The sequence below is a fragment of the Tachypleus tridentatus genome, unplaced genomic scaffold (assembly GCF_004210375.1).
Source record: "Tachypleus tridentatus isolate NWPU-2018 unplaced genomic scaffold, ASM421037v1 Hic_cluster_2, whole genome shotgun sequence".
NCBI classification, from domain to species: domain Eukaryota; kingdom Metazoa; phylum Arthropoda; class Merostomata; order Xiphosura; family Limulidae; genus Tachypleus; species Tachypleus tridentatus.
The window spans coordinates 48,192,202-48,263,970 of record NW_027467782.1 but is presented as its reverse complement, the minus strand read 5'-3'; the positions used below and the strand labels follow the sequence as shown (position 1 = coordinate 48,263,970).

The window sequence follows — 71,769 nt, the reverse complement described above, 5'->3', positions numbered from 1 at the left end:
TTTCTATTTAACAAAACACAAACATACATCTAATCTACACTGATTAACACAGTCTTCTATTTAACAAACACAAACATATAATAATCTACACTGATAAAAACACAGTCTTCTATTTAACAAACACAAACATACAATCTACACTGATAACAATACAGTTTTCTATTTAACAAACACAAACATATAATCTACACTCGATAACACAGTCTTCTATTTAACAAACACAAACATATAATCTACACTGATAACACAGTCTTCTATTTAACAAACACAAACATATAATCTACACTGATAACACTCTTTCTATTTAACAAACACAAACATATAATCTACACTGATAATACACACTTTCTATTTAACAAACACAAACATATAATCTACACTGATAACACTGTTTTCTATTTAACAAACACAAACATATAATCTACACTGATAACTTCTATTTAACAAACACAAACATATAATCTACACTGATAACACAGTCTTCTATTTAACAAACACAAACATATAATCTACACTGATAACACCACTTTCTATTTAACAAACACACAAACATATAATCTACACTAATAACACAGTCTTCTATTTAACAAACACAAACATATAATCTACACTGATAACACAGTCTTCTATTTAACAAACACAAACATATAATCTACACTGATAACACAGTTTCTATTTAACAAACACAAACATATAATCTACACTGATAACACAGTCTTCTATTTAACAAACACAAACATATAATCTACACTGATAACACAGTCTTCTATTTAACAAACACAAACATATAATCTACACTGATAACACAGTTTTCTATTTAACAAACACAAACATATAATCTACACTGATAACACAGTTTTCTATTTAACAAACACAAACATACAATCTACACTGATAACACCAGTTTCTATTTAACAAACACAAACATACAATCTACACTGATAACACAGTTTTCTATTTAACAAACACAAACATATAATCTACACTGATAACACAGTTTCTATTTAACAAACACAAACATATAATCTACACTAATAACACAGTCTTCTATTTAACAAACACAAACATATAATCTACACTGATAACACCACTTTCTATTTAACAAACACAAACATATAATCTACACTAATAACACAGTCTTCTATTTAACAAACACAAACATATAATCTACACTGATAACACAGTCTTCTATTTAACAAACACAAACATACAATCTACACTGATAACACACTTTCTATTTAACAAACACAAACATATATCTACACTGATAACACACTCTTTCTATTTAACAAACACAAACATATAATCTACACTTCATAACACACACACTTTCTATTTAACAAACACAAACATACAATCTACACTAATAACACAGTCTTCTATTTAACAAACACAAACATACAATCTACACTGATAACACCACTTTCTATTTAAGAAACACAAACATACAATCTACACTAATAACACAGTTTTCTATTTAACAAACACAAATATATATCTACACTAATAACACAGTCTTCTATTTAACAAACACAAACATATAATCTACACTGATAACACCACTTTCTATTTAACAAACACAAACATATAATCTACACTGATAACACAGTTTTCTATTTAACAAACACAAACATATATCTACACTAATAACACAGTCTTCTATTTAACAAACACAAACATATATCTACACTAATAACACAGTCTTCTATTTAACAAACACAAACATATAATCTACACTGATAACACACTTTCTATTTAACAAACACAAACATATATCTACACTGATAATACAGTTTTCTATTTAACAAACACAAACATATATCTACACTGATAACACAGTCTTCTATTTAACAAACACAAACATATAATCTACACTGATAACACCACTTTCTATTTAACAAACACAAACATATAATCTACACTAATAACACAGTTTTCTATTTAACAAACACAAACATATATCTACACTAATAACACAGTCTTCTATTTAACAAACACAAACATATAATCTACACTGATAACACCACTTTCTATTTAACAAACACAAACATATAATCTACACTAATAACACAGTTTTCTATTTAACAAACACAAACATATATCTACACTAATAACACAGTCTTCTATTTAACAAACACAAACATATAATCTACACTGATAACACCACTTTCTATTTAACAAACACAAACATACAATCTACACTAATAACACAGTTTTCTATTTAACAAACACAAACATATATCTACACTAATAACACAGTCTTCTATTTAACAAACACAAACATATAATCTACACTGATAACACCACTTTCTATTTAACAAACACAAACATACAATCTACACTAATAACACAGTTTTCTATTTAACAAACACAAACATATATCTACACTAATAACACAGTCTTCTATTTAACAAACACAAACATATAATCTACACTGATAACACCACTTTCTATTTAACAAACACAAACATACAATCTACACTAATAATACAGTTTTCTATTTAACAAACACAAACATATATCTACACTAATAACACAGTCTTCTATTTAACAAACACAAACATATAATCTACACTGATAACACCACTTTTCTATTTAACAAACACAAACATACAATCTACACTAATAACACAGTTTTCTATTTAACAAACACAAACATATATATCTACACTAATAACACAGTCTTCTATTTAACAAACACAAACATATAATCTACACTGATAACACCACTTTCTATTTAACAAACACAAACATATAATCTACACTAATAATACAGTTTTCTATTTAACAAACACAAACATATATCTACACTAATAACACAGTCTTCTATTTAACAAACACAAACATATAATCTACACTGATAACACCACTTTCTATTTAACAAACACAAACATATAATCTACACTAATAATACAGTTTTCTATTTAACAAACACAAACATATATCTACACTAATAACACAGTCTTCTATTTAACAAACACAAACATATAATCTACACTGATAACACCACTTTCTATTTAACAAACACAAACATACAATCTACACTGATAATACAGTTTTCTATTTAACAAACACAAACATATATCTACACTAATAACACAGTCTTTTATTTAACAAACACAAACATATAATCTACACTAATAACACAGTCTTCTATTTAACAAACACAAACATATAATCTACACTGATAACACAGTCTTCTATTTAACAAACACAAACATATAATCTACACTGATAACACAGTCTTCTATTTAACAAACACAAACATATAATCTACACTGATAACACCACTTTCTATTTAACAAACACAAACATATAATCTACACTAATAACACAGTCTTCTATTTAACAAACACAAACATATAATCTACACTAATAACACAGTCTTTCTATTTAACAAACACAAACATATAATCTACACTGATAACACAGTTTTCTATTTAACAAACACAAACATATAATCTACACTGATAACACAGTTTTCTGTTTAACACTTCTATTTAACAAACACAAACATATAATCTACACTAATAACACAGTCTTCTATTTAACAAACACAAACATATAATCTACACTGATAACACAGTCTTCTATTTAACAAACACAAACATATAATCTACACTGATAACACAGTCTTCTATTTAACAAACACAAACATATAATCTACACTGATAACACAGTCTTCTATTTAACAAACACAAACATATAATCTACACTGATAACACCACTTTCTATTTAACAAACACAAACATACAATCTACACTGATAACAGTTTTCTATTTGACAAACACAAACGTATAATTTACACTAATAACACAGTCTTCTATTTAACAAACACAAACATATATCTACACTGATAACACAGTCTTCTATTTAAGAAACACAAACATACAATCTACACTAATAACACAGTTTTCTATTTAACAAACACAAACATATATCTACACTAATAACACAGTCTTCTATTTAACAAACACAAACATATAATCTACACTGATAACACCACTTTCTATTTAACAAACACAAACATACAATCTACACTGATAACACAGTTTTCTATTTAACAAACACAAACATATAATCTACACTGATAACACCACTTTCTATTTAACAAACACAAACATATAATCTACACTGATAACACAGTTTTCTATTTAACAAACACAAACATATAATCTACACTGATAACACAGTCTTCTATTTAACAAACACAAACATATAATCTACACTGATAACACCACTTTCTATTTAACAAACACAAACATATAATCTACACTGATAACACAGTTTTCTATTTAACAAACACAAACATATAATCTACACTAATAACACAGTCTTCTATTTAACAAACACAAACATATAATCTACACTAATAACACGGTCTTCTATTTAACAAACACAAACATATAATCTACACTGATAACACAGTTTTCTATTTAACAAACACAAACATATAATCTACACTGATAACACAGTCTTCTATTTAACAAACACAAACATATAATCTACACTGATAACACCACTTTCTATTTAACAAACACAAACATACAATCTACACTGATAACACAGTTTTCTATTTGACAAACACAAACATATAATCTACACTAATAACACAGTCTTCTATTTAACAAACACAAACATATAATCTACACTGATAACACAGTCTTCTATTTAACAAACACAAACAATAATCTACACTAACAGTCTTCTACAAACTATATCTACACTAATAACACAGTCTTCTATTTAACAAACACAAACATATAATCTACACTGATAACACAGTTTTCTATTTAACAAACACAAACATATAATCTACACTGATAACACAGTCTTCTATTTAACAAACACAAACATATAATCTACACTGATAACACAGTCTTCTATTTAACAAACACAAACATATAATCTACACTGATAACACAGTCTTCTATTTAACAAACACAAACATATAATCTACACTGATAACACAGTCTTCTATTTAACAAACACAAACATATAATCTACACTGATAACACCACTTTCTATTTAACAAACACAAACATATAATCTACACTGATAACACAGTTTTCTATTTAACAAACACAAACATATAATCTACACTGATAACACCACTTTCTATTTAACAAACACAAACATATAATCTACACTAATAACACAGTCTTCTATTTAACAAACACAAACATATAATCTACACTGATAACACCACTTTCTATTTAACAAACACAAACATATAATCTACACTGATAACACATTCTTCTATTTAACAAACACAAACATATAATCTACACTGATAACACAGTCTTCTATTTAACAAACACAAACATATAATCTACACTGATAACACCACTTTCTATTTAACAAACACAAACATACAATCTACACTGATAACACAGTCTTCTATTTAACAAACACAAACATATAATCTACACTAATAACACAGTCTTCTATTTAACAAACACAAACATATAATCTACACTGATAACACCACTTTTCTATTTAACAAACACAAACATATAATCTACACTGATAACACCACTTTCTATTTAACAAACACAAACATATAATCTACACTAATAACACAGTCTTCTATTTAACAAACACAAACATATAATCTACACTGATAACACCACTTTCTATTTAACAAACACAAACATATAATCTACACTAATAACACAGTCTTCTATTTAACAAACACAAACATATAATCTACACTGATAACACCACTTTCTATTTAACAAACACAAACATACAATCTACACTAATAACACAGTCTTCTATTTAACAAACACAAACATATAATCTACACTGATAACACCACTTTCTATTTAACAAACACAAACATACAATCTACACTGATAACACAGTTTTCTATTTAACAAACACAAACATATAATCTACACTAATAACACAGTCTTCTATTTAACAAACACAAACATATATCTACACTAATAATACAGTCTTCTATTTAACAAACACAAACATATAATCTTCAATGATAACACAACTTTCTATTTAACAAACACAAACATATAATCTGCACTGATAACACAGTCTTCTATTTAACAAACACAAACATATAATCTACACTGATAACACAGTCTTTCTATTTAACAAACACAAACATATAATCTACACTGATAACACAGTTTTCTATTTAACAAACACAAACATATAATCTACACTGATAACACCACTTTTCTATTTAACAAACACAAACATATAATCTACACTAATAACACAGTCTTCTATTTAACAAACACAAACATATAATCTACACTGATAACACCACTTTCTATTTAACAAACACAAACATATAATCTACACTGATAACACAGTCTTCTATTTAACAAACACAAACATATATCTACACTAATAACACAGTCTTCTATTTAACAAACACAAACATATAATCTACACTGATAACACCACTTTCTATTTAACAAACACAAACATACAATCTACACTAATAACACAGTTTTCTATTTAACAAACACAAACATATATCTACACTAATAACACAGTCTTCTATTTAACAAACACAAACATATAATCTACACTGATAACACCACTTTCTATTTAACAAACACAAACATACAATCTACACTAATAACACAGTTTTCTATTTAACAAACACAAACATATATCTACACTAATAACACAGTCTTCTATTTAACAAACACAAACATATAATCTACACTAATAACACAGTCTTCTATTTAACAAACACAAACATATAATCTACACTGATAACACCACTTTCTATTTAACAAACACAAACATACAATCTACACTAATAATACAGTTTTCTATTTAACAAACACAAACATATATCTACACTAATAACACAGTCTTCTATTTAACAAACACAAACATATAATCTACACTGATAACACCACTTTCTATTTAACAAACACAAACATACAATCTACACTAATAATACAGTTTTCTATTTAACAAACACAAACATATATCTACACTAATAACACAGTCTTCTATTTAACAAACACAAACATATAATCTACACTGATAACACCACTTTCTATTTAACAAACACAAACATACAATCTACACTAATAATACAGTTTTCTATTTAACAAACACAAACATATATCTACACTAATAACACAGTCTTCTATTTAACAAACACAAACATATAATCTACACTGATAACACCACTTTCTATTTAACAAACACAAACATATAATCTACACTGATAACACAGTCTTCTATTTAACAAACACAAACATATAATCTACACTGATAACACAGTTTTCTATTTAACAAACACAAACATATAATCTACATTGATAACACCACTTTCTATTTAACTAACACAAACATATAATCTACACTAATAGCACAGTCTTCTATTTAACAAACACAAACGTATAATCTACACTAATAACACAGTCTTCCATTTAACAAACACAAACATATAATCTACACTGATAACACAGTTTTCTATTTAACAAACACAAACATATAATCTACACTGATAACACCACTTTCTATTTAACAAACACAAACATATAATCTACACTAATAACACAGTCTTCTATTTAACAAACACAAACATATAATCTACACTGATAACACAGTCTTCTATTTAACAAACACAAACATATAATCTACACTGATAACACAGTCTTCTATTTAACAAACACAAACATATAATCTACACTGATAACACAGTCTTCTATTTAACAAACACAAACATATAATCTACACTGATAACACCACTTTCTATTTAACAAACACAAACATATAATCTACACTGATAACACAGTTTTCTATTTAACAAACACAAACATATAATCTACACTAATAACACAGTCTTCTATTTAACAAACACAAACATATAATCTACACTAATAACACAGTCTTCTATTTAACAAACACAAACATATAATCTACACTAATAACACAGTCTTCTATTTTAAAAACACAAACATATATCTACACTGATAACACAGTCTTCTATTTAACAAACACAAACATATATCTACACTAATAACACAGTCTTCTATTTAACAAACACAAACATATAATCTACACTGATAACACCACTTTCTATTTAACAAACACAAACATATAATCTACACTAATAACACAGTTTTCTATTTAACAAACACAAACATATATCTACACTAATAACACAGTCTTCTATTTAACAAACACAAACATATAATCTACACTGATAACACCACTTTCTATTTAACAAACACAAACATATAATCTACACTAATAACACAGTTTTCTATTTAACAAACACAAACATATATCTACACTAATAACACAGCCTTCTATTTAACAAACACAAACATATATCTACACTAATAACACAGTCTTCTATTTAACAAACACAAACATATAATCTACACTGATAACACCACTTTCTATTTAACAAACACAAACATACAATCTACACTAATAATACAGTTTTCTATTTAACAAACACAAACATATATCTACACTAATAACACAGTCTTCTATTTAACAAACACAAACATATAATCTACACTGATAACACCACTTTCTATTTAACAAACACAAACATACAATCTACACTAATAATACAGTTTTCTATTTAACAAACACAAACATATATCTACACTAATAACACAGTCTTCTATTTAACAAACACAAACATATAATCTACACTGATAACACCACTTTCTATTTAACAAACACAAACATACAATCTACACTGATAACACAGTTTTCTATTTAACAAACACAAACATATATCTACACTGATAACACCACTTCTATTTAACAAACACAAACATATAATCTACACTGATAACACCACTTTCTATTTAACAAACACAAACATATAATCTACACTGATAACACAGTCTTCTATTTAACAAACACAAACATATAATCTACACTGATAACACAGTCTTCTATTTAACAAACACAAACATATAATCTACACTGATAACACCACTTTCTATTTAACAAACACAAACATACAATCTACACTGATAACACAGTTTTCTATTTGACAAACACAAACGTATAATTTACACTAATAACACAGTCTTCTATTTAACAAACACAAACATATAATCTACACTAATAACACAGTCTTCTATTTAACAAACACAAACATATAATCTTCAATGATAACACAACTTTCTATTTAACAAACACAAACATATAATCTACACTGATAACACAGTCTTCTATTTAACAAACACAAACATATAATCTACACTGATAACACCACTTTCTATTTAACAAACACAAACATACAATCTACACTGATAACACAGTTTTCTATTTGACAAACACAAACATATAATCTACACTGATAACACACTTTCTATTTAACAAACACAAACATATAATCTACACTAATAACACAGTCTTCTATTTAACAAACACAAACATACAATCTACACTGATAACACAGTCTTCTATTTAACAAACACAAACATATAATCTACACTGATAACACAGTTTTCTATTTAAGAAACACAAACATATAATCTACACTGATAACACAGTCTTCTATTTAACAAACACAAACATATAATCTACACTGATAACACAGTCTTCTATTTAACAAACACAAACATATAATCTACACTGATAACACAGTCTTCTATTTAACAAACACAAACATATAATCTACACTGATAACACAGTTTTCTATTTAACAAACACAAACATATAATCTACACTGATAACACCACTTTCTATTTAACAAACACAAACATACAATCTACACTGATAACACAGTTTTCTATTTAACAAACACAAACATATAATCTACACTGATAACACCACTTTCTATTTAACAAACACAAACATATAATCTACACTAATAACACAGTCTTCTATTTAACAAACACAAACATATAATCTACAGTGATAACACCACTTTCTATTTAACAAACACAAACATATAATCTACACTAATAACACATTCTTCTATTTAACAAACACAAACATACAATCTACACTGATAACACAGTCTTCTATTTAACAAACACAAACATATAATCTACACTGATAACACCACTTTCTATTTAACAAACACAAACATACAATCTACACTGATAACACAGTCTTCTATTTAACAAACACAAACATACAATCTACACTAATAACACAGTCTTCTATTTAACAAACACAAACATATAATCTACACTGATAACACCACTTTCTATTTAACAAACACAAACATATAATCTACACTGATAACACCACTTTCTATTTAACAAACACAAACATATAATCTACACTAATAACACAGTCTTCTATTTAACAAACACAAACATATAATCTACACTGATAACACCACTTTCTATTTAACAAACACAAACATACAATCTACACTAATAACACAGTCTTCTATTTAACAAACACAAACATATAATCTACACTGATAACACCACTTTCTATTTAACAAACACAAACATACAATCTACACTAATAACACAGTCTTCTATTTAACAAACACAAACATATAATCTACACTGATAACACCAATTTCTATTTGACAAACACAAACGTATAATCTACACTGATAACACAGTCTTCTATTTAACAAACACAAACATATAATCTACACTAATAACACAGTCTTCTATTTAACAAACACAAACATATAATCTACACTGATAACACAGTCTTCTATTTAACAAACACAAACATATAATCTACACTGATAACACCACTTTCTATTTAACAAACACAAACATACAATCTACACTGATAACACAGTTTTCTATTTGACAAACACAAACATATAATCTACACTGATAACACCACTTTCTATTTAACAAACACAAACATATAATCTACACTAATAACACAGTTTTCTATTTAACAAACACAAACATATAATCTACACTGATAACACCACTTTCTATTTAACAAACACAAACATATAATCTACACTGATAACACCACTTTCTATTTAACAAACACAAACATATAATCTACACTAATAACACAGTCTTCTATTTAACAAACACAAACATATAATCTACACTGATAACACAGTCTTCTATTTAACAAACACAAACATATAATCTACACTGATAACACAGTCTTTCTATTTAACAAACACAAACATATAATCTACACTGATAACACAGTCTTCTATTTAACAAACACAAACATACAATCTACACTGATAACACAGTCTTTCTATTTAACAAACACAAACATATAATCTACACTAATAACACAGTCTTCTATTTAACAAACACAAACATATAATCTACACTGATAACACAGTTTTCTATTTAACAAACACAAACATACAATCTACACTGATAACACCACTTTCTATTTAACAAACACAAACATATAATCTACACTAATAACACAGTCTTCTATTTAACAAACACAAACATATAATCTACACTGATAACACAGTCTTCTATTTAACAAACACAAACATATAATCTACACTGATAACACAGTCTTCTATTTAAAAAACACAAACATATATCTACACTGATAACACCACTTTCTATTTAACAAACACAAACATATAATCTACACTGATAACACAGTCTTCTATTTAACAAACACAAACATATAATCTACACTGATAACACAGTCTTCTATTTAACAAACACAAACATATAATCTACACTGATAACACCACTTTCTATTTAACAAACACAAACATATAATCTACACTGATAACACAGTTTTCTATTTAACAAACACAAACATATAATCTACACTAATAACACAGTCTTCTATTTTAAAAACACAAACATATATCTACACTGATAACACCACTTTCTATTTAACAAACACAAACATATAATCTACACTGATAACACAGTCTTCTATTTAACAAACACAAACATATAATCTACACTGATAACACAGTCTTCTATTTAACAAACACAAACATATAATCTACACTGATAACACCACTTTCTATTTAACAAACACAAACATATAATCTACACTGATAACACCACTTTCTATTTAACAAACACAAACATATAATCTACACTGATAACACCACTTTCTATTTAACAAACACAAACATATAATCTACACTAATAACACAGTCTTCTATTTAACAAACACAAACATACAATCTACACTGATAACACAGTCTTCTATTTAACAAACACAAACATATAATCTACACTAATAACACAGTTTTCTATTTAACAAACACAAAATATAATCTACACTGATAACACAGTTTTCTATTTAACAAACACAAACATATAATCTACACTGATAACACAGTCTTCTATTTAATAAACACAAACATATAATCTACACTGATAACACAGTCTTCTATTTAACAAACACAAACATATAATCTACACTGATAACACAGTCTTCTATTTAACAAACACAAACATATAATCTACACTGATAACACAGTTTTCTATTTAAGAAACACAAACATACAATCTACTCTGATAACACCACTTTCTATTTAACAAACACAAACATACAATCTACACTGATAACACAGTTTTCTATTTAACAAACACAAACATATAATCTACACTGATAACACCACTTTCTATTTAACAAACACAAACATATAATCTACACTGATAACACAGTCTTCTATTTAACAAACACAAACATATAATCTACACTGATAACACCACTTCTATTTAACAAACACAAACATATAATCTACACTAATAACACATTCTTCTATTTAACAAACACAAACATATAATCTACACTGATAACACCACTCTTCTATTTAACAAACACAAACATAAAATCTACACTGATAACAGAGTCTTCTATTTAACAAACACAAACATATAATCTACACTAATAACACAGTCTTCTATTTTAAAAACACAAACATATATCTACACTGATAACACAGTCTTCTATTTAACAAACACAAACATATAATCTACACTGATAACACAGTCTTCTATTTAACAAACACAAACATATAATCTACACTGATAACACAGTCTTCTATTTAACAAACACAAACATATAATCTACACTGATAACACCACTTTCTATTTAACAAACACAAACATACAATCTACACTGATAACACAGTCTTCTATTTAACAAACACAAACATATAATCTACACTGATAACACCACTTTCTATTTAACAAACACAAACATATAATCTACACTGATAACACAGTCTTCTATTTAACAAACACAAACATATAATCTACACTGATAACACAGTCTTCTATTTAACAAACACAAACATATAATCTACACTGATAACACCACTTTCTATTTAACAAACACAAACATACAATCTACACTGATAACACAGTTTTCTATTTGACAAACACAAACGTATAATCTACACTAATAACACAGTCTTCTATTTTAAAAAGACAAACATATATCTACACTGATAACACCACTTTCTATTTAACAAACACAAACATATAATCTACACTGATAACACAGTCTTCTATTTAACAAACACAAACATATAATCTACACTGATAACACAGTCTTCTATTTAACAAACACAAACATATAATCTACACTGATAACACCACTTTCTATTTAACAAACACAAACATACAATCTACACTGATAACACAGTTTTCTGTTTGACAAACACAAACGTATAATCTACACTGATAACACCACTTTCTATTTAACAAACACAAACATATAATCTACACTAATAACACAGTCTTCTATTTAACAAACACAAACATACAATCTACACTGATAACACAGTCTTCTATTTAACAAACACAAACATATAATCTACACTAATAACACAGTTTTCTATTTAACAAACACAAAAATATAATCTACACTGATAACACAGTTTTCTATTTGACAAACACAAACATACAATCTACACTGATAACAACTCTATAATCTACACTGATAACACAGTCTTCTATTTAACAAACACAAACATATAATCTACACTGATAACACAGTCTTCTATTTAACAAACACAAACATATAATCTACACTGATAACACAGTCTTCTATTTAACAAACACAAACATATAATCTACACTGATAACACAGTCTTCTATTTAACAAACACAAACATATAATCTACACTGATAACACCACTTTCTATTTAACAAACACAAACATACAATCTACACTGATAACACAGTTTTCTATTTGACAAACACAAACGTATAATCTACACTGATAACACCACTTTCTATTTAACAAACACAAACATATAATCTACACTGATAACACAGTTTTCTATTTAACAAACACAAACATATAATCTACACTGATAACACCACTTTCTATTTAACAAACACAAACATATAATCTACACTAATAACACAGTCTTCTATTTAACAAACACAAACATATAATCTACACTGATAACACCACTTTCTATTTAACAAACACAAACATACAATCTACACTGATAACACAGTTTTCTATTTGACAAACACAAACGTATAATCTACACTAATAACACAGTCTTCTATTTTAAAAACACAAACATATATCTACACTGATAACACAGTCTTCTATTTAACAAACACAAACATATAATCTACACTGATAACACAGTCTTCTATTTAACAAACACAAACATATAATCTACACTGATAACACAGTCTTCTATTTAACAAACACAAACATATAATCTACACTGATAACACCACTTTCTATTTAACAAACACAAACATACAATCTACACTGATAACACAGTTTTCTGTTTGACAAACACAAACGTATAATCTACACTGATAACACCACTTTCTATTTAACAAACACAAACATATAATCTACACTAATAACACAGTCTTCTATTTAACAAACACAAACATACAATCTACACTGATAACACAGTCTTCTATTTAACAAACACAAACATATAATCTACACTGATAACACAGTTTTCTATTTAACAAACACAAAAATATAATCTACACTGATAACACAGTTTTCTATTTGACAAACACAAACATACAATCTACACTGATAACACAGTCTTCTATTTAATAAACACAAACATATAATCTACACTGATAACACAGTCTTCTATTTAACAAACACAAACATATAATCTACACTGATAACACAGTCTTCTATTTAACAAACACAAACATATAATCTACACTGATAACACAGTTTTCTATTTAAGAAACACAAACATACAATCTACACTGATAACACCACTTTCTATTTAACAAACACAAACATACAATCTACACTGATAACACAGTTTTCTATTTGACAAACACAAACGTATAATCTACACTGATAACACCACTTTCTATTTAACAAACACAAACATATAATCTACACTAATAACACAGTCTTCTATTTAACAAACACAAACATATAATCTACAGTGATAACACCACTTTCTATTTAACAAACACAAACATATAATCTACACTAATAACACATTCTTCTATTTAACAAACACAAACATACAATCTACACTGATAACACAGTCTTCTATTTAACAAACACAAACATATAATCTACACTGATAACACCACTTTCTATTTAAGAAACACAAACATACAATCTACACTGATAACACAGTCTTCTATTTAACAAACACAAACATACAATCTACACTAATAACACAGTCTTCTATTTAACAAACACAAACATATAGTCTACACTGATAACACCACTTTCTATTTAACAAACACAAACATATAATCTACACTGATAACACCACTTTCTATTTAACAAACACAAACATATAATCTACACTAATAACACAGTCTTCTATTTAACAAACACAAACATACAATCTACACTGATAACACCACTTTCTATTTAACAAACACAAACATATAATCTACACTGATAACACCACTTTCTATTTAACAAACACAAACATACAATCTACACTAATAACACAGTCTTCTATTTAACAAACACAAACATATAATCTACACTGATAACACCACTTTCTATTTAACAAACACAAACATACAATCTACACTAATAACACAGTCTTCTATTTAAAAAACACAAACATATAATCTACACTGATAACACCACTTTCTATTTGACAAACACAAACGTATAATCTACACTGATAACACAGTCTTCTATTTAACAAACACAAACATATAATCTACACTAATAACACAGTCTTCTATTTAGCAAACACAAACATACAATCTACACTGATAACACAGTGTTGTATTTAACAAACACAAACATATAATCTACACTGATAACACCACTTTCTATTTAACAAACACAAACATACAATCTACACTGATAACACAGTTTTCTATTTGACAAACACAAACATATAATCTACACTGATAACACCATTTTCTATTTAACAAACACAAACATATAATCTACACTGATAACACCACTTTTTATTTAACAAACACAAACATATAATCTACACTGATAACACCACTTTCTATTTAACAAACACAAACATATAATCTACACTAATAACACAGTCTTCTATTTAACAAACACAAACATACAATCTACACTGATAACACAGTCTTCTATTTAACAAACACAAACATATAATCTACACTGATAACACCACTTTCTATTTAACAAACACAAACATACAATCTACACTGATAACACAGTCTTCTACTTAACAAACACAAACATACAATCTACACTGATAACACCACTTTCTATTTAACAAACACAAACATATAATCTACACTAATAACACAGTCTTCTATTTAACAAACACAAACATATAATCTACACTGATAACACCACTTTCTATTTAACAAACACAAACATACAATCTACACTGATAACACAGTTTTCTATTTGACAAACACAAACCTATAATCTACACTGATAACACCACTTTCTATTTAACAAACACAAACATATAATCTACACTGATAACACCACTTTCTATTTAACAAACACAAACATATAATCTACACTAATAACACAGTCTTCTATTTAACAAACACAAACATATAATCTACACTAATAACACAGTCTTCTATTTAACAAACACAAACATATAATCTACACTAATAACACAGTCTTCTATTTAACAAACACAAACATATAATCTACACTAATAACACAGTCTTCTTTTCTACAGTGCTGAAAATACATTATTAAACCAGAAGAGGAAAAATATTTTTATATTAAATTATAGAAATTGATAATTTATATCGAAATGTAATTTTAAGTTGTTTGAAGTGGTATAAGTGACAATCGTGTGGATAATGTTCCTGTAAACATGACCTTTAGTTATTAAGAATATTATATAGAAAATACAATTTGCAGACAGCAACAACTTTCCTCAATTTCAAAGATAATTCAGTGAAGTTTTTATATTTAATGATTTTGTGCATCAGGGATATATGAAGGGTAACTGGTACTGTGGGCCTTCACTTTCAGGTCCTTCTTTCTCGAATAATGTAAAGTTTAAGGACAACAAGGAACCTATTGATTCATCTTGGCTGTCCCAAGCTACATAAAACAAAAAATACATTTGAAACCAACCATTATCATTCATATACTAATCAAGGTTTATTTTAAACTCACTTGAATTTACTACCTGTACAATATCCAAAAGCAGCCCATTTTCTAAGGCAAATACCCTAATCGAAAAATCAAAAACTGTCTGAGCTGTAGATAGCTTAAACCATGCCTAAATCTATACTTGTGTTCTATAATTCTTGCTGTTAAGTTTGAGAAATATTAACACGTCAACGTTATCAGTTCTACAGTCTTAAATACTTCGGTCGGATTCCCTTTAACTCTTCTTTTTTGAGAGAAAACAGTTTTAAGGATGTTAACCTCTCCTCGATAAGGATGTTAACTTCTCCTCAAAGGACATCTTCTCCATCCCAGGTACCATTCTAGTATCTATGAACAATTTCTGACAAATCATTGGCTTTCCTGAGGTAAGGAGCCCAAGACTGAACACAATGTTCCAATTGTGGCCTTACCAGTGACCTATACAAAAGAAATTATAACCTTTTTTTAGACTTTTACTCATAAAATATGTTATCCACCAAGACGAGAACAACAGTAAATCAAAATTCAATGAAAGAGAATTTGTTTTATTATTATGAAAACTTCAAAATGACGTTCATCTTGAACATCAACAAAAAGTTCCCTGAGATACACCCTTCAAATTGTCACTTTAAGACTAAGCCTAAAAAGTCTAGTATGCCTCTGGTAGGCCTTAGACCACGAGAAAAATGCTGTACTCTTGTAATATAAATTTGTATATAAAGTTTTACTGCACATTAATTTATCTAACTTGTAGGTTATTTAGTAATTCTTTTCTTCATGAAGCATTTTTTTTAACCATCATTTTATGTTTATTTGGACTGTGAAATATTCTTGTAGTTCATAACAGAATAATGTGCTTATGGAGATATTTTTGAATCAAATATTTATAGAAATTCCACCAATCAAAGCACCTGTTGGTCAAGCTCCTAGTCCTAACATGAAGAATGTTACTTCAAAAATAGGATCCCTTGAAAATGTGAAACACAAACCAGGTGGAGGAAGAGATAAGAAGGTAAGTTACCATGTTCACTACAGTCCTGGTTTTACATGTAATATTTACTGATGACTGTAGTTGGAAGAGATAAGAAGGTAAGTTACCGTGCTCACTGCAGTCCTGGTTTTATATGTAATATTTACTGATAACTGTAGTTGGAAGAGATGAGAAGGTAAGTTACCATGTTCACTACAGTCCTGGTTTTATATGTAATATTTACTGATGACTGTAGTTGGAAGAGATAAGAAGGTAAGTTACCATGTTCACTACAGTCCTGGTTTTACATGTAATATTTACTGATGACTGTAGTTGGAAGAAATAAGAAGGTAAGTTACCATGTTCACTACAGTCCTGGTTTTACATGTAAAATTTATTGATAACTGTAGTTGGAAGAGATAAGAAGGTAAGTTACCATGTTCAATACAGTCCTGGTTTTACGTGTAATATTTATTGATAACTGTAGTTGGAAGAGATAAGAAGGTAAGTTACCATGTTCACTACAGTCCTGGTTTTACATGTAATATTTATTGATAACTGTAGTTCGAAGAGATAAGAAGGTAAGTTACCATGTTCACTGCAGTCGTGGTTTTACATGTAATATTTATTGATAACTGTAGTTGGAAGAGATAAGAAGGTAAGTTACCATGTTCACTACAGTCCTGGTTTTACATGTAATATTTACTGATAACTGTAGTTGGAAGAGATAAGAAGGTAAGTTACCATGTTCACTGCAGTCGTGGTTTTACATGTAATATTTACTGATGACTGTAGTTGGAAGAGATAAGAAGGTAAGTTACCATGTTCACTGCAGTCCTGGTTTTACATGTAATATTTACTGATGACTGTATTTGGAAGAGATAAGAAGGTAAGTTACCATGTTCACTACAGTCCTGGTTTTACATGTAATATTTACTGATAACTGTAGTAGGAAGAGATAAGAAGGTAAGTTACCATGTTCACTACAGTCCTGGTTTTACATGTAATATTTACTGATGACTGTAGTTGGAAGAGATAAGAAGGTAAGTTACCATGTTCACTACAGTCCTGGTTTTACATGTAATATTTACTGATGACTGTAGTTGGAAGAGATAAGAAGGTTAGTTACCATGTTCACTACAGTCCTGGTTTTACATGTAATATTTACTGATGACTGTAGTTGGAAGAGATAAGAAGGTAAGTTACCATGTTCACTACAATCCTGGTTTTACATGTAATATTTACTGATGACTGTAGTTGGAAGAGATAAGAAGGTAAGTTACCATGTTCACTACAGTCCTGGTTTTACATGTAATATTTACTGATGACTGTAGTTGGAAGAGATAAGAAGGTAAGTTACCATGTTTACTACAGTCCTGGTTTTACATGTAATATTTACTGATGACTGTAGTTGGAAGAGATAAGAAGGTAAGTTAACATGTTCACTATAGTCCTGGTTTTACATGTAATATTTACTGATAACTGTAGTTGGAAGAGATAAGAAGGTAAGTTATCATGTTCACTACAGTCCTGGTTTCACATGTAATATTTACTGATGACTGTAGTTGGAAGAGATAAGAAGGTAAGTTACCATGTTCACTACAGTCCTGGTTTTACATGTAATATTTACTGATGACTGTAGTTGGAAGAGATAAGAAGGTAAGTTACCATGTTCACTACAGTCCTGGTTTTACATGTAATATTTATTGATAACTGTAGTTGGAAGAGATAAGAAGGTAAGTTACCATGTTCAATACAGTCCTGGTTTTACATGTAATATTTATTGATAACTGTAGTTGGAAGAGATAAGAAGATAAGTTACCATGTTCACTACAGTCCTGGTTTTACATGTAATATTTATTGATAACTGTAGTTGGAAGAGATAAGAAGGTAAGTTACCATGTTCAATACAGTCCTGGTTTTACATGTAATATTTACTGATGACTGTAGTTGGAAGAGATAAGAAGGTAAGTTACCATGTTCACTGCAGTCGTGGTTTTACAAGTAATATTTACTGATAACTGTAGTTGGAAGAGATAAGAAGGTAAGTTACCATGTTCACTACAGTCCTGGTTTTACATGTAATATTTATTGATAACTGTAGTTGGAAGAGATAAGAAGGTAAGTTACCATGTTCACTACAGTCCTGGTTTTACATGTAATATTTACTGATAACTGTAGTTGGAAGAGATAAGAAGGTAAGTTACCATGTTCACTGCAGTCGTGGTTTTACATGTAATATTTACTGATGACTGTAGTTGGAAGAGATAAGAAGATAAGTTACCATGTTCACTACAGACCTGGTTTTACATGTCATATTTACTGATGACTGTAGTTGGAAGAGATAAGAAGGTAAGTTACCATGTTCACTACAGTCCTGGTTTTACATGTAATATTTACTGATGACTGTAGTTGGAAGAGATAAGAAGGTAAGTTACCATGTTCACTATAGTCCTGGTTTTACATGTAATATTTACTGATAACTGTAGTTGGATGAGATAAGAAGGTAAGTTATCATGTTCACTACAGTCCTGGTTTTACATGTAATATTTACTGATGACTGTAGTTGGAAGAGATAAGAAGGTAAGTTACCATGTTCACTACAGTCCTGGTTTTACATGTAATATTTACTGATGACTGCAGTTGGAAGAGATAAGAAGGTAAGTTACCATGTTCACTACAGTCCTGGTTTTACATGTAATATTTATTGATAACTGTAGTTGGAAGAGATAAGAAGGTAAGTTACCATGTTCACTACAGTCCTGGTTTTACATGTAATATTTATTGATAACTGTAGTTGGAAGAGATAAGAAGGTAAGTTACCATATTCAATACAGTCCTGGTTTTACATGTAATATTTATTGATAACTGTAGTTGGAAGAGATAAGAAGGTAAGTTACCATGTTCAATACAGTCCTGGTTTTACATGTAATATTTACTGATGACTGTAGTTGGAAGAGATAAGAAGGTAAGTTACCATGTTCACTGCAGTCGTGGTTTTACATGTAATATTTATTGATAACTGTAGTTGGAAGAGATAAGAAGGTAAGTTACCATGTTCACTACAGTCCTGGTTTTACATGTAATATTTACTGATAACTGTAGTTGGAAGAGATAAGAAGGTAAGTTACCATGTTCACTACAGTCCTGGTTTTACATGTAATATTTATTGATAACTGTAGTTGGAAGAGATAAGAAGGTAAGTTACCATGTTCACTACAGTCCTGGTTTTACATGTAATATTTATTGATAACTGTAGTTGGAAGAGATAAGAAGGTAAGTTACCATATTCAATACAGTCCTGGTTTTACATGTAATATTTATTGATAACTGTAGTTGGAAGAGATAAGAAGGTAAGTTACCATGTTCAATACAGTCCTGGTTTTACATGTAATATTTACTGATGACTGTAGTTGGAAGAGATAAGAAGGTAAGTTACCATGTTCACTGCAGTCGTGGTTTTACATGTAATATTTATTGATAACTGTAGTTGGAAGAGATAAGAAGGTAAGTTACCATGTTCACTACAGTCCTGGTTTTACATGTAATATTTACTGATAACTGTAGTTGGAAGAGATAAGAAGGTAAGTTACCATGTTCACTGCAGTCCTGGTTTTACATGTAATATTTACTGATGACTGTATTTGGAAGAGATAAGAAGGTAAGTTACCATGTTCACTACAGTCCTGGTTTTACATGTAATATTTACTGATAACTGTAGTAGGAAGAGATAAGAAGGTAAGTTACCATGTTCACTACAGTCCTGGTTTTACATGTAATATTTACTGATGACTGTAGTTGGAAGAGATAAGAAGGTAAGTTACCATGTTCACTACAGTCCTGGTTTTACATGTAATATTTACTGATGACTGTAGTTGGAAGAGATAAGAAGGTTAGTTACCATGTTCACTACAGTCCTGGTTTTACATGTAATATTTACTGATGACTGTAGTTGGAAGAGATAAGAAGGTAAGTTACCATGTTCACTACAATCCTGGTTTTACATGTAATATTTACTGATGACTGTAGTTGGAAGAGATAAGAAGGTAAGTTACCATGTTCACTACAGTCCTGGTTTTACATGTAATATTTACTGATGACTGTAGTTGGAAGAGATAAGAAGGTAAGTTACCATGTTTACTACAGTCCTGGTTTTACATGTAATATTTACTGATGACTGTAGTTGGAAGAGATAAGAAGGTAAGTTAACATGTTCACTATAGTCCTGGTTTTACATGTAATATTTACTGATAACTGTAGTTGGAAGAGATAAGAAGGTAAGTTATCATGTTCACTACAGTCCTGGTTTCACATGTAATATTTACTGATGACTGTAGTTGGAAGAGATAAGAAGGTAAGTTACCATGTTCACTACAGTCCTGGTTTTACATGTAATATTTACTGATGACTGTAGTTGGAAGAGATAAGAAGGTAAGTTACCATGTTCACTACAGTCCTGGTTTTACATGTAATATTTATTGATAACTGTAGTTGGAAGAGATAAGAAGGTAAGTTACCATGTTCAATACAGTCCTGGTTTTACATGTAATATTTATTGATAACTGTAGTTGGAAGAGATAAGAAGATAAGTTACCATGTTCACTACAGTCCTGGTTTTACATGTAATATTTATTGATAACTGTAGTTGGAAGAGATAAGAAGGTAAGTTACCATGTTCAATACAGTCCTGGTTTTACATGTAATATTTACTGATGACTGTAGTTGGAAGAGATAAGAAGGTAAGTTACCATGTTCACTGCAGTCGTGGTTTTACAAGTAATATTTACTGATAACTGTAGTTGGAAGAGATAAGAAGGTAAGTTACCATGTTCACTACAGTCCTGGTTTTACATGTAATATTTATTGATAACTGTAGTTGGAAGAGATAAGAAGGTAAGTTACCATGTTCACTACAGTCCTGGTTTTACATGTAATATTTACTGATAACTGTAGTTGGAAGAGATAAGAAGGTAAGTTACCATGTTCACTGCAGTCGTGGTTTTACATGTAATATTTACTGATGACTGTAGTTGGAAGAGATAAGAAGATAAGTTACCATGTTCACTACAGACCTGGTTTTACATGTCATATTTACTGATGACTGTAGTTGGAAGAGATAAGAAGGTAAGTTACCATGTTCACTACAGTCCTGGTTTTACATGTAATATTTACTGATGACTGTAGTTGGAAGAGATAAGAAGGTAAGTTACCATGTTCACTATAGTCCTGGTTTTACATGTAATATTTACTGATAACTGTAGTTGGATGAGATAAGAAGGTAAGTTACCATATTCAATACAGTCCTGGTTTTACATGTAATATTTATTGATAACTGTAGTTGGAAGAGATAAGAAGGTAAGTTACCATGTTCAATACAGTCCTGGTTTTACATGTAATATTTACTGATGACTGTAGTTGGAAGAGATAAGAAGGTAAGTTACCATGTTCACTGCAGTCGTGGTTTTACAAGTAATATTTACTGATAACTGTAGTTGGAAGAGATAAGAAGGTAAGTTACCATGTTCACTACAGTCCTGGTTTTACATGTAATATTTACTGATGACTGTAGTTGGAAGAGATAAGAAGGTAAGTTACCATGTTCACTGCAGTCCTGGTTTTACATGTAATATTTACTGATGACTGTAGTTGGAAGAGATAAGAAGATAAGTTACCATGTTCACTACAGTCCTGGTTTTACATGTAATATTTACTGATGACTGTAGTTGGAAGAGATAAGAAGGTAAGTTATCATGTTCACTGCAGTCGTGGTTTTACATGTAATATTTACTGATAACTGAAGTAGGAAGAGATAAGAAGGTAAGTTACCATGTTCACTACAGTCCTGGTTTTACATGTAATATTTACTGATGACTGTAGTTGGAAGAGATAAGAAGGTAAGTTACCATGTTCACTGCAGTCCTGGTTTTACATGTAATATTTACTGATGACTGTAGTTGGAAGAGATAAGAAGATAAGTTACCATGTTCACTATAGTACTGGTTTTACATGTAATATTTACTGATGACTGTAGTTGGAAGAGATAAGAAGGTAAGTTACCATGTTCACTACAGTCCTGGGTTTACATGTAATATTTATTGATGACTGTAGTTGGAAGAGATAAGAAGGTAAGTTACCATGTTCACTGCAGTCCTGGTTTTACATGTAATATTTACTGATGACTGTAGTTGGAAGAGATAAGAAGGTAAGTTACCATGTTCACTACAGTTCTGGTTTTACATGTAATATTTACTGATGACTGTATTTGGAAGAGATAAGAAGGTAAGTTACCATGTTCACTACAGTCCTGGTTTTACATGTAATATTTACTGATAACTGAAGTAGGAAGAGATAAGAAGGTAAGTTACCATGTTCACTACAGTCCTGGTTTTACATGTAATATTTACTGATGACTGTAGTTGGAAGAGATAAGAAGGTAAGTTACCATGTTCACTACAGTCCTGGTTTTACATGTAATATTTACTGATGACTGTAGCTGGAAGAGATAAGAAGGTAAGTTACCATGTTCACTACAGTCCTGGTTTTACATGTAATATTTATTGATAACTGTAGTTGGAAGAGATAAGAAGGTAAGTTACCATGTTCACTACAGTCCTGGTTTTACATGTAATATTTACTGATAACTGTAGTTGGAAGAGATAAGAAGGTAAGTTACCATGTTCACTGCAGTCGTGGTTTTACATGTAATATTTACTGATGACTGTAGTTGGAAGAGATAAGAAGATAAGTTACCATGTTCACTACAGTCCTGGTTTTACATGTAATATTTACTGATGACTGTAGTTGGAAGAGATAAGAAGGTAAGTTACCATGTTCACTACAGTCCTGGTTTTACATGTAATATTTACTGATGACTGTAGTTGGAAGAGATAAGAAGGTAAGTTACCATGTTCAATACAGTCCTGGTTTTACATGTAATATTTACTGATGACTGTAGTTGGAAGGGATAAGAAGGTAAGTTACCATGTTCACTACAGTCGTGGTTTTACATGTAATATTTACTGATGACTGTAGTTCAAAGAGATAAGAAGGTAAGTTACCATGTTCACTGCAGTCCTGGTTTTACATGTAATATTTACTGATGACTGTAGTTGGAAGAGATAAGAAGGTAAGTTACCATGTTCACTACAGTCCTGGTTTTACATGTAATATTTACTGATGACTGTAGTTGGAAGAGATAAGAAGGTAAGTTACCATGTTCACTACAGTCCTGGTTTTACATGTAATATTTACTGATGACTGTAGTTGGAAGAGATAAGAAGGTAAGTTACCATGTTCACTGCAGTCCTGGTTTTACATGTAATATTTACTGATGACTGTAGTTGGAAGAGATAAGAAGGTAAGTTACCATGTTCACTGCAGTCCTGGTTTTACATGTAATATTTATTGATAACTGTAGTTGGAAGAGATAAGAAGGTAAGTTACCATGTTCACTGCAGTCCTGGTTTTACATGTAATATTTACTGATGACTGTAGTTGGAAGAGATAAGAAGGTAAGTTACCATGTTCACTGCAGTCCTGGTTTTACATGTAATATTTACTGATGACTGTAGTTGGAAGAGATAAGAAGATAAGTTACCATGTTCACTACAGTCCTGGTTTTACATGTAATATTTACTGATGACTGTAGTTGGAAGAGATAAGAAGGTAAGTTACCATGTTCACTACAGTCCTGGTTTTACATGTAATATTTATTGATAACTGTAGTTGGAAGAGATAAGAAGGTAAGTTACCATGTTCACTGCAGTCCTGGTTTTACATGTAATATTTACTGATGACTGTAGTTGGAAGAGATAAGAAGGTAAGTTACCATGTTCACTGCAGTCCTGGTTTTATATGTAATATTTACTGATGACTGTAGTTGGAAGAGATAAGAAGGTAAGTTACCATGTTCACTGCAGTCCTGGTTTTACATGTAATATTTACTGATAACTGTAGTTGGAAGAGATAAGAAGGTAAGTTACCATGTTCACTACAGTCCTGGTTTTACATGTAATATTTACTGATGACTGTAGTTGGATCATTTCAGATTTGATCGGGACACTTTCATCTTTAGAAGAGAAACACTGATTCTCACTCTACATATTAAACATACTTTTTATAACTACATTTAAAGGATGTAACTTAGATTTGTAAATTTAAAGCAAACTTCTAACAGTCTTCGTTAATTAATCTTCATTAATTAAAAGTAAATTTAATTAATCTTACATTATATCATTAGTATTTCATTTGATATAATTTTTGCCAATTGCTTGTTAAGAACAAAACTGAAACCTGCAAACACTTTATCCTCAGCAAGTAGTTTTTAAACACTTGTGTTTGAAGTGCATTATTGTAAATTTTGTTTTAAATATTTTGTGGAAGGATAAAAAATGTTGCTCAGGTTACGTGTACAGGAGTTCTGTAACGTGCAAGTGTATCAGAACTTTAGTATTGGCATTTTACCCCAAGTGAGGAAACTTTACGATTCTCACAATTCAAAAGGAAACGGACCATAATATTACTAAATTATAATGAATCATTAAATGTTTTTAACTTTTGAGTGTACTTAGAAAATCTTATCTATTGTACTTTTTAATATGAAAATTGGAGATGCAATTACTGAAAATTGAGCTGATTTGTTAATGAAATTTCATCTAATGAAAGTTCTTAATATAATTTTGAGCAAAGCAGCTACTAGTTCTTGGCTGTTTTTCAGTAACATTACAAGTATGTTAACAATTTCACAGTATTCCTCTTGTGATTAATCAGAGTAAGAAACATGTTTAAAGGCTGTACTGGAATAATTTTTACGTGAAAGTCTGTGTCATGATGGTGTAAACAGTAACACTACAAGGTAACATGAATACCTGTCAGATATATATAATAATATGTGCGATTCCATTATGAGCCTTTTAGTTTAGAAGCTTTGAAATTTACTAAAAATGTTCGTGGTGTTGTTAGGTTGTGACGCAGAAGCTCGAGTGGAGTGCAACTTCTAAAGTAGGTTCTCTAGAAAAGGCTTCTCATCGGCCAGGTGGCGGTGCAAAAAAGATCCAATCTCAAAAGTTAGAATGGAAAGCAGAATCCAAGGTGGGAAGTAAGACTAACCTGAAACACTCGCCAGGGGGAGGTAAAATTAAGGTACGCCATCTGGTGGTAATTTCAATTAGAAGCTTGCAATCTGATTAAATACTGAATGTAAGGGTATGTAACTAAGTATTAGCTAGTTTCAACAGCTTGAAGAAAGGGTTATTATTAGTTTAAAGTAAGTTCTTCCTGTAAAACAGTCCAAGTTACTTCTTCCAAACTACATGTTACTTTTATGTAAACTCAGCAGATGTTATATTTATTTCCAGATATTTTCAAAATTAGTTTGGTTTTGTTTTTCTCTTTAACTGAAGTACACTTTTATTTCCAACAACTTTTGATACAATAGTTTTATACCGTTGCCTTACACATACATAAAAGAAATCCTAAGTAAAAGTTTTAATATTTTTATATAGAAACTTGTTAGGAAATAAGTCATATTATAAAGAATTCTAACTGTCATTTGTTGTGAAAAGAATGCAGAAAGCTTTTGGACAAATGAGTTTTGTCACGTTCATGTAGATAGTAGTTAATTTGGAAGTTTCTGTTTTAGATGACTTTTTGTAATTAAACATCTTCATTGTCAAACAAACCTTCCAGCAGATTGTCCTCCATTTTGTCTATCTGCTAATAAAAAACCTTCAAATGAAATTATAATTAATATTCTAATCTTCATTATAGAATAGAAATTGTCATTCCTGTTTAGTAATACATTTCTGAAACTGTAGAATGCTTAGGTTATCCAATCACTAAATTTGAATGTTAACTATTTTAAATATTTAAAACAATAGGCTTAGTGTAATAAATACTTACAATCGTTAAGCCATGAAAATATTTTTTATTTTTGTAGCAGGAAAGTAATTTCTGTTTGTAAAATATTCCCCCATGGGCTTATAGTGCCAAAAACTGGTTTCTGATACCTATATTGGGCATAGCACAGATAGCCCACTGTGTAGCTTTATACTCGATAAACAAAACTTGTAAAAAGTAATTTTAAGCTGTAATTAAAGTATGAAAAACAAGCTGCTTGCAACAATTACTGTTGTTTTATAGTAAAAAATGTATTTTGTATATGTATTTGATTTTAGCAGTTTTGTTTGACAAATGATAAAAAATATTTACATACATTTGATTTTTCAGTTCAGTTACCCAGTATTGATTTGCTATTTTTATTTCTCTGTATTTTTCTGAAATAAATTGCATGAGTTTTGTAGTTATGAAATTGTTTTCCTCTTCTGGTGATAAATTTTGATTAGGCTTAGCATGAATAGATTTTTGCAACAGTTTTATATTAAATGAATGTTATCATGCATGTTAACAAGCCTGCTTATAAAATGTTTACTGTTTCTGTCTTCAAGACACAGAAAGGAGTTTCACCCACCTCAAGAACTGTATGTATTTGGTTTTATTTTACCTGATATATTTATATACATATATAGAGAGAACAATAAATGTGAATTAGGCTTAGCATGAACTGATTTTTGCAGTAATATTGTGTGTAGAATGTTAGCATGTTACTAAATGGTTAGTGATTCTGCCATTGAAACATAGAAAGAAGCTTTATGTACCTCAAGAGCTGTATGCAGTTGGTTTTAGTTTTATATATTTAACCTGATTTATATAGCGATAAGTTTGAATTAGGCTTAGCATGAATTGATTATTCCAGTAATTTGTATACAGAATGCTAGTATGTTACCAAATGGTTACTGTTTCTGCCTTCAAAACACAGGAAGGAGCTTTATCAACTGCAACAGCTGTATGTATTTAGTTTTACTTTCATTTATTTCAGTGCTCTTTATATGATTGAAAAAATTGACCATCGACAGTGTAAAGTTTTATAAAAACACTTTCTGTACTTTTTGAGATTTTTTAAATAGTTATGAATATTTTTGATAGAAAATACTTGTTTTTTATCAATTTTTTCAAATCTTTATTGTCTTGTAGTTAGACATTCACATTACGTGGTATTCTGTTGTAAAAAAAACATACAAAGATATGCAAACTAATTAGGGTTAGAATTTGTTTAGCAGACAGAAACGTTTTTATTATGATTTGTTTCTCTTAAATATATTTCATTAAAAATACTTGTGTAAGTTTGGAAAACGAGACATCTTTTTTTTTATAATAATTAAACTAAGGAATATTTAATGAGGAACTTACTGAACCAAATAATTAATTTAAACATATGGTAATGGCAATTCATACAGTGTAGAAAAGCTCATTTTTGATAATTTCAGTGTTTCTATCCATAGTATAGAGTTATTATTATCAGGTACATATTTTAAATGTAATGTTTATCTGATGATAACTTGATACCATGGATCAAAACATTCTATTTATTAAAATCAGAGCTTTATTACCATGAAAAATGTTTCAGTATCTTTGAATTAATTAAACAAAGGAATATCTATGAAAGTTTGAAGATGTTTGGTCAGATGTTTGTCTCAATGATTATGTTGTATTTAGATTGAAAACCGGAAAATGGAGTGGAAGGCCACATCAAAAGTTGGTTCAATGGATAATATAGAACATAAACCTGGTGGTGGAGACGTTAAAATAAAATCTGAGAAACTCAACTTCAGGGAAAAAGCATCACCACGAATTGGATCCGTTTCTGAGAGGGGAAGCAGTGTTGGTTCTGAAACACAGGTAACTTCATGGGGCAGTGTTGGTTCTGAAACACAGGTAACTTCATGGGGCAGTGTTGGTTCTGAAACACAGGTAACTTCATGGAGTACTGTTGGTTCTGAAACACAGGTAACTTTATGGAGCAGTGTTGGTTCTGAAACACAGGTAACTTCATGGGGTAGTGTTGGTTCTGAAACACAGGTAACTTCATGGGGCAGTGTTGGTTCTGAAACACAGGTAACTTCATGGGGCAGTGTTGGTTCTGAAACACAGGTAACTTCATGGAGCAGTGTTGGTTCTGAAACACAGGTAACTTCATGGGGCAGTGTTGGTTCTGAAACACAGGTAACTTCATGGAGCAGTGTTGGTTCTGAAACACAGGTAACTTCATGGGGCAGTGTTGGTTCTGAAACACAGGTAACTTCATGGAGCAGTGTTGGTTCTGAAACACAGGTAACTTCATGGGGCAGTGTTGGTTCTGAAACACAGGTAACTTCATGGGGTAGTGTTGGTTCTGAAACACAGGTAACTTCATGGGGTAGTGTTGGTTCTGAAACACAGGTAACTTCATGGGGCAGTGTTGGTTCTGAAACACAGGTAACTTCATGGGGCAGTGTTGGTTCTGAAACACAGGTAACTTCATGGGGCAGTGTTGGTTCTGAAACACAGGTAACTTCATGGGGCAGTGTTGGTTCTGAAACACAGGTAACTTCATGGGGTGTTGGTTCAGTGTTGGTTCTGAAACACAGGTAACTTCATGGGTTGGTTCTGAAACAGTGTTGGTTCTGAAACACAGGTAACTTCATGGGGCAGTGTTGGTTCTGAAACACAGGTAACTTCATGGGGCAGTGTTGGTTCTGAAACACAGGTAACTTCATGGGGCAGTGTTGGTTCTGAAACACAGGTAACTTCATGGGGTAGTGTTGGTTCTGAAACACAGGTAACTTCATGGAGCAGTGTTGGTGGTAACTTCATGTTGGTTAACATCATGTAGTGTTGGTTCTGAAACACAGGTAACTTCATGGAGTAGTGTTGGTTCTGAAACACAGGTAACTTCATCATGGGGTAGTGTTGGTTCTGAAACACAGGTAACTTCATGGGGTAGTGTTGGTTCTGAAACACAGGTAACTTCATGGGGTAGTGTTGGTTCTGAAACACAGGTAACTTCATGGGGTGTTGGTTCTGAAACACAGGTAGTTGGTTCTGAAACACAGGTAACTTCATGGGGTAGTGTTGGTTCTGAAACACAGGTAACTTCATGGGGTAGTGTTGGTTCTGAAACACAGGTAACTTCATGGGGTAGTGTTGGTTCTGAAACACAGGTAACTTCATGGGGTAGTGTTGGTTCTGAAACACAGGTAACTTCATGGGGTAGTGTTGGTTCTGAAACACAGGTAACTTCATGGGGTAGTGTTGGTTCTGAAACACAGGTAACTTCATGGGGTAGTGTTGGTTCTGAAACACAGGTAACTTCATGGGGTAGTGTTGGTTCTGAAACACAGGTAACTTCATGGAGTAGTGTTGGTTCTGAAACACAGGTAACTTCATGGGGTAGTGTTGGTTCTGAAACACAGGTAACTTCATGGGGCAGTGTTGGTTCTGAAACACAGGTAACTTCATGGGGTAGTGTTGGTTCTGAAACACAGGTAACTTCATGGGGCAGTGTTGGTTCTGAAACACAGGTAACTTCATGGGGCAGTGTTGGTTCTGAAACACAGGTAACTTCATGGGGTAGTGTTGGTTCTGAAACACAGGTAACTTCATGGGGTAGTGTTGGTTCTGAAACACAGGTAACTTCATGGGGCAGTGTTGGTTCTGAAACACAGGTAACTTCATGGGGCAGTGTTGGTTCTGAAACACAGGTAACTTCATGGAGAAACACAGGTAACTTCATGGGGCAGTGTTGGTTCTGAAACACAGGTAACTTCATGGGGTAGTGTTGGTTCTGAAACACAGGTAACTTCATGGAGCAGTGTTGGTTCTGAAACACAGGTAACTTCATGGGGTAGTGTTGGTTCTGAAACACAGGTAACTTCATGGGGTGGTGTTGGTTCTGAAACACAGGTAACTTCATGGGGCAGTGTTGGTTCTGAAACACAGGTAACTTCATGGGGTAGTGTTGGTTCTGAAACACAGGTAACTTCATGGGGTAGTGTTGGTTCTGAAACACAGGTAACTTCATGGGGTAGTGTTGGTTCTGAAACACAGGTAACTTCATGGGGTGTTGGTTCTGAAACACAGGTAACTTCATGGGGTGAAACACAGGTAACTTCATGGGTAGTGTTGGTTCTGAAACACAGGTAACTTCATGGGGTAGTGTTGGTTCTGAAACACAGGTAACTTCATGGGGTAGTGTTGGTTCTGAAACACAGGTAACTTCATGGGGTAGTGTTGGTTCTGAAACACAGGTAACTTCATGGGGTAGTGTTGGTTCTGAAACACAGGTAACTTCATGGGGTAGTGTTGGTTCTGAAACACAGGTAACTTCATGGGGTAGTGTTGGTTCTGAAACACAGGTAACTTCATGGGGTAGTGTTGGTTCTGAAACACAGGTAACTTCATGGGGTAGTGTTGGTTCTGAAACACAGGTAACTTCATGGGGTAGTGTTGGTTCTGAAACACAGGTAACTTCATGGGGTAGTGTTGGTTCTGAAACACAGGTAACTTCATGGGGTAGTGTTGGTTCTGAAACACAGGTAACTTCATGGGGCAGTGTTGGTTCTGAAACACAGGTAACTTCATGGGGCAGTGTTGGTTCTGAAACACAGGTAACTTCATGGGGCAGTGTTGGTTCTGAAACACAGGTAACTTCATGGGGCAGTGTTGGTTCTGAAACACAGGTAACTTCATGGGGTGTTGGTTCTGTGTTGGTTCTGAAACACAGGTAACTTCATGGGGCAGTGTTGGTTCTGAAACACAGGTAACTTCATGGGCAGTGTTGGTTCTGAAACACAGGTAACTTCATGGGGTAGTGTTGGTTCTGAAACACAGGTAACTTCATGGGGCAGTGTTGGTTCTGAAACACAGGTAACTTCATGGGGCAGTGTTGGTTCTGAAACACAGGTAACTTCATGGGGTAGTGTTGGTTCTGAAACACAGGTAACTTCATGGGGCAGTGTTGGTTCTGAAACACAGGTAACTTCATGGGGTAGTGTTGGTTCTGAAACACAGGTAACTTCATGGGGCAGTGTTGGTTCTGAAACACAGGTAACTTCATGGGGCAGTGTTGGTTCTGAAACACAGGTAACTTCATGGGGTAGTGTTGGTTCTGAAACACAGGTAACTTCATGGGGTAGTGTTGGTTCTGAAACACAGGTAACTTCATGGGGTAGTGTTGGTTCTGAAACACAGGTAACTTCATGGGGCAGTGTTGGTTCTGAAACACAGGTAACTTCATGGGGCAGTGTTGGTTCTGAAACACAGGTAACTTCATGGGGCAGTGTTGGTTCTGAAACACAGGTAACTTCATGGAGTAGTGTTGGTTCTGAAACACAGGTAACTTCATGGAGTGGTGTTGGTTCTGAAACACAGGTAACTTCATGGAGCAGTGTTGGTTCTGAAACACAGGTAACTTCATGGGGTAGTGTTGGTTCTGAAACACAGGTAACTTCATGGGGCAGTGTTGGTTCTGAAACACAGGTAACTTCATGGGGTAGTGTTGGTTCTGAAACACAGGTAACTTCATGGGGTAGTGTTGGTTCTGAAACACAGGTAACTTCATGGGGTAGTGTTGGTTCTGAAACACAGGTAACTTCATGGGGTTGGTTCTGAAACACAGGTAACTTCATGGTGTTGGTTCTGAGTGTTGGTTCTGAAACACAGGTAACTTCATGGGGCAGTGTTGGTTCTGAAACACAGGTAACTTCATGGGGTAGTGTTGGTTCTGAAACACAGGTAACTTCATGGGGTAGTGTTGGTTCTGAAACACAGGTAACTTCATGGGGTAGTGTTGGTTCTGAAACACAGGTAACTTCATGGGGTAGTGTTGGTTCTGAAACACAGGTAACTTCATGGGGTAGTGTTGGTTCTGAAACACAGGTAACTTCATGGGGTAGTGTTGGTTCTGAAACACAGGTAACTTCATGGGGTAGTGTTGGTTCTGAAACACAGGTAACTTCATGGGGTAGTGTTGGTTCTGAAACACAGGTAACTTCATGGGGCAGTGTTGGTTCTGAAACACAGGTAACTTCATGGAGTAGTGTTGGTTCTGAAACACAGGTAACTTCATGGGGTAGTGTTGGTTCTGAAACACAGGTAACTTCATGGAGTAGTGTTGGTTCTGAAACACAGGTAACTTCATGGGGTAGTGTTGGTTCTGAAACACAGGTAACTTCATGGGGTAACTTCATGGAGTAGTGTTGGTTCTGGTTCTGAAACACAGGTAACTTCATGGGGTAGTGTTGGTTCTGAAACACAGGTAACTTCATGGGGTAGTGTTGGTTCTGAAACACAGGTAACTTCATGGGGTAGTGTTGGTTCTGAAACACAGGTAACTTCATGGGGTAGTGTTGGTTCTGAAACACAGGTAACTTCATGGGGTAGTGTTGGTTCTGAAACACAGGTAACTTCATGGGGTAGTGTTGGTTCTGAAACACAGGTAACTTCATGGGGTAGTGTTGGTTCTGAAACACAGGTAACTTCATGGGGTAGTGTTGGTTCTGAAACACAGGTAACTTCATGGGGTAGTGTTGGTTCTGAAACACAGGTAACTTCATGGGGTAGTGTTGGTTCTGAAACACAGGTAACTTCATGGGGTAGTGTTGGTTCTGAAACACAGGTAACTTCATGGGGTAGTGTTGGTTCTGAAACACAGGTAACTTCATGGAGTAGTGTTGGTTCTGAAACACAGGTAACTTCATGGGGTAGTGTTGGTTCTGAAACACAGGTAACTTCATGGGGTAGTGTTGGTTCTGAAACACAGGTAACTTCATGGGGTAGTGTTGGTTCTGAAACACAGGTAACTTCATGGGGCAGTGTTGGTTCTGAAACACAGGTAACTTCATGGAGTAGTGTTGGTTCTGAAACACAGGTAACTTCATGGGCAGTGTTGGTTCTGAAACACAGGTAACTTCATGGGGTAGTGTTGGTTCTGAAACACAGGTAACTTCATGGGGTAGTGTTGGTTCTGAAACACAGGTAACTTCATGGGGTAGTGTTGGTTCTGAAACACAGGTAACTTCATGGGGTAGTGTTGGTTCTGAAACACAGGTAACTTCATGGGGTAGTGTTGGTTCTGAAACACAGGTAACTTCATGGGGTAGTGTTGGTTCTGAAACACAGGTAACTTCATGGGGCAGTGTTGGTTCTGAAACACAGGTAACTTCATGGAGTAGTGTTGGTTCTGAAACACAGTAGTGTTGGTTCTGAAACACAGGTAACTTCATGGGGTAGTGTTGGTTCTGAAACACAGGTAACTTCATGGAGCAGTGTTGGTTCTGAAACACAGGTAACTTCATGGGGTAGTGTTGGTTCTGAAACACAGGTAACTTCATGGTAGTGTTGGTTCTGACACAGGTAACTTCATGGGGTAGTGTTGGTTCTGAAACACAGGTAACTTCATGGGGTAGTGTTGGTTCTGAAACACAGGTAACTTCATGGGGCAGTGTTGGTTCTGAAACACAGGTAACTTCATGGGGTAGTGTTGGTTCTGAAACACAGGTAACTTCATGGGGCAGTGTTGGTTCTGAAACACAGGTAACTTCATGGGGTAGTGTTGGTTCTGAAACACAGGTAACTTCATGGGGTAGTGTTGGTTCTGAAACACAGGTAACTTCATGGGGCAGTGTTGGTTCTGAAACACAGGTAACTTCATGGGGTAGTGTTGGTTCTGAAACACAGGTAACTTCATGGGGTAGTGTTGGTTCTGAGTGTTGGTTCTGAAACACAGGTAACTTCATGGAGTGTTGGTTCTGAGTGTTGGTTCTGAAACACAGGTAACTTCATGGGGTAGTGTTGGTTCTGAAACACAGGTAACTTCATGGGGTAGTGTTGGTTCTGAAACACAGGTAACTTCATGGGGTAGTGTTGGTTCTGAAACACAGGTAACTTCATGGGGCAGTGTTGGTTCTGAAACACAGGTAACTTCATGGGGTAGTGTTGGTTCTGAAACACAGGTAACTTCATGGGGTAGTGTTGGTTCTGAAACACAGGTAACTTCATGGAGTAGTGTTGGTTCTGAAACACAGGTAACTTCATGGGGTGTTGGTTCTGAAACACAGGTGTTGGTTCTGAAACACAGGTAACTTCATGGAGCAGTGTTGGTTCTGAAACACAGGTAACTTCATGGAGCAGTGTTGGTTCTGAAACACAGGTAACTTCATGGGGTAGTGTTGGTTCTGAAACACAGGTAACTTCATGGGGTAGTGTTGGTTCTGAAACACAGGTAACTTCATGGGGTAGTGTTGGTTCTGAAACACAGGTAACTTCATGGGGTAGTGTTGGTTCTGAAACACAGGTAACTTCATGGGGTAGTGTTGGTTCTGAAACACAGGTAACTTCATGGGACAGTGTTGGTTCTGAAACACAGGTAACTTCATGGGGTAGTGTTGGTTCTGAAACACAGGTAACTTCATGGGGTAGTGTTGGTTCTGAAACACAGGTAACTTCATGGAGTAGTGTTGGTTCTGAAACACAGGTAACTTCATGGGGCAGTGTTGGTTCTGAAACACAGGTAACTTCATGGGATAGTGTTGGTTCTGAAACACAGGTAACTTCATGGGGTAGTGTTGGTTCTGAAACACAGGTAACTTCATGGGATAGTGCTGGTTCTGAAACACAGGTAACTTCATGGGACAGTGTTGGTTCTGAAACACAGGTAACTTCATGGGGTATTGTTGGTTGTGAAACACAGGTAACTTCATTGGGTAGTGTTGGTTCTGAAACACAGGTAACTTCATGGGGCAGTGTTGGTTCTGAAACACAGGTAACTTCATGGGGCAGTGTTGGTTCTGAAACACAGGTAACTTCATGGAGTAGTGTTGGTTCTGAAACACAGGTAACTTCATGGGGTAGTGTTGGTTCTGAAACACAGGTAACTTCATGGGGTAGTGTTGGTTCTGAAACACAGGTAACTTCATGGGGTAGTGTTGGTTCTGAAACACAGGTAACTTCATGGGGGGATAGTGTAGTGGGACAGTGTGGTTCTGAAACACAGGTAACTTCATGGGGTAGTGTTGGTTCTGAAACACAGGTGAAACACAGGTAACTTCATGGGGTAGTGTTGGTTCTGAAACACAGGTGTTGGTTCTGAAACACAGGTAACTTCATGGGGCAGTGTTGGTTCTGAAACACAGTGTTGGTTCTGAAACACAGGTAACTTCATGGAGTAGTGTTGGTTCTGAAACACAGGTAACTTCATGGGGCAGTGTTGGTTTTGAAACACAGGTAACTTCATGGGGCAGTGTTGGTTCTGAAACACAGGTAACTTCATGGGGCAGTGTTGGTTCTGAAACACAGGTAACTTCATGGGGTAGTGTTGGTTCTGAAACACAGGTAACTTCATGGTGCAGTGTTGGTTCTGAAACACAGGTAACTTCATGGATCAGTGTTGGTTCTGAAACACAGGTAACTTCATGGGGTAGTGTTGGTTCTGAAACACACGTAACTTTATGGAGCAGTGTTGGTTCTGAAACACAGGTAACTTCATGGAGCAGTGTTGGTTCTGAAACACAGGTAACTTCATGGGGCAGTGTTGGTTCTGAAACACAGGTAACTTCATGGGGTAGTGTTGGTTCTGAAACACAGGTAACTTCATGGGGTAGTGTTGGTTCTGAAACACAGGTAACTTCATGGGGTAGTGTTGGTTCTGAAACACAGGTAACTTCATGGGGTAGTGTTGGTTCTGAAACACAGGTAACTTCATGGGGCAGTGTTGGTTCTGAAACACAGGTAACTTCAAGGGGCAGTGTTGGTTCTGAAACACAGGTAACTTCATGGGGTAGTGTTGGTTCTGAAACACAGGTAACTTCATGGAGCAGTGTTGGTTCTTAAACACAGGTAACTCTATGGGGCAGTGTTGGTTCTGAAACACAAGTAACTTCATGGGGCAGTGTTGGTTCTGAAAGCATGTGTGCTGAGAGAGATTTATCATGAACTTGTGAGCATGAAGTTTTAAGAAATTATTTTATTTATAAAGTGGACGATATTTTACTGTTGTTGTTAGAACAGCTGGTATTGAAACTTTTATTGATAAGGAGAGAACAACGTTTCGACCTTCTTAGGTCATCTTCAGGTTAACAAAGATAGTTCACTGTTGTTGTTTTTGAGTAATATTGTGGTGATTTATATGGTGATTGACTTTCTGAAATTTTTACTACAAACCTAAAAATATGTGAAAATATCTCCAAGCTAATTGTTTAATTCACTGAGACATGTTCAGTACAGTTTGAACTAACGATGTTAAATTGTTTACTTTGAAATGTAACAAAACCAGCAGGTCTCACATCGAATTTTTTTTTTTTAAATTCATGGTTCTGTTTAGTCCATACTTTTGTGTAAAGTTTTAATTAGGGTTTTGTAAGAACTTCGAGTGTATTTAAAATAATGTGTCTAAATTTAAGGTGTGTAGTGTTTAACAAGAAACAGTTAATATCTTTATCACAGAGTCCAGTTCCTTCGGTGTCACCGCCACCAAGCGAACCCCCTACTGAAATACATATTACCGAAGCGCCACCTGTGGAGAAAGAAGCATCACCACCTCAAGAAAATCAAGACAACACGGAATCTGTTTTTCAGCCTACAAGTCCAACACCTGAAAAGGATTCGAACGAAACAGTTCCATCACCTGATTTTAAACCGACACCCGAGGAAGAAACACCGACTAGGACAGCAACCGTCATTGAGAGTCCTATCACTGATACCGCGCCATCTATGGACGAAAATAATAAACATGAAGATGCTCCTCAAAGCTACTGATTTATACGAGAGAAAAAGAAGTCGGATGTTGGAAGAATAAACACTTCACTCACGCCGTAAGAGGAGAGGTGGTGGTGAGTGAGTTAGAAACTCTTAAAAATATTAAAAATCGTGGGATATTTCTCAAATCTCTTATCATTGTTATGTGTGTTTCATTGTTTATCTGTTTGCTGCTTAAGTTCTGTTTTACCTACGTCAGTGTTTATTATATGATAGTGATTTATACTAGTGTTAATGACCCGTGCTTGTAGTTTCTAACAAACATGCACGTTTGATATCATTTCTACTACAAACGAAGTAATATTAACTTAGTACCCTAACTTCACTTGTAATAAAACAAATAGTTTTCAAGAATATTTTTTAAAATTATTTTTCACCTAGAGCTCTCTGTTGCCTGTTTTTTATAAATTATATATTTTAATTATTAAACTCTGTTTGTTGACGAAATCTCTCTTTTAGTTAGTTATATCACGAGAAGAGAAAAAAAAATTCGTCTGTTCTGGTCAGCCATCTTTAGTTTTCACTGGAAACATGACACTGTATGATACCCTAAGTATAAATTTACTGCCAGGCAAAATGAAAAATTAATTAGAAAATTGTCACCAGTTTTTACGTATTAAATTTTAAAATGTTTTATAACCGTTTTAAAATTTCATAAGCTTAATAACATCATGTTCCTTCATTTTGATCGTAATTTCATAGTTCCATTATAGATGTCGCTGAGGTAAAGCTCTGTCGCTCCCAGTGGAGAGATATATAACAAATAACATTAGTTGTATAACTCGATGTGAAACTTTCTAGTTACGGACATAATGTAGTTAATAACAGAATAACGTTCACCATTAAGTCTCTGACTTTTAACGCTAAAAATCGGGTTTCGATATCCGCGGTCGGCAGAACCCAGATAGCCCATTCTGTGGCTTAGCACCAAACATTAACAGAACAAATTGTCAAGTAATTAATCATTGAGTTTAACCATTTTGGTGTCTGTTATTTTTAACCACACAAGTAAGATTTTAATATGTTATCGAGTGTAAGTTTTGCGTAACAGGGGGTTTTGGCCTCCACGAAGTGTTAAAACGTCTTAAACCAAACTCTTATCTTATTACTTATAAAAAATATGCTGAGAACATAAATAGAGTTCAACTTTCTTTTTGTTTGAATTTTCATAGAAATTGAATTAAATAAGATGTTACAAGTTTGTTTTTTTCTGTTTAGGGTTTGACTTTGAAATTCAGAAAGTTGAACCTTAAAATTCCGGAATAATGGTGCTGTTCTCGCTTCTTGTTTTCTAAAAACCAACTCCATTTTAAGTAGTAAGCGTGCTTATAGCTTTGGGTTTTAATTACTAATATTTCTAAACTATTTGTAATGTTTTATCAAGGAAGACCTTGAATCGTAGAGAATACAAGTGTGTCGTATCATAATTGCCATGATCTTTGTCGTAGTTAGAAACACTTTGAACTTGAGTGCTGTAATAGTTCGAGTAGTTGTCGTCAGTTTGCACTGTGACGTCATTGTCACGTTCCAATTGGGTCATTTGTTCTTATGTTCTGTGATGTATCTGGGTGTATATTTCAGTTCATGTTAATAAAGCTTTGGCAAACAAATTCTGATGGATTATCGTTTGTTTGTTTTTTGAGATTGGAATACATTTTCTTAAAAATGTAAAAGAAACTTTCATATCCTTCCATCGAGAAGTCGCACACATTTAAATAATAACTACAACTACCAATATAACTGAATAACTAGGAGTTTAAAGGAAACCAATCATTGTAAGGAGTCGGCCATTTTATTGCAACAGACAAAATAACAGAATTAGGCTTACATTTAAGAGCTTTCAAATACGATTTAGGGCTAATAGAGTAATAATTCGGAGGTTGATATTGCAGTGGACGTAGCACAAATGGCACATCGTGTATCTATGCGCTAAAACAAAGAAAATAATTTTAAAAACTGAAAGTAAAAACAAAAGCCATGATATTTCGTAATTTCAATATTTTCTTCGTAAACTTTCTTGCATTTTCTATTAGTAACACAATTTTCCTACAAAAAAAAACAAACGGGCTGTGAATTTATTAAGATATATCCGAATAAAAACGGACTATAATTACGACCATAAATATTTATAATATTTGAAACATACAGTTCAGTTTATTTTTTACAGCTAACATGTGAACGTTTATATCAGGAAATTAATAAACTCGTTGGGTCTGGTGGTTAATGAATATTAATTTTTGTTTGTACACTCTGTTGTTGTTAACTATTTATTAGCATCTGTTAATATCCTAACTGGTTTCTTTGCCGCAATTTATTTTCTATTCTGATTATCAGACTCTCGAACCTTTGTTACTTGTTACGAAAAAGTGCTTGTATGTTAGTGTCACGAGAACACAGTGAAAACAAAATAGAAACCAGACAAACATGAAAGTCCTGACACGATTTTAAAGATTAAAAAAAAAAATGTTTAGGACCCATTTAGTAAGAATGATGTGCCATCTATCAAACATCTCCGGTAATGTCGAGAAAACCCACTTGTAGAGAAAATGTATATGTAAAAACGGCTCGTTTGGGTTGGGAAATATTTCTACGTATAAAAACAACATTTCGACCTTCTCCGGTCAAAAACTGACATATATGGAACTTCTACCGTTTTAACAGAGAAGCGCCATCTATAGAATTATTTCTGTTTTACAGACTTAACCGTCTTTTAGTTTTGACAAAGAACACACCTTCTACCAACGTTCTACACTTGGATAAAGATACACAGACTATCCGAGTCCTTCAGTAGTTATCTTAATATCTGTATTTGTTCATATCATCTCGATAAGAAATGAAAGAATAAAGAACCTCGTGTTCTTAAATCGACATTTTTTTTAACACATGACAAGTTTTTATTGTCGGTGGTGAAAAATGTCGCTACATTCAGGTTTCTAAATTCGATGCCAGTTTGGGAACCAAGGCTGATAACAATTTTTTTCTACACTTCTCTGTGTTACATCGTAGCTCAAACTTCCAATTCTCTCGTTAGTGTTCGTGAAAAACATTTGTTATTTAACGAATCGAAATTAGAGACAACGTATACGTCTCGAATGCAACCTTTCCGTTTCGTATTTTGTTATGATATGAAGCAATTCTTATAACGTGTATTTGTGGTTTTGTGTATCGTAAACTTAATTTTGAGCTACTGGAGTGAAGGAAGCTAATCAGCATTCTCCACTACCCCCCCCCCCGACTATGACATGGACCCACAGCTCAAAGTAGGGGGTATATTTTGTGACATCGTAAGGATTCGAGCCTGGGTCGTATGCACTACCCCAGGGTAAACTCACGCCCAGTATAGCACGTAAAGAAGAAAAATGTGTTTTCGGTATTTAAACTTAAAGAACACCTTATGTGTAGATGTCAGAGACACCTAGTGTCGAACTATAGCTGTTTCTGAATTTGAACTACAATTTATAGGTAGGGCAACACCTGGCATCTCAAGGACTTTGTGTGTAATGTGTTTAATCAAACATGGGACTGACTGTCATTCTTATGTTACACCAGCAATTAAACGTGTGTTAAAAATATTGAGTATCAAACCTTGGACTTTGTGACATACACAACTGAACGGGTAAACACCGCCTTCTGTTGAGTAGTTTCAATGTTTATTTTTACATCTGGGACAAACATTCTGCTACAAAATCGTTGTAGCCTTTATACAGACAGAACTGGTTTGAATGAAAGAATGGCCGAAATCATGAAATATAAAATATTTTACACAGGTTTAAAGTGATAGAGGTTTTCTCGTTCAGTAAACAACAAATGCTTTTAAAGCATAATACGGTTGATATTTAAAATAAACAGAAAGTTTATTTCTCCAGGTTTTTATTTCTGCTTTCTTAAAGTGGTCTTTATAAACTTAGAAATATTTCTAACGGTTCTGTGATAAAAATATATCGAAGTGAGGTATCAAATATTTCATTGTTTTTCTTATAGATGACGCCACTTGCAACAAAAATGGATTGTTATAACAAATTAAGTCGAGCGTAAAGTTGATATCTATCTATCTGAGAAAATAATAATAATAAAATAAATAAATAAATACTTCTGACTTTCAAAAAATATGAAAAATAACACAACCTTTTTTAAATCAACACCATACGTGATTTATATATATTCCATGATCATAAGATTTGTACAGACCTACTGAATTATTTCTTTGTTAAACGGAACAGTAAACACAACCTTTTGTAAACCAACATCATACGTGTGTGAAACCTAATTCTGTGAATCAAGCAAAACTCTTTATGTGTTCAACCCGACTTTAGGTAAACCAGTGAAATAAACCAAGCAAAACAATATAGTGTGAAACCGTTTCTCTATAAATGTGGGAAAAATATGCACGTGAAACCTGTGTAAATCAGAAAAATACGAGCGAAATCAGTCTCAAATCACTGTTATATCCTGTTAAACTAGATTTTTAACTCATTGTGAGCTCCGAAATTATAGGTGATTTTTAGTATGCACATAATTAGCACTGATCAAAACTATAGCTCGTTAAATTAGCGTGTGTTATTAATTTAAGAAGTATTGTGTTGATTGTGTTATTAATTTCAGAAGTATTGTGTTGGTGTTTCAATGTGTTAGAGGTATTATCTGGTTGATTCATCGAACTCCTGATCGTCGAGTGCTAACTAATGATTATAATAGTTTGACTACAGGGTTTCAAGCTTGTGTGTGGACGTTATAAATATATGTGTTTTCATCTGATTATGATCATAGTTGGCACAGAAGTTGATTGGTTACTAAAGAACAACTGCGTAACTTTTAGTGAAGGTAGCTCAACACTTAAAATCAACTACTTTCAGTTCAGTTGTAACAAACTGAGAGTTGGAGAAATGACTGAAAAGAAATAATAATAGAAAGAAGATATCAGCATTTGATCGACACGTTCGACAAAAAGAAACTGTTTGATATATTTTAAGGTTTCTCACCACAAACATCGAACATATTACTCTGTTTGTGTCAAGGGGCTGCAGTACATTAGTTCCTTTCTACACAGAGATTCGATATGTTACAACCCAGGGGCTTCGTGGAGGTGAAACTTTCTACACAGAGATTCGATATGTTACAACCCAGGGGCTTCGTGGAGGTGAAACTTTCTACAAGAGATTCGATATGTTATAACCCAAACATCGTCCAAAGTAACACGAGGGTTATCTATGCTATCACTCTTCATCTGAGGTTGTAAGACTAGAGGGAAGGCAGCTAGCCATATCATCCACTGCCAACTCTTGGGCTACTCTTTTACTAACAAATAGTAGGATTTAGTATCACATTATAACGCCCCCACGCACGGCTGAAAAAGCGAATGTGTTTGGTGTGACGAAGATTCGAACTTGCAAACCTAAGATTACGAATCGAGCGCCCTAACCACCTGGCCATGCTGGGTTATAATGTATCGTCTCTTTATGTGAAATTGATTTCTTGAACTTACGAGCCTTTCTACGTGTTAATTTTTAAACCAAGTAAAAACAATTTTAATCTTAAAGGGTGAAAACTCAACAAAAACTACAGAGTTTTTATCGATGATAAAACAACAAAAAAAGGGTGAGCTATAATAAATGATAGAAAACTTTCATCGTATAAGTGCTGTTGTAAATATAACGTTTGTTAGAGCACTCTATTATCCACACGGCCCGAGCACTCTATTATCTACACGGCCCGAGCACTCTATTATCTACACGGCCCGAGCACTGTATTATCCACACGGCACGAGCACTCTATTATCTACACGGCCCGAGCACTGTATTATCTACACGACCTGAGCACTCTATTAACTACACGGCCCGAGCACTGTATTATCCACACGGCACGAACACTCTATTATCCACACGGCACGAGCACTCTATTATCTACACGGCCCGAGCACTGTATTATCTACACGACCTGAGCACTCTATTAACTACACGGCCCGAGCACTGTATTATCCACACGGCACGAGCACTCTATTATCCACACGGCACGAGCACTCTATTATCCACACGGCCAGAGCACTCTATTATTCACACGGCCCGAGCACTGTATTATCCACACGGCCCGAGCACTCTATTATCTACACGGCCCGAGCACTGTATTATCTACACGGCACTCTATTATCTACACGAGCACTCTATTATCTACACGGCCCGAGCACTGTATTATCCACACGGCACGAGCACTCTATTATCTACACGGCCTGAGCACTGTATTATCTACACGACCTGAGCACTCTATTAACTACACGGCCCGAGCACTGTATTATCCACACGGCACGAGCACTCTACGGCACGAGCACTCTATTATCCACACGGCCAGAGCACTCTATTATTCACACGGCCCGAGCACTGTATTATCCACACGGCCCGAGCACTCTATTATCTACACGGCCCGAGCACTGTATTATCTACACGGCAGAGCACTCTATTATCTACACGGCCCGAGCACTGTATTATCCACACGGCACGAGCACTCTATTATCTACACGGCCTGAGCACTGTATTATCTACACGACCTGAGCACTCTATTAACTACACGGCCCGAGCACTGTATTATCCACACGGCACGAGCACTCTATTATCTACACGGCCCGAGCACTGTATTATCTACACGACCTGAGCACTCTATTAACTACACGGCCCGAGCACTGTATTATCCACACGGCACGAGCACTCTATTATCCACACGGCCAGAGCACTCTATTATTCACGGCCCGAGCACTGTATTATCCACACGGCCTGAGCACTCTATTATCTACACGGCCTGAGCACTGTATTATCTACACGGCAGAGCACTCTATTATCTACACGGCCCGAGCACTGTATTATCCACACGGCACGAGCACTCTATTATCTACACGGCCCGAGCACTGTATTATCTACACGACCTGAGCACTCTATTAACTACACGGACCGAGCACTGTATTATCCACACGGCACGAGCACTCTATTATCCACACGGCCAGAGCACTCTATTATTCACACGGCCCGAGCACTCTATTATCCACACGGCCCGAGCACTCTATTATCTACACGGCCCGAGCACTGTATTATCTACACGGCCCGAGCACTGTATTATCCACACGGCACGAGCACTCTATTATCCACACGGCCCGAGCACTCTATTATCTACACGGCCCGAGCACTCTATTATCTACACGGCCCGAGCACTGTATTATCCACACGGCCCGAGCACTCTATTATCAAACGGCCCGAGCACTCTATTATTTACACGGCCCGAGCACTCTATTATCCACACTGATTAGGCTGGAGTTTAATTTTCAACCTTTAATTCAACATCTTGTTGTTGCTGTATTGTAATTAATGCGGTGTTTCAGCTAAAATTATTTCCTCTTTATTTCTGTTCAACAAGGTTCAGTTCCTGTTGATTTCTGTTCAACATGGTTCAGTTCCTGTTGATTTCTGTTCAACATGGTTCAGTTCCCGTTTATTTCTGTTCAACATGGTTCAGTTCCCATTTATTTCCGTTCAAGAGTGTTCAGTTTATGCTTATTTCTGTTCAACAAGGTTCAGTTCCTGTTTATTTCTGTTCAACAAGGTTCAGTTCCTGTTGATTTCTGTTCAACAAGGTACAGTTCCTGTTTATTTCTGTTCAACATGGTTCAGTTCCTGTTTATTTATGTTCAACAATGTTCAGTTCCTGTTGATTTCTGTTCAAAAATGTTCAGCTCTTGTTTATTTCTGTTGAACATGGTTCAGTACCCGTTTATTTCCGTTCAAGAATGTTCAGTTCCTGTTGATTTCTGTTCAACATGATTCAGTTTCTGTTTATTTCTGTTCAAGATGGTTCAGTTCCTGTTTATTTATGTTCAACAATGTTCAGTTCCTGTTGATTTCTGTTCAAAAATGTTCAGCTCTTGTTTATTTCTGTTGAACATGGTTCAGTACCCGTTTATTTCCGTTCAAGAGTGTTCAGTTCCTGTTGATTTCTGTTCAACATGATTCAGTTTCTGTTTATTTCTGTTCAACATGGTTCAGTTCCTGTTGATTTCTGTTAAAAAATGTTTAGTTCCCGTTGATTTCTGTTCAACAAGGTTCAGTTTCTGTTGATTTCTGTTCAAAAATGTTCAGCTCTTGTTTATTTCTGTTCAACATGGTTCAGTACCCGTTTATTTCCGTTCAAGAATGTTCAGTTCCTGTTGATTTCTGTTCAACATGATTCAGTTTCTGTTTATTTCTGTTCAACATGGTTCAGTTCCTGTTGATTTCTGTTCAAAAATGTTCAGCTCTTGTTTATTTCTGTTGAACATGGTTCAGTACCCGTTTATTTCCGTTCAAGAGTGTTCAGTTCCTGTTGATTTCTGTTCAACATGATTCAGTTTCTGTTTATTTCTGTTCAACATGGTTCAGTTCCTGTTGATTTCTGTTATGTTCCGTTCAACAAGGTTCAGTTTCTGTTGATTTCTGTTCAAAATGTTCAGCTCTTGTTTATTTCTGTTCAACATGGTTCAGTACCCGTTTATTTCCGTTCAAGAATGTTCAGTTCCTGTTGATTTCTGTTCAACATGATTCAGTTTCTGTTTATTTCTGTTCAACATGGTTCAGTTCCTGTTGATTTCTGTTCAAAAATGTTCAGCTCTTGTTTATTTCTGTTCAACATGGTTCAGTACCCGTTTATTTCCGTTCAAGAATGTTCAGTTTCTGTTTATTTCTGTTCAACATGGTTCAGTTCCTGTTTATTTATGTTCAACAATGTTCAGTTCCTGTTGATTTCTGTTCAAAAATGTTCAGCTCTTGTTTATTTCTGTTGAACATGGTTCAGTACCCGTTTATTTCCGTTCAAGAGTGTTCAGTTCCTGTTGATTTCTGTTCAACATGATTCAGTTTCTGTTTATTTCTGTTCAACATGGTTCAGTTCCTGTTTATTTATGTTTAACAATGTTCAGTTCCTCTTGATTTCTGTTAAAAATGTTCAGTTCCTGTTGATTTCTGTTCAAAAATGTTCAGCTCTTGTTTATTTCTGTTGAACATGGTTCAGTACCCGTTTATTTCCGTTCAAGAATGTTCAGTTCCTGTTGATTTCTGTTCAACATGATTCAGTTTCTGTTTATTTCTGTTCAACATGGTTCAGTTCCTGTTTATTTATGTTCAACAATGTTCAGTTCCTGTTGATTTCTGTTCAAAAATGTTCAGCTCTTGTTTATTTCTGTTGAACATGGTTCAGTACCCGTTTATTTCCGTTCAAGAGTGTTCAGTTCCTGTTGATTTCTGTTCAACATGATTCAGTTTCTGTTTATTTCTGTTCAACATGGTTCAGTTCCTGTTTATTTATGTTTAACAATGTTCAGTTCCTGTTGATTTCTGTTAAAAAATGTTTAGTTCATGTTGATTTCTGTTCAACATGGTTCAGTTCCTGTTGATTTTTGTTTAAGAATGTTCAGTTCCTGTTTATTTCTGTTTAACAAGGTTCAGTTTATGTTTATTTCTGTTCAACATGGTTCAGTTCCAGTTTATTACCGTTCAAGAGTGTTCAGTTCATGTTGATTTCTGTTCAACATGGTTCAGTTCCTGTTGATTTTTGTTAAAGAATGTTCAGTTCATGTTGATTTCTCTTCAACAAGGTCAGTTCCTGTTGATTTCTGTTTAACAAGGTTCAGTTTATGTTTATTTCTGTACAACATGGTTCAGTTCCTGTTTATTTCTGTTCAACAAGGTCAGTTCCTGTTGATTTCTGTTCAAGAAGGTTTAGTTCCTGTTGATTTCTGTTCAAGAATGTTCAGTTCCTGTTTATTTCTGTTCAACATGGTTCAGTTCCTGTTGCCCGTATGTATAATGATATTCTGTTGTTATTTTCTAACAATAACATATCTGTCACGTGAGTATAGTCCAAAAGTCGATGTACTTTATTGTTTTTTTAAATATTAAATAAAATGAAAGTTTTCTAACGTTTCGTTATCTTTATGCCAGTTATAACCTGCGAGAATCTTTTTAATAAGACATTATTATCAAACTTTTAGTGGTGTCAGCTTCCTGTGTTCAGTAACCTAATTACTTGTAATTAATGTCATATTGTTTCTCAACTATCGTTACGTCCAACTCTCAGCAGACGGTCTTTTGGTGAACGTCTTCTTTTAATGGGTTATTGATGCCAAACTTTCCAGCTATGTCAACGTCCTTCAGCTCATTAGATTAATGTGTCGACGTCCTAACTGGTAACAGCCATTCTTCATCCTAACAATATTGGACCAATAACAAGCAAGGTTACAAATACCGCTTTGCCTCTTCTACGATTATGTCTGCGTGCTTGTGTAATGCGGGAAAGCCACGTTCCTTGATGAGGAAGGAGACCAGGTCTGCCTGGACTTTGGGTCTCGCTAGCACGCGAAGTGCGCTTTAGCTTTCCACAGTAATCCGTAAGAGCGGAGTTGCGTGCAATTACCTGATGATGTCATGGACAATTAATCGTTGATTTCAAATAGTTCCAAGAGGAAGGTTGGAGAGGATCGACCGCGGTAGGAATTGGTAGGAACATCTGCCTCCAAGCGCAGCCCAGCCTGTTCTTTCTCACGTAGCCAGGCGCCGATGGTGGAACCTGCTAAATTACGTTTCTATTTTTCATTTTATAGTTTCTTTCTCTTTACAACCAGGTGGCGATTGCGGTTTAAAAACACTGCACATAATAAGGGAACTCGCTGTGGCTCTATGCTTACTGGCTTCATTATAATGTGATTATAGTAACAGTACACGACGAATAACGCTTCGAAGATTCTTTAAGTTTATGAATGTAATTTATCATATTACCTTTTACAGTCATTCTACAATTATCAGACAATGTTTAAAAGGCTGCTAATAAGAGAGAAATAAAAACTACAACAAGGAATAGTTAAAGATGAATACTAGGAAGAAACTTACATAGAATAATTCATAACAATAACGTATTGAAATGTGAATGTATCTCAAAATTACTTACAAATCTTTGCATAATTAACACCATAGACAAAAGTTAGCAACTTGGAAGAACTCGACGCACGTGCCTCTTACGTCATTTCTGTAATCGTATTATTTAGTTGTTTTTTTTAATTATAGTATTAACAACACATTCTCTTCGTCTCCAGCGACTTTCTAATTTGTGACAATATGATGATATAATTATCATCACCCACCGCCAACTTTCAGACTACGTTTTTTGCTTAGTAATAATGGAAATGACATTGTAACGTCTACACGACTTAAAAATCCAGCGTGATTGGCAGGACAGGGACTCGAACCAGGGTACCTCAAATTACCAGTCGAGCGCCCTAATACTCTGAATAACATTAATTTTATCTATTTGATGGTAAAAGTACACTTTTACGTTAACAGTTAGCCTGACAACACATTAAAGAATGACAAATCTCTCGTGTTGAGTATCTAAAACACAAAAGCCTGTTACCATATATAAAACACATACAAATACGATTAGACATACGATTATGTCTACCACGAATATTAAAACAACCAGAAACAGCCGGTCTTTTAGTACATCTAAAACACACACAGTAAGTGGAACATATTAATACGAATAACAAACAAACATAATAACCATCCATAAACTTCATCAAAAACAAACAATGAAAGGGGATCATAAAATAAACAGAATAAATAAAAAAACACAAACACACGAAACATCAATAAATAGTATCCCTAACACAAGAAGATAAAATATATCACTAGTACCACTAACACAACAAGATAAAATATATCACTAGTATCCCTAACACAACAAGATAAAATATATCATTACTATCCCTAACACAACAATATAAAATATATCACTAGTATCCCTAACAGAACAATATAAAATATATCACTAGTATCCCTAACACAACAAGATAAAATATATCATTAGTATCCCTAACACAACAAGATAAAATATATCATTAGTATCCCTAACACAACAAGATAAAATATATCACTACTATCCCTAACACAACAAGATAAAATATATCACTAGTATCCCTAACACAACAAGATAAAATATATCATTAGTATCCCTAACACAACCAGATAAAATGGATCATTAGTATCCCTAACACAACAAGATAAAATATATCATTAGTATCCCTAACACAACAAGATAAAATATATCATTAGTATCCCTAACACAACAAGATAAAATATATCATTAGTATCCCTAACACAACAAGATAAAATATATCATTAGTATCCCTAACACAACAAGATAAAATATATCATTAGTATCCCTAACACAACAAGATAAAATATATCACTAGTATCCCTAACACAACAAGATAAAATATATTATTTGTATCCATAACACAATAATATAAAATATATCACTAGTATTCCTAACACAACATGATATAATATATCATTAGTATCCCTAACACAACAAGATAAAATAGATCATTAGTATCCCTAACACAACAAGATAAAATATATCATTTGGTATCCCTAACACAACAAGATAAAATATATCATTAGTATCCCTAACACAACAAGATAAAATATATCACTAGTATTCCTAACACAACAAGATATATATCATTAGTATCCCTAACACAACAAGATAAAATATATCACTAGTATCCCTAACACAACAAGATAAAATATATCATTAGTATCCTAACACAACAAGATAAAATATATCATTAGTATCCCTAACACAACAATATAAAATATATCATTAGTATCCCTAACACAACAAGATAAAATATATCATTAGTATCCCTAACACAACAAGATAAAATATATCATTAGTATCCCTAACACAACAAGATAAAATATATCATTAGTATCCCTAACACAACAAGATAAAATATATCATTAGTATCCCTAACACAACAAGATAAAATATATCATTATTATCCCTAACACAACAAGATAAAATATATCACTAGTATCCCTAACACAACAAGATAAAATATATCATTTGTATCCCTAACACAATAATATAAAATATATCATTAGTATCCCTAACACAACAAGATAAAATATATCACTAGTATCCCTAACACAACAAGATAAAATATATCATTAGTATCCCTAACACAACCAGATAAAATGGATCATTAGTATCCCTAACACAACAAGATAAAATATATCATTAGTATCCCTAACACAACAAGATAAAATATATCACTAGTATCCCTAACACAACAAGATAAAATATATCATTAGTATCCCTAACACAACAAGATAAAATATATCACTAGTACCTCTAACACAACAAGATAAAATATATTATTTGTATCCCTAACACAATAATATAAAATATATCATTAGTATCCCTAACACAACAATATAAAATATATCACTAGTATCCCTAACACAACAAGATAAAATATATCATTAGTATCCCTAACACAACAAGATAAAATATATCATTAGTATCCTTAACACAACAAGATAAAATATATCATTAGTATCCCTAACACAACAAGATAAAATATATCATTAGTATCCCTAACACAACAAGATAAAATATATCATTAGTATCCCTAACACAACAAGATAAAATATATCACTAGTATCCCTAACACAACAAGATAAAATATATCAATAGTATCCCTAACACAACAAGATAAAATATATCATTAGTATCCCTAACACAACAAGATAAAATATATCATTAGTATCCCTAACACAACAAGATAAAATATATCATTAGTATCCCTAACACAACAAGATAAAATATATCATTAGTATCCCTAACACAACAAGATAAAATATATCATTAGTATCCCTAACACAACAAGATAAAATATATCACTAGTATCCCTAACACAACAAGATAAAATATATCATTAGTATCCCTAACACAACAAGATAAAATATATCATTAGTATCCCTAACACAACAAGATAAAATATATCATTAGTATCCCTAACACAACAAGATAAAATATATCACTAGTATCCCTAACACAACAAGATAAAATATATCATTTGTATCCCTAACACAACAAGATAAAATATATCATTAGTATCCCTAACACAACAAGATAAAATATATCATTAGTATCCCTAACACAACAAGATAAAATATATCATTAGTATCCCTAACACAACAAGATAAAATATATCACTAGTATTCCTAACACAACAAGATAAAATATATCATTAGTATCCCTAACACAACAAGATAAAATATATCACTAGTATTCCTAACACAACATGATATAATATATCATTAGTATCCCTAACACAACAAGATAAAATATATCACTAGTATCCCTAACACAACAAGATAAAATATATCATTAGTATCCCTAACACAACAAGATAAAATATATCATTAGTATCCCTAACACAACAAGATAAAATATATCATTAGTATCCCTAACACAACAAGATAAAATATATCATTAGTATCCCTAACACAACAAGATAAAATATATCACTAGTACCTCTAACACAACAAGATAAAATATATTATTTGTATCCCTAACACAACAAGATAAAATATATCATTAGTATCCCTAACACAACAAGATAAAATATATCACTAGTATCCCTAACACAACAAGATAAAATATATCATTAGTATCCCTAACACAACAAGATAAAATATATCACTAGTATCCCTAACACAACAAGATAAAATATATCATTAGTATCCCTAACACAACAAGATAAAATATATCATTAGTATCCCTAACACAACAAGATAAAATATATCATTAGTATCCCTAACACAACAAGATAAAATATATCATTAGTATCCCTAACACAACAAGATAAAATATATCATTAGTATCCCTAACACAACAAGATAAAATATATCATTAGTATCCCTAACACAACAAGATAAAATATATCATTAGTATCCCTAACACAACAAGATAAAATATATCACTAGTATCTCTAACACAACAAGATAAAATATATCATTAGTATCCCTAACACAACAAGATAAAATATATCACTAGTATCCCTAACACAACAAGATAAAATATATCATTAGTATCCCTAACACAACAAGATAAAATATATCACTAGTACCTCTAACACAACAAGATAAAATATATTATTTGTATCCCTAACACAACAAGATAAAATATATTATTTGTATCTCTAACACAATAATATAAAATATATCACTAGTATTCCTAACACAACATGATATAATATATCATTAGTATCCCTAACACAACAAGATAAAATGTATCACTAGTATCCCTAACACAACAAGATAAAATATATCATTAGTATCCCTAACACAACAATATAAAATATATCATTAGTATCCCTAACACAACAAGATAAAATATATCACTAGTATTCCTAACACAACAAGATAAAATATATCATTAGTATCCCTAACACAACAAGATAAAATATATCATTAGTATCCCTAACACAACAAGATAAAATGGATCATTAGTATCTCTAACACAACAAGATAAAATATATCATTAGTATCCCTAACACAACAAGATAAAATATATCATTAGTATCCCTAACACAACAAGATAAAATATATCATTAGTATCCCTAACACAACAAGATAAAATATATCATTAGTATCCCTAACACAACAAGATAAAATATATCATTAGTATCCCTAACACAACAAGATAAAATATATCACTTAGTATCCCTAACACAACAAGATAAAATATATCATTAGTATCCCTAACACAACAAGATAAAATATATCACTAGTATCCCTAACACAACAAGATAAAATATATCATTAGTATCCCTAACACAACAATATAAAATATATCATTAGTATCCTAACACAACAAGATAAAATATATCACTAGTATTCCTAACACAACAAGATAAAATATATCATTAGTATCCCTAACACAACAAGATAAAATATATCACTTGTATCCCTAACACAACAAGATAAAATATATCACTAGTATCCCTAACACAACAAGATAAAATATATCACTAGTATCCCAAACACAACAAGATAAAATATATCATTAGTATCCCTAACACAACAAGATAAAATATATCACTAGTATTCCTAACACAACAAGATAAAATATATCACCAGTATCCCTAACACAAGAATATGTTTGTTTGTTTGTTTTTTGGAATTTCGCACAAAGCTACTCGAGGGCTATCTGTGCTAGCCGTCCCTAATTTAGCAGTGTAAGACTAGAGGGAAGGCAGCAAGTCATCACAACCCACCGCCAACTCTTGGGCTACTCTTTGACCAACGAATATTGGGATTGACCGTCACATTATACGCCCCCACGGCTGGGAGGGCGAGCATGTTTAGCGCGACTCGGGCGCGAACCCGCGACTTTCGGATTACGAGTCGCACGCCCAGAAGAATATAAAAATATCACTAGTATCCTGAACACAACAAGATAAAATATATCATTAGTATCCCTAACATAACAAGATAAAATATATTACTAGTATCCCTAACACAAGAAGATAAAATATATCATTAGTATCCCTAACACAACAAGATAAAATATATCACTAGTATCCCTAACACAACAAGATAAAATATATTATTAGTATCCCTATCACAGCAAGATAAAATATATCACTAGTATCCATAACACAACAATATAAAATATATCACTTGTATACCTGACACAACAACAAGATAAAATATATCACTGGTATTCTGAACACAACAAGATAAAATATATCAGTAGTATCCCTAACACAAGAATGTGTTTGTTTGTTTGTTTTTTGGAATTTCGCACAAAGCTACTCGAGGGCTATCTGTGCTAGCCCTCCCTAATTTAGCAGTGTAAGACTAGAGGGAAGGCAGCAAGTCTTCACCACCAACCGCCAACTCTTGGGCTACTCTTTGACCAACGAATATTGGGATTGACCGTCACATTATACGCCCCCACGGCTAGGAGGGCGAGCATGTTTAACGCGACTCGGGCGCGAACCCGCGACTTTCGGATTACGATTCGCACGCCCACAAGAATATAAAAATATCACTAGTATGCCTAACACAGCAAGATAAAATATATCATTAGTATCCCTAACACAACAAGATAAAATATATCACTAGTATCCCTAACACAACAAGATAAAATATATCATTAGTATCCCTAACACAACAAGATAAAATGTATCATTAGTATCCCTAACACAACAAGATAAAATATATCACTGTGCCCTAACACAACAAGATAAAATATATCATTAGTATCCCTAACACAACAAGATAAAATATATCATTAGTATTCCTAACACAACAAGATAAAATATAGCATTAGTATCCCTAACACAAGAAGATAAAATATATCACTAGTATTCCTAACACAACAAAATAAAATATATCACTAGTATTCCTAACACAACAAGATAAAATATATCATTAGTATCCCTAACACAACAAGATAAAATATATCACTAGTATTCCTAACACAACAAGATAAAATATATCTTTAGTATCTCTAACACAAGAAGATAAAATATATCATTAGTATCCCTAACACAACAAGATAAAATATATCACTAGTATTCCTAACACAACAAGATAAAATATATCATTAGTATCCCTAACAAAATAAGATAAAATATATCACTAGTATCCCTAACACAAGAAGATAAAATATATCACTAGTATTCCTAACACAACAAGATAAAATATATCATTAGTATCCCTAACACAACAATGTAAAATATATCACTAGTATTCCTAACACAACAAGATAAAATATATCATTAGTATCCCTAACACAACAAGATAAAATATATCATTAGTATCCCTAACACAACAAGATAAAATATATCACTAGTATCCCTAACACAACAAGATAAAATATATCACTAGTATCCCTAACACAACAATATAAAATATATCACTTGTATCCCTAACACAACAGTATTAATTATATCACTAGTATCCTAACACAACAATATAAAATATATCACTAGTATCCCTAACACAACAAGATAAAATATATCACTAGTATCCCTAACACAACAAGATAAAATATATCATTAGTATCCCTAACACAACAAGATAAAATATATCATTAGTATCCCTAACACAACAATATAAAATATATCACTAGTATTCCTAACACAACATGATATAATATATCATTAGTATCCCTAACACAACAAGATAAAATATATCATTAGTATCCCTAACACAACAAGATAAAATATATCATTAGTATCCCTAACACAACAAGATAAAATATATCACTAGTACCTCTAACACAACAAGATAAAATATATTATTTGTATCCCTAACACAATAATATAAAATATATCATTAGTATCCCTAACACAACAAGATAAAATATATCATTAGTATCCCTAACACAACAAGATAAAATATATCATTAGTATCCCTAACACAACAAGATAAAATATATCATTAGTATCCCTAACACAACAAGATAAAATATATCATTAGTATCCCTAACACAACAAGATAAAATATATCACTAGTATCCCTAACACAACAAGATAAAATATATCATTAGTATCCCTAACACAACAAGATAAAATATATCATTAGTATCCCTAACACAACAAGATAAAATATATCACTAGTATCCTAACACAACAAAATAAAATATATCATTAGTATCCCTAACACAACAAGATAAAATATATCATTAGTATCCCTAACACAACAAGATAAAATATATCACTAGTATCCCTAACACAACAAGATAAAATATATCACTAGTACCTCTAACACAACAAGATAAAATATATTATTTGTATCCTTAACACAATAATATAAAATATATCATTAGTATCCCTAACACAACAATATAAAATATATCACTAGTATTCCTAACACAACATTATATAATATATCATTAGTATCCCTAACACAAAAAGATAAAATATATCACTAGTATCCCTAACACAACAAGATAAAATATATCATTAGTATCCTAACACAACAAGATAAAATATATCACTAGTATTCCTAACACAACATGATATAATATATCATTAGTATCCCTAACACAACAAGATAAAATATATCACTAGTATCCCTAACACAACAAGATAAAATATATCATTAGTATCCCTAACACAACAAGATAAAATATATCATTAGTATCCCTAACACAACAAGATAAAATATATCACTAGTATCCCTAACACAACAAGATAAAATATATCATTAGTATCCCTAACACAACAAGATAAAATATATCACTAGTAACTCTAACACAACAAGATAAAATATATTATTTGTATCCCTAACACAATAATATAAAATATATCATTAGTATCCCTAACACAACAATATAAAATATATCACTAGTATTCCTAACACAACATGATATAATATATCATTAGTATCCCTAACACAAAAAGATAAAATATATCACTAGTATTCCTAACACAACATGATAAAATTTATCATTAGTATCCCTAACACAACAAGATAAAATATATCATTAGTATCCCTAACACAACAAGATAAAATATATCACTAGTATCCCTAACACAAGAAGATAAAATATATCATTAGTATCCCTAACACAACAATATAAAATATATCATTAGTATCCCTAACACAACAAGATAAAATATATCATTAGTATCCCTAACACAACAAGATAAAATATATCACTAGTATCCCTAACACAACAAGATAAAATATATCATTAGTATCCCTAACACAACAAGATAAAATATATCACTAGTATCCCTAACACAACAAGATAAAATATATTATTAGTATCCCTAACACAGCAAGATAAAATATATCACTAGTATCCCTAACACAACATGATATAATATATCATTAGAATCCCTAACACAACAAGATAAAATATATCACTAGTATCCCTAACACAACAAGATAAAATATATCATTAGTATCCCTAACACAACAAGATAAAATATATCATTAGTATCCCTAACACAACAAGATAAAATATATCACTAGTATCCCTAACACAACAAGATAAAATATATCATTATTATCCCTAAGACAACAAGATAAAATATATCACTAGTATCCTAACACAACAAGATAAAATATATTATTTAGTATCCCTAACACAATAATATAAAATATATCATTAGTATCCCTAACACAACAATATAAAATATATCACTAGTATTCCTAACACAACAAGATAAAATATATCATTAGTATCCCTAACACAAAAAGATAAAATATATCATTAGTATTCCTAACACAACAAGATAAAATATATCATTGGTATCCCTAACACAGAAGATAAAATATATCATTATCCATAACACAAGTTAAAATATATCACTAGTATCCTAACACAAGAATATAAAATATATCATTAGTATCCCTAACACAACAAGATAAAATATATCATTAGTATCCTAACACAACAAGATAAAATATATCATTAGTATCCCTAACACAACAAGATAAAATATATCACTAGTATCCCTAACACAACAAGATAAAATATATCATTAGTATCCCTAACACAACAATATAAAATATATCACTAGTATCCCTAACACAACAAGATAAAATATATCATTAGTATCCCTAACACAACAAGATAAAATATATCACTAGTATCCCTAACACAACAATATAAAATATATCACTTGTATCCCTAACACAACAAGATAAAATATATCACTAGTATTCTAACACAACAAGATAAAATATATCATTAGTATCCCTAACACAAGAATATGTTTGTTTGTTTGTTTTTTGGAATTTCGCACAAAAGCTACTCGAGGGCTATCTGTGCTAGCCGTCCCTAATTTAGCAGTGTAAGACTAGAGGGAAGGCAGCAAGTCATCACCACCCACCGCCAACACTTGGGCTACTCTTTGACCAACGAATATGGGATTGACCGTCACATTATACGCCCCAACGGCTGGGAGGGCGAGCATGTTTAAAACTCGGGCCCGAACCCGCGACCCTCGGATTACGAGTCGCACGCCCACAAGAATATAAAAATATCACTAGTATGCCTAACACAACAATATAAAATATATTACTAGTATCCCTAACACAACAAGATAAAATATATCACTAGTATCCTTAACACAACAAGATAAAATATATCATTAGTGTCCCTAACACAACAATATAAAATGTATGACTAGTATCCTGAACACAACAAGATAAAATATATCATTAGTATCCCTAACACAGCAAGATAAAATATATCACTAGTATCCCTAACACAACAATATAAAATATATCACTAGTATCCCTAACACAACAAGATAAAATATATCATTAGTATCTCTAACACAACAAGATAAAATATATCATTAGTATCCTAACACAACAAGATAAAATATATCACTAGTATTCCTAACACAACAAGATAAAATATATCATTAGTATCCTAACACAACAAGATAAAATATATCACTAGTATTCCTAACACAACAAGATAAAATATATCACTAGTTTTCCTAACACAAGAAGATAAAATATATCATTAGTATCCCTAACACAACAATGTAAAATATATCACTGGTATTCCTAACACAACAAGATAAAATATATCATTAGTATCCCTAACACAACAAGATAAAATATATCACTAGTATTCCTAACACAACAAGATAAAATATATCATTGGTATCCTAACACAACAAGATAAAATATATCACTAGTATCCCTAACACAACAAGATAAAATATATCACTTGTATCCCTAACACAACAATATAAAATATATCACTAGTATCCCTAACACAACAAGATAAAATATATCACTAGTATCCTAACACAACAAGATAAAATATATCATTGGTATCCCTAACACAACAAGATAAAATATATCATTAGTATCCCTAACACAACAAGATAAAATATATCATTAGTATCCCTAACACAACAAGATAAAATATATCACTAGTATTCCTAACACAACAAGATAAAATATATCATTAGTATCCCTAACACAACAAGATAAAATATATCACTAGTATCCCTAACACAACAAGATAAAATATATCATTGGTATCCCTAACACAACAAGATAAAATATATCACTAGTATCCTAACACAACAAGATAAAATATATTATTTGTATCCCTAACACAATAATATAAAATATATCATTAGTATCCCTAACACAACAAGATAAAATATATCATTAGTATCCCTAACACAACAAGATAAAATATATCATTAGTATCCCTAACACAACAAGATAAAATATATCATTAGTATCCCTAACACAACAAGATAAAATATATCATTAGTATCCCTAACACAACAAGATAAAATATATCACTAGTATCCCTAACACAACAAGATAAAATATATCATTAGTATCCCTAACACAACAAGATAAAATATATCATTAGTATCCCTAACACAACAAGATAAAATATATCACTGGTATCCCTAACACAACAAGATAAAATATATCATTGGTATCCCTAACACAACAAGATAAAATATATCACTTGTATCCCTAACACAACAAGATAAAATATATCACTAGTATCCCTAACACAACAAGATAAAATATATCACTAGGTATCCCTAACACAACAATATAAAATATATCACTAGTATCCCTAACACAACAATATAAAATATATCATTAGTATCCTAACACAACAAGATAAAATATATCATTAGTATCCCTAACACAACAAGATAAAATATATCACTAGTATTCCTAACACAACAAGATAAAATATATCATTGGTATCCCTAACACAACAAGATAAAATATATCACTAGTATTCCTAACACAACAATATAAAATATATCATTGGTATCCCTAACACAACAAGATAAAATATATCACTAGTATCCTTCTAACACAACAAGATAAAATATATCATTTGTATCCCTAACACAACAATATAAAATATATCATTAGTATCCCTAACACAACAAGATAAAATATATCATTGGTATCCCTAACACAACAAGATAAAATATATCATTAGTATCCCTAACACAACAAGATAAAATATATCATTAGTATCCCTAACACAACAAGATAAAATATATCATTAGTATCCCTAACACAACAAGATAAAATATATCACTAGTATCCCTAACACAACAAGATAAAATATATCATTAGTATCCCTAACACAACAAGATAAAATATATCATTAGTATCCCTAACACAACAAGATAAAATATATCACTAGTATCCCTAACACAACAAGATAAAATATATCATTGGTATCCCTAACACAACAAGATAAAATATATCATTAGTATCCCTAACACAACAAGATAAAATATATCACTAGTATCCCTAACACAACAAGATAAAATATATCACTAGTATCTTTAACACAACAAGATAAAATATATTATTTGGATCCTTAACACAATAATATAAAATATATCATTAGTATCCCTAACACAACAATATAAAATATATCACTAGTATTCTAACACAACAAGATAAAATATATCATTAGTATCCCTAACACAAAAAGATAAAATATATCACTAGTATTCCTAACACAACATGATAAAATATATCATTAGTATCCTAACACAACAAGATAAAATATATCACTAGTATTCCTAACACAACATGATATAATATATCATTAGTATCCCTAACACAACAAGATAAAATATATCACTAGTATCCCTAACACAACAAGATAAAATATATCATTGGTATCCCTAACACAACAAGATAAAATATATCATTGGTATCCCTAACACAACAAGATAAAATATATCACTGGTATCCCTAACACAACAAGATAAAATATATCATTATTATCCTAACACAACAAGATAAAATATATCACTAGTATCTCTAACACAACAAGATAAAATATATTATTTGTATCCTAACACAATAATATAAAATATATCATTAGTATCCCTAACACAACAATATAAAATATATCACTAGTATTCCTAACACAACAAGATAAAATATATCATTAGTATCCCTAACACAAAAAGATAAAATATATCTCTAGTATTCCTAACACAACAAGATAAAATATATCATTAGGTATCCTAACACAAGAAGATAAAATATATCATTGGTATCCCTAACACAAGATAAAATATATCACTAGTATCCCTAACACAACAAGATAAAATATATCATTAGTATCCCTAACACAACAAGATAAAATATATCATTGGTATCCCTAACACAACAAGATAAAATATATCATTAGTATCCCTAACACAACAAGATAAAATATATCACTAGTATCCCTAACACAACAAGATAAAATATATCATTAGTATCCCTAACACAACAATATAAAATATATCACTAGTATCCCTAACACAACAAGATAAAATATATCATTGGTATCCCTAACACAACAGGATAAAATATATCACTGGTATCCCTAACACAACATGATAAAATATATCATTAGTATCCCTAACACAACAAGATAAAATATATCACTAGTATCCCTAACACAACAAGATAAAATATATCATTAGTATCCCTAACACAACAAGATAAAATATATCATTAGTATCCCTAACACAACAAGATAAAATATATCACTAGTATCCCTAACACAACAAGATAAAATATATCATTATTATCCCTAACACAACAAGATAAAATATATCACTAGTATCTCTAACACAACAAGATAAAATATATCATTTAGATCCCTAACACAACAAGATAAAATATATCATTAGTATCCCTAACACAACAAGATAAAATATATCACTAGTATTCCTAACACAACAAGATATAATATATCATTAGTATCCCTAACACAAAAAAGATAAAATATATCTCTAGTATTCCTAACACAACATGATAAAATATATCATTAGTATCCCTAACACAAGAAGATAAAATATATCATTAGTATCCAAACACAAGATAAAATATATCACTAGTATCCCTAACACAAGAATATAAAATATATCATTGGTATCCCTAACACAACAATATAAAATATATCATTAGTATCCTAACACAACAAGATAAAATATATCATTAGTATCCCTAACACAACAAGACAAAATATATCATTAGTATCCCTAACACAACAAGATAAAATATATCATTAGTATCCCTAACACAACAATATAAAATATATCACTAGTATCCCTAACACAACAAGATAAAATATATTATTAGTATCCCTCACACAGCAAGATAAAATATATCACTAGTATCCCTAACACAACAATATAAAATATATCACTTGTATCCTAACACAACAAGATAAAATATATCACTATTATTCTGAACACAACAAGATAAAATATATCATTAGTATCCCTAATACAAGAATATGTTTGTTTGTTTGTTTTTTGGAATTTCGCACAAAGCTACTCGAGGGCTATCTGTGCTAGCCGTCCCTAATTTAGCAGTGTAAGACTAGAGGGAAGGCAGCAAGTCATCACCACCCACCGCCAACACTTGGGCTACTCTTTGACCAACGAATATTGGGATTGACCGTCACATTATACGCCCCAACGGCTGGGAGGGCGAGCATGTTTAGCGCGACTCGGGCCCGAACCCGCGACCCTCGGATTACGAGTCGCACGCCCACAAGAATATAAAAATATCACTAGTATGCCTAACACAACAATATAAAATATATTACTAGTATCCCTAACACAACAAGATAAAATATATCACTAGTATCCCTAACACAACAAGATAAAATATATCATTAGTATCCCTAACACAACAATATAAAATATATCACTAGTATCCTTAACACAACAAGATAAAATATATCATTAGTATCCCTAACACAGCAAGATAAAATATATCACTAGTATCCCTAACACAACAAGATAAAATATATCACTAGTGTTCCTAACACAACAAGATAAAATATATCTTTAGTATCTCTAACACAACAAGATAAAATATATCATTAGTATCCCTAACACAACAAGATAAAATATATCACTAGTATTCCTAACACAAGAAGATAAAATATATCATTGGTATCCCTAACAAAATAAGATAAAATATATCACTGGTATTCCTAACACAAGAAGATAAAATATATCACTAGTTTTCCTAACACAACAAGATAAAATATATCATTGGTATCCTAACACAACAAGATAAAATATATCACTAGTGTTCCTAACACAACAAGATAAAATATATCTTTAGTATCCCTAACACAGCAAGATAAAATATATCACTAGTATTCCTAACACAAGAAGATAAAATATATCATTGGTATCCCTAACACAACAAGGTAAAATATATCACTAGTATCCCTAACACAACAATATAAAATATATCACTTGTATCCCTAACACAACAGTAGTAATTATATCACTAGTATGCCTGACACAACAATATAAAATATATTGCTAGTATCCCTAACACAACAATATAAAATATATCACTAGTATCCCTAACACAACAATATAAAATATATCATTGGTGTCCCTAACACAACAATATAAAATATATCATTAGTATCCTAACACAACAATATAAAATATATCACTAGTATTCCTAACACAACATGATATAATATATCATTGGTATCCCTAACACAACAAGATAAAATATATCACTAGTATTCTTAACACAACAAGATAAAATATATCATTGGTATCCCTAACACAACAAGATAAAATATATCACTGGTATTCTAACACAACAAGATAAAATATATCATTTGTATCCCTAACACAACAAGATAAAATATATCATTAGTATCCCTAACACAACAAGATAAAATATATCATTGGTATCCCAAACACAAGAAGATAAAATATATCATTAGTATCCCTAACACAACAAGATAAAATATATCATTAGTATCCCTAACACAACAAGATAAAATATATCATTGGTATCCCTAACACAATAAGATAAAATATATCACTATTATCCCTAACACAACAAGATAAAATATATCATTAGTATCCCTAACACAACAAGATAAAATATATCATTAGTATCCCTAACACAACAAGATAAAATATATCACTAGTATCCCTAACACAACAAGATAAAATATATCATTAGTATCCCTAACACAACAAGATAAAATATATCATTAGTATCCCTAACACAACAAGATAAAATATATCACTAGTATCCCTAACACAACAAGATAAAATATATCACTAGTATCTTTAACACAACAAGATAAAATATATTATTTGGATCCTAACACAATAATATAAAATATATCATTAGTATCCCTAACACAACAATATAAATATATATCTAGTATTCCTAACACAACATGATATAATATATCATTAGTATCCTAACACAAAAAGATAAAATATATCACTAGTATTCCTAACACAACATGATAAAATATCATTGGTATCCTAACACAACAAGATAAAATATATCACTAGTATTCCTAACACAACATGATATAATATATCATTGTTAGATCCCTAACACAACAAGATAAAATATATCACTAGTATCCCTAACACAACAAGATAAAATATATCATTGGTATCCTAACACAACAAGATAAAATATATCATTGGTATCCTAACACAACAAGATAAAATATATCACTAGTATCCCTAACACAACAAGATAAAATATATCATTATTATCCCTAACACAACAAGATAAAATATATCACTAGTATCTCTAACACAACAAGATAAAATATATCATTTGTATCCCTAACACAACAAGATAAAATATATCATTAGTATCCCTAACACAACAATATAAAATATATCACTAGTTATTCCTAACACAACAAGATAAAATATATCATTGGTATCCTAACACAAAAAGATAAAATATATCTCTAGTATTCCTAACACAACATGATAAAATATATCATTAGTATCCCTAACACAAGAAGATAAAATATATCATTAGTATCCCTAACACAAGGATAAAATATATCACTAGTATCCCTAACACAACAATATAAAATATATCATTAGTATCCCTAACACAACAATATAAAATATAACTAGTATCCTGAACACAACAAGATAAAATATATCATTAGTATCCCTAACACAACAAGATAAAATATATCACTAGTATCCCTAACACAACAGATAAAATATATCATTAGTATCCCTAACACAACAATATAAAATATATCACTAGTATCCCTAACACAACAAGATAAAATATATCATTAGTATCCCTAACACAGCAAGATAAAATATATCACTAGTATCCCTAACACAACAATATAAAATATATCACTTGTATCCCTAACACAACAAGATAAAATATATCACTAGTATTCTAACACAACAAGATAAAATATATCATTAGTATCCCTAACACAAGAATATGTTTGTTTGTTTGTTTTTTTGAATTTCGCACAAAAGCTACTCGAGGGCTATCTGTGCTAGCCGTCCCTAATTTAGCAGTGTAAGACTAGAGGGAAGGCAGCAAGTCATCACCACCCACCGCCAACTCTTGGGCTACTCTTTGACCAACGAATATGTGGGATTGACCGTCACATTATACGCCCCAACGGCTGGGAGGGCAGGCATGTTTAGCGCGACTCGGGCCCGAACCGCGACCCTCGGATTACAGGTCGCACGCCCACAAGAATATAAAAATATCACTAGTATGCCTAACACAACAATATAAAATATATTACTAGTATCCCTAACACAACAATATAAAATATCTCATTAGTATCCCTAACACAGCAATGTAAAATATATCACTAGTGTTCCTAATACAACAAGATAAAATATATCATTAGTATCCCTAACACAACAAGATAAAATATATCACTAGTATCTCTAACACAACAAGATAAAATATATCATTGGTATCCCTAACACAACAATATAAAATATATCATTAGTATCCCTAACACAACAAGATAAAATATATCATTAGTATCCTAACACAACAAGATAAAATATATCATTAGTATCCCTAACACAAAAGATAAAATATATCACTAGTATTCCTAACACAACAAGATAAAATATATCATTATTATCCTAACACAACAAGATAAAATATATCACTAGTATTCCTAACACAACAAGATAAAATATATCATTAGTATCCTAACACAACAAGATAAAATATATCATTGGTATCCCTAACACAACAAGATAAAATATATCATTAGTATCCTAACACAACAAGATAAAATATATCATTGGTATCCCTAACACAACAAGATAAAATATATCACTGGTATCCCTAACACAACAAGATAAAATATATCATTATTATCCCTAACACAACAAGATAAAATATATCACTGGTATCTCTAACACAACAAGATAAAATATATTATTTGGATCCTAACACAATAATATAAAATATATCATTAGTATCCCTAACACAACAAGATAAAATATATCACTAGTATTCCTAACACAACATGATAATAATATATCATTAGTATCCCTAACACAACAAGATAAAATATATCACTAGTATCCCTAACACAACAAGATAAAATATATCACTGGTATTGTTAACACAACAAGATAAAATATATCATTAGTATCCCTAACACAGCAAGATAAAATATATCATTGGTATCCCTAACACAACAAGATAAAATATATCATTAGTATCCCTAACACAAGAAGATAAAATATATCATTGGTATCCCTAACACAACAAAATAAAATATATCATGGTATCCTAACACAACAAGATAAAATATATCATTAGTATCCCTAACACAACAAGATAAAATATATCACTAGTATCTCAAACACAACAAGATAAAATATATCATTAGTATCCCTAACACAACAAGATAAAATATATCACTAGTATCCCTAACACAACAATATAAAATATATCATTAGTATCCTAACACAACAAGATAAAATATATCACTAGTAACTCTAACACAACAAGATAAAATATATCACTGGTATCTCTAACACAACAAGATAAAATATATCATTTGGATCCCTAACACAACAAGATAAAATATATCATTAGTATCTCTAACACAACAAAATAAAATATATCATTAGCATCCCTAACACAACAAGATAAAATATATCATTAATATCCCTAACACAACAAGATAAAATATATCACTAGTATCCCTAACACAACAAGATAAAATATATCACTAGTATCCCTAACACAACAAGATAAAATATATCATTAGTATCCCTAACACAACAAGATAAAATATATCATTAGTATCCCTGACACAACAAGATAAAATATATCACTGGTTTCCTAACACAACAAGATAAAATATATCACTATTATCCCTAACACAACAAGATAAATTATATCACTAGTATCCCTCACACAACAAGATAAAATATATCACTTGTGCCCAACACAACAAGATAAAATATATCATTAGTATCCCTAACACAACAAGATAAAATATATCACTAGGTATCCTAACACAACAAGGTTAAAATATATCACTGTGCCCAACACAACAAGATAAAATATATCATTGGTATCCCTAACACAACAAGATATAAAATATATCTCACTAGTATCCATAACACAACAAGATAAAATATATCATTGGTATTCTAACACAACAAGATAAAATATATCACTGGTTTCCCTAACACAACAAGATAAAATATATCATTAGTATCCCTAACACAACAAGATAAAATATATCATTTAGTATTCCTAACACAACAAGAAAAAATATATCACTGGTTTCCTAACACAACAAGATAAAATATATCATTATATCCCTAACACAACAAGATAAAATATATCACTGGTATCCTCACACAACAAGATAAAATATATCACTTTGCCCTAACACAACAAGATAAAATATACCATTGGTATCCTAACACAACAAGATAAAATATATCTCTGGTATTCTCACACAACAAGATAAAATATATCATTGGTATCCTTAACACAACAAGATAAAATATATCACTAGTTTTCCTAACACAACGCCCACAAGAAATAAAATATATCACTAGTTGTTCCTAACACAACAAGATAAAATATATCATTAGTATCCCTAACACAGCAATGTAAAATATATCACTAGTGTTCCTAACACAACAAGATAAAATATATCTTTGGTATCTCTAACACAACAAGATAAAATATATCATTAGTATCCTTAACACAACAAGATAAAATATATCACTGGTATTCCTCACACAAGAAGGTAAAATATATCATTGGTATCCTAACAAAATAAGATAAAATATATCACTAGTATTCCTAACACAAGAAAATAAAATATATCACTAGTTTTCCTAACACAAGAAGATAAAATATATCATTGGTATCCCTAACACAACAATGTAAAATATATCACTAGTGTTCCTAACACAACAAGATAAAATATATCATTAGTATCCCTAACACAGCAAGATCAAATATATCACTAGTATTCCTCACACAAGAAGATAAAATATATCATTGGTATCCCTAACACAACAAGGTAAAATATATCACTAGTATCCCTAACACAACAATATAAAATATATCACTAGTATCCCTAACACAACAATATTAAATATATCACTAGTATGCCTAACACAACAATATAAAATATATTACTGGTTATCTTTAACACAACAATATAAAATATATCACTGGTATCCCTAACACAACAATATAAAATATATCATTGGTGTCCCTAACACAACAAAATAAAATATATCATTAGTATCCCTAACACAACAATATAAAATATATCACTAGTATTCTAACACAACATGATATAATATATCATTGTATCCTAACACAACAAGATAAAATATATCACTAGTATTCTTAACACAACAATATAAAATATATCATTAGTATCCCGAACACAACAAGATAAAATATATCACTAGTACTTCCTAACACAACAAGATAAAATATTATTTGTATCCCTATCACAATAATATAAAATATATCATTAGTATCCCTAACACAACAAGATAAAATACATCATTAGTATCCCAACACAAGAAGATAAAATATATCATTAGCATCCCTAACACAACAAGATAAAATGGATCATTAGTATCCTAACACAACAAGATAAAATATATCATTAGTATCCTAACACAATAAGATAAAATATATCACTATTATCCTAACACAACAATAAAAAATATCATTGGTATCCCTAACACAACAAGATAAAATATATCATTAGTATCCCTAACACAACAAGATAAAATATATCACTAGTATCCCTTCGGCACAACAAGATAAAATATATCATTGGTATCCCTAACACAACAAGATAAAAATATATCATTGGTATCCCTAACACAACAAGATAAAATATATCACTAGTATCCCTAACACAACAAGATAAAATATATCATTAGTATCTTTAACACAACAAGATAAAATATATTATTTGGATCCTAACACAATAATATAAAATATATCATTAGTATCCCTAACACAAACAATATAAAATATATCACTAGTATTCCTAACACAACATGATATAATATATCATTAGAATTCCTAACACAAAAAGATAAAATATATCACTAGTATTCCTAACACAACATGATAAAATATATCATTTGGTATCCTAACACAACAAGATAAAATATATCACCAGTATTCCTAACACAACATGATATAATATATCATTAGAATCCCTAACACAACAAGATAAAATATATCACTAGTATCCCTAACACAACAAGATAAAATATATCATTAGTATCCCTAACACAACAAGGAAAAAATATATCATTGGTATCCCTAACACAACAAGATAAAATATATCACTGGTATCCCTAACACAACAAGATAAAATATATCATTATTATCCTAACACAACAAGATAAAATATATCACTAGTAACTCTAACACAACAAGATAAAATATATTATTTGGATCTCCTAACACAATAATATAAAATATATCATTAGTATCCCTAACACAACAATATAAAATATATCACTAGTATTCCTAACACAA

The 71,769-nt window shown here is 31.8% G+C and overlaps 1 protein-coding gene across 1 annotated transcript; it reads left to right on the top strand.

The window, feature by feature from the left end:
- The first annotated feature begins 18,018 nt into the window (after nt 1-18,018).
- Nucleotides 18,019-40,659, top strand: LOC143242304 (uncharacterized). The gene is made up of 6 exons (XM_076485666.1): nt 18,019-18,114; nt 18,299-18,463; nt 27,383-27,562; nt 28,867-28,899; nt 29,975-30,157; nt 38,738-40,659. Exons 1-6 carry the CDS (start codon nt 18,019-18,021, stop codon nt 39,047-39,049), a joined length of 969 nt encoding a protein of 322 aa, XP_076341781.1. The 3' UTR covers nt 39,050-40,659.
- Nucleotides 40,660-71,769: the final 31,110 nt, after the last annotated feature.

Coding starts and splice junctions, on each gene's coding strand:
- LOC143242304 (XM_076485666.1), top strand. CDS start 18,019: ATGACGTTCATCTTGAACATCAACAAAAAGTTCCCTGAGATACACCCT. Junction 18,115..18,298: donor AAAAGTCTAGTATGCCTCTG/GTAGGCCTTAGA, acceptor AGTTCATAACAG/AATAATGTGCTTATGGAGAT. Junction 28,900..29,974: donor TTTCACCCACCTCAAGAACT/GTATGTATTTGG, acceptor TGTTGTATTTAG/ATTGAAAACCGGAAAATGGA.